This window comes from Rutidosis leptorrhynchoides, chromosome 4 (assembly GCF_046630445.1).
Source record: "Rutidosis leptorrhynchoides isolate AG116_Rl617_1_P2 chromosome 4, CSIRO_AGI_Rlap_v1, whole genome shotgun sequence".
NCBI lineage: Eukaryota > Viridiplantae > Streptophyta > Magnoliopsida > Asterales > Asteraceae > Rutidosis > Rutidosis leptorrhynchoides.
Genome location: NC_092336.1, coordinates 155,994,917 through 156,067,005, shown reverse-complemented (window position 1 = coordinate 156,067,005; position 72,089 = coordinate 155,994,917).

Here is a 72,089-nt window from a genome sequence, read left to right as displayed (position 1 = left end):
TGATGAATTACAATATGCAAGGTTGTAAGAAATCTCTGGCAAAGGTGCACTTGATGCTCAAAACTGCTGAACAGGATATTTCATATAAGGTTTCCAATCCAAGTGTCCTGATGATTAGGGATGGTAAGGTGAAAAAGAATAAGCCGAAAACTTGGGAAAAAGGAAAAGGCAAGTCAATTGCTAAGAAGAATATTCCACCACCTCCCAAGAAAGAAAACCCAGCGAAAGATGCCGAATGTTTCCACTGTGGAAAAGTTGGCCACTGGAGGGGGAACTGTCCTTCCTACCTATCTGAGTTGAGAAAAGGCAAAGCTGTCCAGACCAGCAAATCAGGTATATTTCATATACAGTTATATACTTTTTCTAGTAATTCCTGGATTTTTGATACTGGTTGTGGTACTCACATCTGTAACAATATGCAGGGAATGAGAAGAAGTAAGAGACTGAAGAAAAACACACTAGACTTAAGAGTGGGCATCGGGGCTCGAGCTGCTGCTAAAGCTATTGGCACCTATGAGCTTACTATACCTAGTGGTCTTATTGTTTTATTGGAACAATGTCATTATGCTCCAAGTATAACAAGCAATGTAATTTCAGTGTCTCTTTTGAAAAATGTTGGTTTTGAACTTAAATTTATGCACTTTGGTATTTCAATTTCTAAGAATAATGTATTTTATTTTAATGCTATTCCACGTGATGGTATTTTTGAAATTGATATGCATGGTGTGATTTCAAATAATAATTCTGTATATACCTGTACTGCCAAACGATTCAAGCAAGACTTGAACAAGACCTATCTATGGCATTGTCATCTTGGTCATATAAATAAACAACGCATTTCAAAACTCCAATCGGATGGGCTTTTGGAATCAACTGGCTCAGAGTCATTTGATTTATGCGAGTCATGTTTATGTAGAAAGATGACAAAGGCTCCTTTATCCAGTTTAGGTGAGAGAGCTGAAGATCTTTTAGGACTAATACATACTTATGTATGTGGCCCTTTTAGAACTATATCTAGAAATGGTGAATCATACTTCGTTACATTTACTGATGATTATAGTAGATATGGTTATGTTTACTTGCTGAAACATAAACATGAAGTTTTTGAAACATTCAAAATCTTCCAAAATGAAGTAGAGAATCAACTTGGAAAGACCATTAAAGCCCTTCTCTCTGATCGGGGAGGGGAATATATGAGTCAAGAGTTTTTGGATCACCTGAAGAATTGTGGAATTGTCTCACAGTTCACTCCACCTTACACACCACATCACAATGGTGTGTCGGAACGGAGGAATCGAACTTTACTTGATATGGTTCGATCTATGATGAGTCTAACTACTCTACCGATGTCTTTTTAGGGTTATGCATTAGAGTCTGCTGCACGCATACTCAATATGGTTCCACAATGGTGTGTCGGAACGGAGGAATCGAACTTTATTTGATATGGTTCGATCTATGATGAGTCTAACTACTCTACCGATGTCTTTTTGGGGTAATGCATTAGAGTCTGCTGTACGCATCCTCAATATGGTTCCAACCAAGAAGGTAGAAAAGACACCGTATGAGTTATGGCATGGAAAGAGTCCTAAGTTGTCTTATTTGAAAGTCTGGGGTTGTGAAGCATATGTGAAACATGACACATCAAACAAGTTAGAACCCAGAGGTATCAAATGTCACTTTGTGGGATACCCAAAGGAAACAATGGGTTACTACATTTACTACCAAGCTGAAAACAAAGTGTTTACTGCTCGGTTTGCTGAATTCTTTGAAAGAGATCTTCTCTTACAAGAAGTCAGTGGGAGTAAAGTAGATCTTGAGGAAATTCAAGAATCACAAAGTAACACACCTTCTGAAGGCACTATCCAACCGCACGTTAAAGTTGAACACACTGTTGGTGAGCCCAAACGTGTTACACCTATACTTCATAGATCTAATAGAACCTCTCATCAACCTGAGAGGTTAAATCTTCTGATTAATTCAGATGAACATCATCTAGGGGATTATGATGAACCCTCTAGCTACAGTGAAGCCATGTCAGATCAAGAATCTGAAAAATGGAGAGATGCTATGAAGGCAGAGATGCAATCCATGAAAGATAATCAAGTATGGGACTTGATTGATCTTCCACCCAATTGCAAAACAGTGGGGATTAAATGGGTCTTCAAGAAGAAAGCTGACATGGATGGTAATGTAGTCACTTTTAAGGCTCGGTTGGTGGCAAAAGGTTATACTCAAACTCAAGGAATTGATTATGAGGAAACTTTTTCACCAGTCGCGAGCATTAAATCAATTAGGATACTTATTGCCATAGCTACTTTTTATGATTATGAAATACGGCAAATGGATGTCAAAACTGCTTTCCTAAATGACGACCTAAGCGAGGACGTATATATGATTCAATCGGAAGGGTTTATGAATCCTAAGCATCCTACTAAAGTATGAAAGCTTCTAAAATCCATTTATAGATTAAAGTAAGCATCCAGGAGCTGGAATCTTAAGTTTGATCAGAAAATCAAAGAGTTTAGTTTTTCTCAAAACCAAGATGAGCCCCGCGTTTACATTAGAGCTAGTGAGAGCAAAGTTGTCTTCTTGATCTTGTATGTTGATGACATACTACTTATTGGAAATGACATTCCAACTTTGCAAGATGTCAAATCTTGGCTTGGAAAATGTTTTGCCATGAAAGATCTTGGAGAAGCTAAGTATATTCTAGGAATCAGGATCTATAGAAATAGATCCAAAAGGCTTATTAGTTTGAGTCAAAGTAAATACATTGACAAAATCTTGCGAAGATTTAACATGCAAAACTCCAAGCACGGAGCATTGCCCATGCAAAAGGGCATAACCTTGATCAAGTCTCAAAGTCCTATTACACCTGATGAGATAAGATGAATGAAATGTATTCTGTATGCTTCGGCTATAAGATCCATTATGTATGCCATGTTGTGTACTAGACCTGATGTCTCGTTAGCTTTGAGTTTGATGAGTCGTTATCAACAGAATCCAGGTGAAGAACATTGGATTGTTGTTAACAGCATTCTTAAATATTTACGGAGAACTAAAGATATGTTCTTGGTTTACGGTGGTTTGGAAGAAGAGTTGAGTATTAGATGTTATACAGATGCTAGTTTCCAAACTGATCGAGATGATTCTCGATCCCAGTCAAGGTATGTCTTTGTCATGAATGGCGGGGCAGTTGATTGGAGAAGCTCAAAGCAGAGCACAGTTGCACAGTCTATAACGGAAGCAGAATACATTGCAGCATCAGAAGCTGCTCAAGAAGCTGTCTGGATTAGGAAGTTTATTGCTGAACTCGGAGTAGTTCCCAGCATTGAATCCCCTATGGAAATGTACTGTGATAATTCAAGTGCTATTATACTTGCGAAAGAATCACGTGTACGTAAAGGTAGCAGACACATTCTTTGAAAGTTTGACTACATTCAAGAAGTCGTTGAGAGGAATGATATTAGTATTCTTAAGGTTCATACAGATGATAATGTGGCTGACCCCATCACGAAGCCCATGACACACAACAAGCATGATGATCATGCTAGTAGTATTGGACTTCGTTATGCTGCTGATATTTTTAATTTGTAATTTAGTATTTGGATATTTTTGGAACATTAAACAGTTTTATCATAATGAATTGATATATTGATGGTATGATCGTTTTCATATATATCACTGTGTTCTATATTAGCATGTTTAATCCATGAGTAATTATTGATTATTCAAATCTCCATAATCAATCATGTTATGGGAATAACATGAATAAGATTAATATGAAGTTTTGGTTATATTTATTGATGATAAATAGTTAAATTGTAGAGACCAAAATTCATATGTATTCATTGATGATGAATATTGGAATGACCCATCCGAGATGTCACTACATGGATCATTGTCAGTAGTGAATCTTTTAGTGATTATGTCTTTATGTCCTTAGACTTGAGATGCACGCCAGTTTTGATGTGTGGAACATTGCACTTTGATATGGTTAAATGTTGTCATGAATAAGGTTGTTATAAAGGCCATTATTGGGTATAATATAAAGCTCGTGATAGACACGTGTATGCAATATAGGATTTGTTCCTCTAAAATGTTTGGATTTAGATACTTTTTGAGCTCCTCGATGAATGAATAAGATATTTGTGTGGCCGCACTCAGATGTAATTAAGATGATACTTAATTAATTTGGTGATCTAATTCAGTTCTAAGATTGAGAAACAAAATTGTTAAAAAAATGAGAATAACCGATGATCCATATCTCAAGTTTAACTAAAGTATCTGAAACAAAAGGACGAATGACATTTAAAACTTATTATAAATAGTTTCGAGTAACTACCCTCACATGAATTTGGGGACAATGACGTGTTGCTGGACGCTTATCATTGTTTGTATAGTTACTTGGTGTTGTGCCATGCACAAGTGGGAGTCTGAAGGATTAATGTGCAAGGTACAACATATAACTATATGATCAACTTCATTTGAGCCTTTGGGGTCACACACATATATACCGAGACGTCAAATAAAATATATATATGATGTATATATTACTCAAGTAAAAAAATAGTAAATCGTAATTAATTCATTTACTATTCATATGAATAGTAAATGAAACGAAATTAATTAATTTACTATTCACATGAAAGCGACATGATAGAAATTATTAGTTATAAGTTACATAACATAACCCTAAAGTATTTGAAAAATACGACTTTTTAAAACCAAATCAAACGAAATATGATATTACAGACAAAGAAATCGAAAACAAGATATTCTTTTGATTTACTTTATACTACCAAACAAACAGGGTATATCATATATTCATATATATATATGTTCGTTGGGTTATGAGATGAGTAAGAGAGAAAGTAAGAAAAGTAATAACATTGTTTCATACGGAGTATTACTTTGGGTTCATAATATTAATCAATGGTTGATTAATTATTACTTGGGTTTGGACTAGCATCCATTGACGTTGTTTGAAGTGTAGTGTGGACTATCCAAAGAGACGATCATACTTTTGATCGTAGGTTTCATTCCGTTCATCAGTATATCGTTAACTCATCTTATGGTTTAATATTCATGACAATTATTATAGTGTAACTGGATCTTTGAGATCGTTAATCATGTGCATGTTTTATTAAATTTAAATATATTAATATTTAATTTTGTAAATGGTTTATAAAATAATAATTGATTATTAATTTTACTATCCGCTGCGTTAATCTGATTTAAAAGTACACACGGTTTTCCATCATTTACAACCTCCATCCATATTAGTTTGATAAAATGATTAATTTTTTTAATAATTAATATAATAATTAATTAGTGGTTCAGAAGTGTTCTCACCAGTATATAAAATGATGTTCGCTATTAGAATATATTAGTAGTGTATAGTTGTGGTCCAACCCAATTGTATAGACGGGTTCGGTCCATTAGATTTGTGTTAGGATTTCTAGAATATTCATGTAATCATTATATATAGTTGATCAATAATACTCAATATCTTACGGGGTTCATATCAACTACATGGTATCAGATGCTTAGGTTTCTTCTTTCATTTTTCTTGCCGCCGCCACCTGAAAACGGTCTGCCGCCGCCACCAAGAACTGGTCAGCCGCCGCTTTTCTTACTCTTTCTTTTCGCGATCCCCGTCCGCGAATCTATAATTTTTTCCTTTAATCTTCTTCAATTTCTTTTATCTATCTTCTGTGTATTTTTATAATAATAATAGTTACGAAAAAAAATTAATTCTGTTGTCGAATCCATCAAATTCTTGATCACTTCATTCTCTTTTTTTTTTCCAGTCTATTTTCCTAGGTTTTGCATTCCACGTTTTTTTTTCTTTCTCCGTTCGATTGCTACACTTTTTGATGCATGTATACATGCATGTGTTATGCTTGTTGACATCAAACCAAAGTTACATCTACGTCGAGCAATTTCCTTCTACTTTGATGTATATATCTTTCAAAACCCTTATACTCCTCTTGGTTTAATCGCCTATTTTTTTTTCTTTCTCTATCTAATTTTTCCCTCTTAGTTCGATTATTACCACATAAAAAAAAAAAATATCTTCCGTAGAACTTCTCAAATCTTCTACTTCTTTTATTTTCTTAAAAAAAAAACCTCAATATTTCTCATATTCTTCCTTTAAATAAAAAAAAAGAATTCCGTTTCTTTATGTCTAGATCTTCTCAACCTCTTCCTTTAATTCACTTTCCTAAAAACAAAAAAAAAAAAAAAAAAGTTTTAAAATCTCACAACATCTTTGAAACAAAATTTCTTTCATTCTACTTCACTTTTTTAATTTATACGTTTCCTATTTATATTATTTTTTCTGATTCTTCTTGATTTCTTTTCCAAAAATAACTCTTTGTTTTCTCTATGCTTCTTACTCTCTTATACGGAAAAAAAAAAAAAAAAAAAAGAATGAAAGAAAAACATAAAGCCAAGAATTCAAGACTACAAGCTCCAACATGAAGACTTTGTTATTTTTAGTTTTACCTGTTTATATCAATATATCATGTATTTTTGTATTTACGTTTCAGTTTGAACGTATGTATTTTACTCTGGCTCGAACTGCGGGGGAGTATTAGAATATATTAGTAGTGTATAGTTGTGGCCCAACCCAATTATATAGACGGGTTCGGTCCATTAGATTTGTGTTAGAGTTTCTAGTTGATCAATAATACTCAATATCTCACGGGGTTCATATTGTTCTATATTCCCATTTGAATGCTCATATATATATATATATATATATATATATATATATATATATATATATATATATATATATATATATATATATATATATATATATAATCAAGAGGGAACCACTTTTTTGGGGGAAGTAAATTTTTTTCTTTTTTTCGAAATTCTTTTTTCAGGCATCAAGAACACATGAAAATATGAACATTTAAAAAAGACACTTTGTGATAAATGCTATTATTTTGGCGGAAAAACGCTAATAAATGATAACATTCAGTGCACTGAATGTTTTGCTGCTGAGATTTTTTTTTAGGGTTTAAAAATTAGAGTTTAGAAATTAGGGGTTAAATATTAGGGTTTAGCTATTAGGGTTTGGAAATTAGAGTTTAGGGTTTAGAAATTAGGGTTTAGGGTTTAGAAATTAGGGTTTAGATTGAATTTAACACGAACGGTTTAAAGTTTAGGGGTTTGGGTTTAGGGCTTAGGGTTTAAGGTTTTGGGTTTAGTCCCTAAACCCTAAGCCCTAAACCCTAAACCATAAACTCTAAATCGGGATAAATCTTGAAAAAAACTTCACATATGATATAACATTCAGGAATAACATTACGCATACTGCATGTTATTAGATTTTCGCGTTTTCCCGCCAAAATAATAACATTTATCATATTTTCGTGTGCTCATAATGTTGGAATTTTTTTTTCGAAAAGAACGTAAAAAAAAATTTACTTCCTCCTTCCTCCCAAAAATATGCTTCCCTCTTGATTAAAACTATATATACATATGTATATATATACATATATACATATATATATATATATATATATATATATATATATATATATATATATATATATATATATATATATATATATATATATATATATATATATATACATATATATATATATGATTTTTTTTCGTTTTTTTGAAATTTTTTTCAAACATTAAGATCACATGAATATATGCACATTTAAAAAAGACACTTTGTGATAAATGTTATAATTTTAGTGAGAAAACGCTCAAAGAAATATATGATAACATGCGTGTATATATATATATATATATATATATATATATATATATATATATATATATATATATATATATATATATATTCATCTACAAAGGATTATAATACATTAAGGTAGGAGGTCATACTTTCTTTGACACACGTCCTTTTAATTTGCTAGAGTAGTTTTAGAATATAAGGGCACTATAGCCAATTACTAAATCATAATATTAAAGTAATTATCAAAAATAAATCAGCGTGCAAGTAGTGTCGTTTGCTTCTTGTTTATTCTCTATATCTTGTTTTCATTTTCATATCTTGTTTATTTTTTATTTTAAATGTTAATTAAAAGTAAATCGTTAAAAGAGAAAACCATTTCTGGATCGAGATTGCCGCCACAGCTATCGCCACCGATCGAGACCACAAAGTAGAAACTTACATGGTTAAACCCTAATCGCTCCTACACTGAATTCTCTTCGTAATTTAACGTCGGTGTTCCCCGCGTCAAAATCACCGCTTTTGAATCGAACTCTACTCACTTTCTTCTCCGATGAGATGTGTTATATATTGAAATTGTGTAACAAACTGTTATGTAACATTTCATTAAGTAATCGTTAAACACACTAACTCTGTTAGGTACCGTTAAGTGATCATGTGCTGATCACGTGACTCGTTCAAATCACAGGATCATGTGCAAGTCACGTGTTGTCGTCTTCATTGGAAGCTACCAAACCGTTAAGGTCATTACAAGCTCAACAGACTGTAGCCATAGAATAAATACTGCAATTCATTGTGTTAGAAGTAGTTTTCGATTGTCAATTGTAATCCGTCTCTCTGAATTTCTGTAACGAATTATCAATTTCAATAAAAGTCAAGTTCGTTGCTATTCTTCTTTACAAGCATCCAGGTTACTTTTAATTGTATAATTTCGGTTGATTTCAACTCAGATTGTACATAACACAAACATATTGTTCATCAATTGTTTATCAGATTTATCCATTAAAAATTGGATGCTTATGTACCTCTTTCTCTTGATATGTATATGAGTATGTCTGTTTTTATCCATGCATCAAAGAATGATTTTGTGCATCATGTATTACTCTGTACGTGGACCAATTAAAAGGTCATCATATCTATTGTTTTTAGATATATTTGAATAAAAAGAGTGATATTGTGCATCATGTATCTCTGTACATCATGTATCTCTGTACATCATCATGTACCTCGGTTCATCATTTTGTACTGTATCAATCTTTGAAGTTGTGTATCAATTTTTGAAGTTGTGTCAAGATTATTGATAAGCATACTCGCCAAGTCGCAATACATGAGTTTGTTCAAATGGGTGAGAGAAACACAATTTTAGTGGAAACGGTTTAAAAGAGAAGACACGTAAAGACTATAATCTTCTTATATCTATAGTAATTGAGTCCTAGAATTATAAGTATGGTGTATTAAATACGGTTAACTCAATAAAATTTACCCATGTAATTTAATTAATGGTAAAAAAGGTTAAAAATTATTATGATAAAAAGGTAAAAAAAAAAAATTAAAGACCATATTAAATAAAAACGTCACAAATAAATTTTAAGTAATTAATGATCAATAAATATATAAACTCTTCATCTTCTAAGTAACGTAAGGTATTTTTTTTAGCCTATAAATATGTTACCTCCATTTCATTTTTCCATATCAATCATACAAAAGAGCACATCATATTACTAATGCTTGTTTGTTTTTGTGGGTATCGAAGAAACACCAATTTCAAAATATTGTAAACCGCGGATAAAGCAAGAAGAAACGTGGTTGACTCTATGTTGGATCAATTTGTCCAAAAATCTCTTTTTAATGTTACTATTATGATATTATAATTATTATATTGTATATTTGTATAACTTATATAATTAATAATTAAGATTATGATTACTATTATGATTATAAATCATAATTATAATTATGAATATGATTACGATTATTATTTTTATTATTATTACATTTTAGTTATAATTCATATCACTATATGATTATTATAGGTGTTTTTTATACATGTATACATATAGATAATGTTTATTTAATTAATTTATATAAATAATTTTATACACACACACACACACACACACACACACACACACACATATATATATATATATATATATATATATATATATATATATGTATGCAATGATATTATTATGATTATAATTTATAATTATAATTATGAATATGATTACGATTATGATTAATAATAATAATAATTATTATTTTTATTATTGGTACATTTTAGTTATAATTTATATAAGTATGATTATTATAGGTGTAATATTTTCTATCAATGTAAATATATAGATCATGTTTGAAACAATTTTTATTATTTATGTCATAGCATTTTAAATTTATGACAAAATTATGAAAAGGAAAATGAAAAGATTGAAACTAATCATATAATTTATGACATATAAATTTTACTTATTATGAATGAATGTTTATAACTAAAGTTAAATTAAGGAAAATAAAAAGATAACAGTTATTGAAAAGTTTATAAGGTTTACTACTTTTGGTAGGGTTACATATCTTTATTATAATAGTTAATAAAGAATTGTTAATTTTATATCAATTCAATGTTAAGAACCTCCAATTTTATTATATTCACAAATTTTATATTGTGTGGTGTAGTAATACGTAACGGTTTATATTTAGAAGCTTTACTATGTACTCCAATTATTATGTATCTACTTATTGTCATATATAAGTCATAAAGAGACATTTAAAAATTTAATGGTAAATGGTAAACGTAATACTATATGTTTTAATAATATGAATCGTACTACTATATGTAATTTTTATAATGTATTTTGGTATCATTTGTTAACTCATTTAACCACCTTTTAAACTTTTGTTTATATATAGTTTCATGGTTAGTACATATGACCCGAATGTGCAGATTTCCATTGTTGTAAACAAAACATATGCACAAAATTCTACTTGAACACTTGCATAATGGGCCGAACATCAACTTTCACTTCAAGGTTAATATGTTTTTAACCAACTTCCGCCATGACTCTAACCATTCGAAACACGAATTTCAAAATAGTGAAATTTGAGACAAGTCGTGCAACGCACGGACATTGCCTCCTAGTATCTATAAGAATTGAGTCATAGCTCATTAAGTATGGTGTAATAAATATATATTTACCTCATAAAATAAAGTAAAATAGTAATTATGGTTGATAATGATTATTAACTTATGGTAAAAAGTAAAATGTTGTTTACTAATCCCAATTTAAGAATCATAATAAATACAGTAGTAAATTTATTTTGATAATTTTTCATTACCCATAATAATAACATCAATAATTAATAATATTAATTATGATAAAATAGTAAATTTACTAACTCTTATTTGGATATCATAAGTTAACTCATATAATAAATTAGTTTATATGTGGTGACTTCTCATTAGCCATAATACTTAATACGGAGTACGGAGTAATACAAAAGGTTATAAGAAACTAATGGTGCATTAATTTGATATTAAAATTTTATTACATTAACTAATTATATGAAGTGTTCAGTAAGTTTAATTTACCGAAACGCTTATTTCTAAAGGGAAATCATATTTCACTTAAATAAAATTTAAGTTAGAATACAAACCATCTTCAAAAACTTCAATCTTGAAGGAGCGTAGGTTATTACTTGATTCATGTATATAACTTTAGTCTCATATCTCATATTCTTAACGAAGTAGAAATAAAATGACACCCGTGAATTGGTACGTAGGAAATCAATTTGGATCTAGAGGAGCTCTACATGTTTTTGGGCGATATTTCCATTTTATTTTTAAGATAAATCTTAAGCAAACTTTAACAATAATATCTTATGAGTTTCTACTAATCTGCCATTTTTCTTATTAATGAGCGAGACGAACATAAACCAATTGTAAAAGCCATCGATTTCAACTACATCGGGAAGTTGGTGTCTTAATTAGTAAGATCGTTTAATAGGGGAAAAGGAACCTGAAAACTTATGGTGTTGTTATGTCTTATATTAGATTAGTTATCCAATTACTTTGAATTAAACAAAATAGATTAAAACGTTTGAAAGGCAAAAATTCATGAAAACATGATATGTTCTACGCATGATACGAGAAAAGATGAGGATGAGGATCTTCATGGGTTTTATAAAAGTTTACACCATCCATCCTTTCATCATCTATCCTTTCATTTTCTTGAATTCATTGAAGCCTTGAATGATTTAAAATGTTTATTCTAAGAATATCATATTAAACAATCAGACTATAAACCATAACACTTATCTAATAGAAGTTGTTTGATCCTTAACGTGTTCTAATACAATATATGTGCTCAATATGAAGTTTGAACGACATTGTGTATTATGTTTCGCAGTTTCGAGCTCTATCAGACCAATTTTATTGCTCAACGGAGCACCATCTGTTTGTGAATTGTGAGTCAATGAGTTCTAAATTAGATTACTATAGATATGTTAGTATCTATATGTTCCCATGGATTATAGTGATACTTGAAGAATATATAGACAAGTATGTTACTTTTTTTTTGCTTATTTAGTTTGTACTTTTTCATAAGTAACCATTGTATTATTTGATTAGTAATTTACAAGGATGTAAAGTACTGTAGGTGAATGGGGTGATCATGTCACATTGAGGTATATATTATATTTCTCTGTGTAAAAGCTAATATGTACTCGAATTACTTGTAGTTGAATCTCTTTACTTTGATCATTTTGATCATGTTGGTATATATTGCTTCATGTTTTTTGCAGAAATTTTCTTTAAGCTTTAGATTTTGGGTAGAGGTTCACTATAATTTAATATATTATTTGGAAGGTAGACATTTAACTTTTTAAACTTTTAATAAGAGTTCCTGCTGAATGATTATAAATAATAACATTTTCAACGATTGTATGTGAATCTTTAAACATTTGACTCTTTAAACATTTTTAATGTTGGCCACAAAGTATTCATTTTGACCATTGTTTTAGACCTTCATCTCCACCACTAAGTCATTTACGTTCCTATGACAACAATGTGTTTCGAATTAACATCATTTCTTAATAACTTATGAATTGATATTATATTTTTTATTTTGACTCACGTTAGTGATTAAGTTGTCAAAGTAAACAACATTTAGGATTTCATAATATTATTATGTCTAAGTGAAAGACGATCTTGATGAGAATTCGAGGAGTCAGTTAACTACTTTTATATTAATTTTATTTCTTTAGAATCTGCAAGATTTTGTGTTATTAATGTTTGCTAACAATTGCCTAATTGTTGATATCGTACTTACAAACTACTTATCAGTCGTGTATAGGGAAAGCATACGCATGTGGAACATTCTCGGGCTCATTAGGATCTTATTAAACCTGATTATCTAACCATTCAAGAATATCGTTGGACAAATCGTGCAACGCACGGGCTTTGCCCACTAGTGACCTTATCAGTAATTAAATAAGAAAAATAAGTTAAATTACTCTACATTCTAATTTCTTTGATCCAACGACTTATATCCTTTCTTATATATGTATATACATATATATATATATATATATATATATATATATATATATATATATATATATATATATATATATATATATATATATATATATATATATATATATATATATATATATATATATATATATATATATATATATAGTGAAGGATCCAGATAGAACTAATGGTGGTAGAGAACCAATTAAACATACATATTAAGCTCAATCTGCACATAGATTGACCTCGATCTGAACATAGATTGACCTCAATCTGCACACAGATTGAGTCAATCTGCACAAAGATTAAGCTCAATCTGTACACAGATTGAGCTTAGTCTATGAGTTCTCGGAGTTCTCTCTTACCCTTGGTTCTCTCTGGATCCTCACTATATATATATATATATATATATATATATATATAAAATCTACTGGGGTACTAATTGTAATTTATCGGGGGTATAAAAGATATCTTTAGAGATATAAAAGGTAAATTCACTATTTAATATAAATTCACCAAACAAAATCCACCAAATTTTTTTAACGCCATCACCATTCAACTCGAAATAATTTTACGAACTAAACGCAATCAATTATGTTCGACACGGAACTTCGATGCACTACCAACGGAACATTTTCTTTTAGCAATAAATATGGAAGTGATTTGAATTTACAGTTTAAGTCCTTAAAGTATTAATGAACACGCAAATATTACTATTATAATAATAATTATACATGGTGACACCCCGAGTACCATTATTTTGCTGAAATGGCTAACAACTTTCCTAAAAGTCAACTCGCGGGTTACACTTTTATTTTAAAAATAATTGTATATAATAATTCTAAAATATTGTAACTTAGACTTTACTAACTTTACATTCTATGACAAATTTTCAATGTACTCATATTTTTTCTAGTATGAAACTGATGCGCAAACAGAAACTGTACTTGAATGTTTTGCATGCTACGTGAGTTCTAGGAATCGTATGATAGAGTTCTTGGTCTTTTTAGAAAGCTTATGAAATGTATTTATGATCTGGAGCTTCTCATAATTGTTTGATGTGTCATTTGTGAACTATGCTTTTCCAATTGCATGACCGTTGTAAAAACGTACGATAGCTAAACTTGTAAATGTTAATTGGCTAAACGAATGTGTGAAACTCATGAGTTGACCTTGGTTTGATGTAACAACCCAAACCAAAATCCAAACGAGAACGCGAAAATTTTTATTTTTTATTTTTTATTACTGATGGGGTGCGCGGCGCGCAGCCCTATGAGTACGCGGCGCGCACAGGGCATTTCTACTTCTATCCGGTTTGGTCATTTTTCAAATAAAGATCTCCCACTTTCCGACGTATTTAGACGAAACGCTTTTCACAACATGTTCAAATATGTAAAACTAACACATTTCAATGATAAAACAAGTTTTACGAACCCGGGCCCACATATGGCCGAAATACGAGTTTCGTACAAAATATATAAGTTTCAACCGAATTAGTTTAAATTCCAAACGAAACTAGAGCATGATGTTTGGGGGTTAAACTACCCAACTCTCAGTCAAACTTCAAAAGCTAACACATCCAAAAGCGTCCCCTATCAAAACAAAGCGGGATCTCTAATCCAATCGAACGCCCTTACCTTTGTCAATACCCGAGCCTATAAAAAAGGTAAACAACGAGAGGGTAAGCAAAACACTTAGTGAATGCAATAATTATACATATACATATACATATATAACTTACTTACTTGCATCACTCACCTCAATTCCGCATACATACTAGCAATATAATTAGCATACCCACATAATGTATAATGCTAAATCCCCGATAACGCAAGCTAGTATAACAATAGCATATAACATACGCAATATAATATGCTACGCCATAATACACAAACATTGATGTTCACAACATCTAATAGTATTCAAATTCCAAGGCTTGCCCAACGAATGGTATCGTCAACATCGAACTTAATTCCCATTCGTCCTAATAAATGTGGTATCGTCAACATCGAACTTAAACCCACATATGAGGTATCGTCAACATCGAACTTAAATCCTCATCGAATTTCACTACAATAGCGGTATGGCTTCATCAACATCGAACTTTAAATCCATACATGAGGTATCGTCAACATCGAACTTAAACCCTCATCAAAACGAACCAACAATATACTCTATGATATGGTATCGTCAACATCGAACTTTAACCCATACCCCACAAGCAAATAAATCATATACATACATATATAATTATTCCATTTACCTTAACGATTTGGTGACGATTTTATACTTCCGAATGCTTCAAAGCCGAGTACCTAATACAATAAGTACTCAATCAACACACACACTAGTTGGAATAATCACCAACAATTTACTCATGTGCATTTAATGACTTAATGCCTTAAACCACCCATTTACTAAACATCTAAGTGTGCTAGTAATTAGCTAGCCAATTAAGGCTCATAAACACCAATTAACACTTTTAAACCCTAGGTTAGTTGCTATTGAGTCTTCATGACCCAATATTAACCAAGAACACCCAAAATCACCAAATATGGGTTCTATGTTCATCACTAACCCAAACTCTAACCCTTAGACAAATTAAAAATAGGGAAATCGAGGTTAGAACATACCATCACAACCAAGACGTAGCTAAAGTATCACGACCCTACTTTTTCCGTTATCTTTTACCATTAATTATTTAACGACCTTTAACTGTTAATTGTGCTACGTCATTTCTATGACCTATATTATTATTTTTGTAATAATATATATATTAATTATTATGTGTTATGTGAATATTTGTATTGAGTTATACGTTTCTACGTGTCGCGGATTTCTATCCGGCGAATCTTTTCGGTTTTCAAACCAACGGTCGAGTTTTTGGGATATTTAAATCCTAAATATTTTAAATATAATATTTTAAGGTCATATTATTATATGTAGTATTTATATTTATTTTTTGTCGCATATTTGTTATCGCTCCGAATTTTTAATCGCGTAAGCGTGTTTTCGCGTTTCCGGTTTCGTTCGGGCTTCTGTGCCACGAGGGATTACACATTTAGCAAGTTGGCCCACCATGGGACCCACCCCATCCCAATTTTGTCCGAATGGAGGGAGGGAGTATTACTCCCTTGATTTCTTTTTTTGTGATTATTTTGTATTTCACCAATATTTCCCTAAAACCTAACTTTTATTTTTGCTCTCCTCCTCTCTTCTTCTCCCTTTTGGCGACGGCATAACACCACCATACTTCATCATACTTCATCAATTTTATTACTTGGATCAAGGCTTAATCAACACCAACGCGTTCCTCATTCCGTTCTCTACGCGATTATACTTGTTGATTATTGATTAAGGTATAAACCCTAACCCTAGAACTTTTAATTTTCTTTATTTTTCTGTATTTTATGTCTATTTTTATAGTATGATGATTACTTGTTGTTGTAATGGTGTTTGTATGCATAGAATTACTCATAAACACATGTTTTCGGTTTGATAAAATTGGGACAGCAGCTATTTCGTGTACTTCTGATATTATGACTGATATAAAAGTTAAAATAAAGTATCTAGATGAGTTCCTCTCATCAAGACATTGATTTTAGACTCCGGATTCATGTCGTTTCGATTTCCGGAGCCCTAGATATGATCAAAATGATATTTTGTTAAGATTGAAATGTGATTTTGATATGAACTAGGTTTGGTCAGACTTTGTGACAATATTTGGTGACTTTAGGGTGTGTTAGTGTGTTAGGATTAATGGTGAGACGAACTTTCATGTTCGGGTCATCTAAATCCGAGCCACGAATCACCCGTTGCGTCTAAAACACGATTTTGATTGAATTAAAGTTTCAAGTGGTGTCATGGCTGATCACCACGACTTGTGGGATATTCTTGGTGTGTTCTTGAGTGTACCAAAGTGTCGAGTGATTTTATTAGGCGGAGATATATGTAAGGCTCGCCGAAAACTGACACCCGGGGCTCAAGATACGACCCGATGAACTTTTGATTTAAAACCTATGATTAATTATTAAACTCATGATATAAATAATGAATTTCATTATCATTTAATTACTTATGATATAAAAGGTAATTATTATAATTTAAGACTTATGATATATATTTATTATATCATTTAATTATTACTTATGATTTAATTAACATTTTAATTAAACTTATGATTAATAACACTTTTATTATTAATGGAAAATACTTATGATGAAATGTCCCGTTCTTATTGATTAAAAACGTTCCATATTAATTGATTTCGTTGCGAGGTTTTGACCTCTATATGAGACGTTTTTCAAAGACTGCATTCATTTTTAAAACAAACCATAACCTTTATTTCATAAATAAAGGTTTAAAAAGCTTTACGTAGATTATCAAATAATGATAATCTAAAATATCCTGTTTACACACGACCATTACATAATGGTTTACAATACAAATATGTTACATCGAAATCAGTTTCTTGAATGCAGTTTTTACACAATATCATACAAACATGGAATCCAAATCTTGTCCTTATTTTAGTATGCAACAGCGGAAGCTCTTAGTATTCACCTGAGAATAAACATGCTTTAAACGTCAACAAAAATGTTGGTGAGTTATAGGTTTAACCTATATATATCAAATCGTAACAATAGACCACAAGATTTCATATTTCAATACACATCCCATACATAGAGATAAAAATCATTCATATGGTGAACACCTGGTAACCGACATTAACAAGATGCATATATAAGAATATCCCCATCATTCCGGGACACCCTTCAGATATGATATAAATTTCGAAGTACTAAAGCATCCGGTTCTTTGGATGGGGTTTGTTAGGCCCAATAGATCGATCTTTAGGATTCGCGTCAATTAGGGTGTCTGTTCCCTAATTCTTAGATTACCAGACTTAATAAAAAGGGGCATATTCGATTTCGATAATTCAACCATAGAATGTAGTTTCACGTACTTGTGTCTATTTTGTAAATCATTTATAAAACCTGCATGTATTCTCATCCCAAAAATATTAGATTTTAAAAGTGGGACTATAACTCACTTTCACAGATTTTTATTTCGTCGGGAAGTAAGACTTGGCCACTGGTTGATTCACGAACCTATAACAATATATACATAAATATCAAAGTATGTTCAAAATATATGTACAACACTTTTAATATATTTTGATGTTTTAAGTTTATTAAGTCAGCTGTCCTCGTTAGTAACCTACAACTAGTTGTCCACAGTTAGATGTACAGAAATAAATCGATAAATATTATCTTGAATCAATCCACGACCCAGTGTATACGTATCTCAGTATTGATCACAACTCAAACTATATATATTTTGGAATCAACCTCAACCCTGTATAGCTAACTCCAACATTCACATATAGAGTGTCTATGGTTGTTCCGAAATATATATAGATGTGTCGACATGATAGGTCGAAACATTGTATACGTGTCTATGGTATCTCAAGATTACATAATATACAATACAAGTTGATTAAGTTATGGTTGGAATAGATTTGTTACCAATTTTCACGTAGCTAAAATGAGAAAAATTATCCAATCTTGTTTTACCCATAACTTCTTCATTTTAAATCCGTTTTGAGTGAATCAAATTGCTATGGTTTCATATTGAACTCTATTTTATGAATCTAAACAGAAAAAGTATAGGTTTATAGTCAGAAAAGTAAGTTACAAGTCATTTTTGTAAAGGTAGTCATTTCAGTCGAAAGAACGACGTCTAGATGACCATTTTAGAAAACATACTTCCACTTTGAGTTTAACCATAATTTTTGGATATAGTTTCATGTTCATAATAAAAATCATTTTCCCAGAATAACAACTTTTAAATCAGAGTTTATTATAGTTTTTAATTAACTAACCCAAAACATCCCGCGGTGTTACTACGACGGCGTAAATCCGGTTTTACGGTGTTTTTCGTGTTTCCAGGTTTTAAATCATTAAGTTAGCATATAATATAGATATAGAACATGTGTTAGTTGATTTTAAAAGTTAAGTTAGAAGGATTAACTTTTATTTACGAACAAGTTTAGAATTAACTAAACTATGTTCTAGTGATTACAAGTTTAAACCTTCGAATAAGATAGCTTTATATGTATGAATAGAATGATGTTATGAACATCATTACTACCTAAAGTTCCTTGGATAAACCTACTGAAAATGAGAAAAATAGATCTAGCTTCAAAGGATCCTTGGATGGCTTGAAAGTTCTTGAAGCAGAATCATGACACGAAAACAATTTCAAGAAAGATTTCCACTCGAAATAAGATTGTTATAGTTATAGAAATTGAATTAAAGTTTGAATATGATTATTACCTTGAATTAGAAAGATAACCTACTATAAGTAACAAAGGTTTCTTGATCTTGGATGATTACTTGGAATGGATTTAGAAAACTTGGAAGTAAACTTGCAATCTTGGAAGTATTCTTGATTTTATGAAACTAGAACTTTTGGAATTTATGAAGAACACTTAGAACTTGAAGATAGAACTTGAGAGAGATCAATTAGATGAAGAAAATTGAAGAATGAAAGTATTTGTAGGTGTTTTTGGTCGTTGGTGTATGGATTAGATATAAAGGATATGTAATTTTGTTTTCATGTAAATAAGTCATGAATGATTACTCATATTTTTGTAATTTTATGAGATATTTTATGCTAGTTGCCAAATGATGGTTCCCACATGTGTTAGGTGACTCACATGGACTGCTAAGAGCTGATCATTGGAGTGTATATATCAATAGTACATACATCTAAAATCTGTGTATTGTACGAGTACGAATACGGGTGCATACGAGTAGAATTGTTGATGAAACTGAACGAGGATGTAATTGTAAGAATTTTTGTTAAGTAGAAGTATTTTGATAAGTGTATTGAAGTCTTTCAAAAGTGTATGAATACATATTAAAATACTACATGTATATACATTTTAACTGAGTCGTTAAGTCATCGTTAGTCGTTACATGAAAATGTTGTTTTGAAACCTTTAGGTTAACGATCTTGTTGAATGTTGTTAACCCATTATTTATTATAACAAATGAGATGTTAAATTGTTATATTATCATGATATTATGATATATAATATATCTTAGTATGATATATATACAGTTAAATGTCGTTACAACGATAATCGTTACATATATGTCTCGTTTCGAAATCATTAAGTTAGTAGTCTTATTTTTACATATGTATTTCATTGTTAATACACTTAATAATATATTTACTTATCATTTAACATAATTAACCAAGTGTATCAATATCTTAATATGATTCATATGTACCTAGTAAGACGTTGTTATAACGATAATCGTTATATATATCGTTTTCGAGTTTCTTAAATTAATAGTCTCATTTTTATGTATATAACTCATTGTTAAAATACCTAATGAGATACATACTTATAATAAAATCATGTTAACTATATATATAACCATATATATGTCATCGTATAGTTTTTACAAGTTTTAACGTTCGTGAATCACCGGTCAACTTGGGTGGTCAAGTGTCTATATGAAACCTATTTCAATTAATCAAGTCTTAACAAGTTTGATTACTTAACATGTTGGAAACACTTAATCATGTAAATAACAATTTCATTTAATATATATATAAACATGGAAAAGTTCGGGTCACTACATATGATAAGTATTAAACTTATATTATAAGATTATTATTATAAGACTTATAATAAGGATTAATTTATTATTTAATTATTATAAGGCTTGGTTATTATTTAATTATAATTTAATTATTAAATACTTATGATTTAATAATTATAATTAGAAACTTATGATATGATTAATAATTCATTATTAATTAATAATACTTATGACATGATTTTAAATTTATTATTAATTAATAATACTTATATTATGACTAATAATTAATTAATTAATTAAATACTTATGTTATATTAATTATATCATTTAAACTTATATTAACTTTAATAATTCATTTTAATTTAATTAAACTTATGTTATGACATAATTTGACATATTTAGCTTTAATAAACATTATAACTTACATTATTATTACAACTTACACTTTTAAAATTAACGTTGACCATGTTTAACCAAGGTTGACTTTTGAGTTGACTTTCGGTTGACTTTGACTTTTAGTTGACTTTTATTGACTTTCTAATTAAGAAAACTTTCCTAACTTATAAACTTTCCTAAAATAGCAACTTTCTAAATTTGGAAACTTTCCAAAAATAGAAACTTTCCAAAAATGGAAACCTGCTAAAATAGAAACTTTCTAAAAATAGAAAGTGTGTGTCCGTAAGCTGTTCCGATCAAACCGATGCATATTGAGTATTGTTCTATGACTACTTGCAACATGTACAATAGCTATCATACTAAGACATGACCTAAGTTAGTTATTTATATCGACCTGTTTTATTTATAGGTCTGCGTTGTGATCATTCCTGATCACTGTACTCATTTGCTGTTCGCTTAATTGTGTTGGTCACTTCGTTACTATTACGGTGAGTTATAGTCCCGTTTTTTACATACTTTTCAAAGTATATTTTTGGGATGTGATTACATGCATTTTATTTTACGTTTAGACACAAGTGACAATTAAATTTAAATTATTCATTGTGAGTTGGACAAAAATATTCCCTAGTCTGGTAACTGTAATCATTGGTTTCTACCGGTGAACGCGAATCCTACGGATAGATCTATTGGGTTTGACAACCCCATTTTGAGATAGTCGCGCTAGCAATTTATAATCGGAATGTTTAGTACTTCGTATTTTATTGTAGATACACTGTCCAGTGTATATTATTATTGTGTTTGGCAAGGGTAAATAAAGGGTTAAGTGGTTACCAGGTGGCTCATTGATAATGGAATAATGTTTAATGTTTTCTAACATTTTTAAATCTTGTGGTCTAAAGTTTATTCAATTATTTAAACCTATAATTCACTTAACCTTTGTGTTGACAGTTTACTTGCATGTTTTCACAGGTACTTAAGTTTATGTGATGCTTCCGCTGTGTTTAGAAGAGTCTGCATGCATTTGAGCAGATTTTTATGAAACAATTATGAAACTTTGGCTTGCATTCGATTTTTGAATAATTATTACTTGAGGGTTGTTGATAATGTTTTGTGTCAACTTTGGATTATTAATATGTTGGGTTACTTTTAAACTACATATTTTGGTATGCTTTCCTTTTTGGGAAACTTTTGAAATAAAAGAATGCAATGCCGTTTGTTAAATTCATTTAAGTTCGATCAAGCTATGGGACCAAGTGACGGAGCCGTTAAGTGTTTTGACGGGGCCATCACAGTTGGTATCAAAGCTCTAGTTGTAGGGAACTAGGTGGTCTTAATGTGGTCAACTCGTGGTTCTTAGGGTGCATTAGAGTCTAGTCTACAGCCCGATCCTTTTGCTATAGCATTATTATGCATTTCATTTCGTATGAGATATATCATAAGCATTTATTCCTATTTGGTATATGGTTTGTGGTTTTACTGTTTGCAGATGTCGACTTCGAGCAACAACTCCGTTCGTGCTCCTGCTCCTTCGGCTGCTGAAAGACGCCGTGCTGGTCAACCTTTGATCGACGATCCTGTTCACCACTACTTTTCCACCCTTACTCACATAAACAGGGCTTACAATGAAGTGACGCATATCACTTAGTGATTGTATGCGTACTTTGCCACATAACGAGATGATGGACCATATTCGAGCTAGTATGGATTCGTTTGTTAGTTTCAAGAATAGTGTTGGGTTCGAGAATCATAAGCGTAACCATGAAGTTGACGCTAGGTTCGAGGCTCTCGAGAGCACAGTTCGTGGTTTGAAGGCAGAGTTGGAAGAAGTGAAAGGAAAGTTGCAAAAGTATGAGCCTCCTGCCGAGACTCATGCCGGCCCAGCTTATCACACCCGCTCTAAGCAGATGTGATATGATGATTCATGATTGATTACTTATTTCATAAGACTTAATGTCCTTTCATACATACATTTTTGGGTTATGTACGGCGTTTTGCCGAGGATTTTATTAAGGTTTTTGTTATGGGATGTTTTTCATTATGTATGGATGGTTATTTTTATGACATCTATTATCATTATCACATTTTATTTCTGATGTTGTGACTCTTGACATGTTATATTATGCGTAATGTAGATCATGTATGTTAGGTGCTATGTATGTTGTATGATGTTATCATAAAATATGTATGCATGTGGTGGTTATTTCTATAACAATCATAACTGTCATGTTATTACTCATAGTGGTTACTGACTATTATTTTAATGGTTAATCTATTTGAGTTCGATCTATTCCTTTATAACACTGGTATTATTCTTAGTACTAACGGTTATGTTATTCTGTTTTGAAGATCATGCCTCCTAGAGAGTCAACCGAAGCCCGTATGCAACGTCTTATCACCGAAGGGATAGCTGCTGCTATGGCAACGAATGCAAATGCAAATGCTAATGCGAACAACAACCAGGTGGGATGCTCCCACAAAACGTTCATGGCAAGTTGTCCACAGGAATTCAGTGGTACGGAAGGACCCATAGGACTTACCCGCTGGTTCGAGAAAATTGAGTCTATTTTCAGGGTTAGTCGAGTCCGAGAGGAGGACAAGGTTAGTTTTGCTAGCTGCACTCTTAAGGATAGTACATTGACCTGGTGGAACAACTTGGTTAATAGTTTGGGAAATGATGTGGCGTATGGTTTAACTTGAAATAATTTCAAGGAAAGAATGACCACCCGCTATCGTCCTCGGGGTGAGCTTTAGAAGTTAGAGGTTGAACTTAAGCACTTGAAGATGAAGGGCACCGAATTAGATGCCTACGAGCAAAGGTTCTTCGAGTTGACTCTGTTGTGTCCTAATGTTTATGCGGATGAGAATCTTAAGATTGAAGCTTACATCGATGGGTTATCTGAGAAAATCGAGCATGGGGTCGAGTCTAGTGAGCCCCAGACTATTGAGGCCGCGATGTCAATGGATCATAAGTTTAATGATAAGATCTTCAGAAGAAGCAAGGCTGCTGTAACCGAACCCAGTGAAGAGACTGTTAAGAAAGCTGATAATGGGAAGAGAAAGTGGGATAATAACCGCAATCAAAGCCAAGGTTAGTAGAAAAAGCAGTATACTTCTGGTTCGAATAACTGCAGTCAGCATGTGTGTCCTCGATGTTACAAAGCTCACGATGGTTACTGTACCGTTACTTGCAAGAGGTGTTCCAAATAGGGACACATTGCTATGGATTGTACGGTTCTTCTGCCGGGTTCTGCTACTCCTACTGCAGGTGGTAATAATGGTAATCATGTTGGTAATAGAGGTGGAAATGGTAATGGTAATGGTAATGGAAAGTTGAATAATGGTGGTAATCCGAGATTTTGTTACGAGTGTGGGAAGCCTGGGCATTTCCGTGATGCCTATCCCAACAAGAAGACTGCAGAGACTGTACGTGGTAGAGCATTCAAGATTAATGCCAGGGATGCTGAGGAAGATCCTAAACTTGTTACTGGTACGTTCTCAGTCAACGATTTATCAGTTTATGTACTATTTGATTCAGGGGCTGATTTGAGTTTTGTGTCGAGTAAATTAAGTCCAAAAATCAAAACACCATTAACTTCTTTAGACAATACTTATGTTGTTGAAATAGCTAATGGCAAAGTGCTTACTGCTAAGACTGTGCATCGTAAATGTAACATTAGTTTGGCTGGTAGAGATTTTGAGGTAGATTTGGTACCAATTGAACTTGGTAGTTTTGACATTGTTATTGGGATGGATTGGTTATCTACGAATAGTGCTGAGATTGTGTGTTATGATAAAGCTATTCGTATTACTAATATGGTTGGAGAGCCACCGATGGTTTTTGGAGATAAGAAATGCAGACAGTTAAATCTTATTAGCTGTTTAAAAGTTCTTAAACATCTTCGCAAGGGCTGTCATGCTATTCTAGCCCATGTTGTTGATTCCGATAAAGAAACGAAGAGCGTTGGTGATGTTCATATTGTTAGAGATTTTCCTGAGGTATTTTCGAAGATTTACCTGGCCTTCCGCTGTAACGCGCGGTAGAATTTCAAATTGATCTTGTTCCCAGTGCTGCTCCTGTAGCACGTGCTCCTTATCGTCTTGCGCCTTCCAAACTTCAAGAATTGTCAAGTCAACTCCGTGAGTTGTTGGACAAAGGTTTAATTCATCCTAGTTCGTCCCCTTGGGGAGCACCTGTTCTGTTTGTTAAGAAGAAGGATGGTTCTTTTCGTTTGTGCATTGATTATCGCGAGTTGAACAAGCTTACTATTAAAAACCGTTATCCCCTTCCGAGAATTGATGATCTGTTCGATCAGCTTCAGGGTTCATCTATTTATTCAAAAATCGATCTTCGTTCCGGCTATCATCAATTGCGTGTTAAAGAATCTGATGTTTCGAAAACTGCTTTTCGCACCCGTTACGGTCACTTTGAGTTTCTTGTTATGCCGTTCGGATTGACAAATGCACCTGCTATGTTCATGGACCTCATGAACCGTGTGTGTAGACCCTATCTGTACAAGTTAGTTATTGTGTTCATCGACGACATCCTTATTTATTCGAAGAGTGATGAAGAGCACGAGAAACATTTGAAGTTAGTGCTCGACCTGTTAAGAAAAGAAGAGTTGTACGCTAAGTTCTCTAAGTGTGCATTCTGGTTACGAGAAGTTCAATTCCTTGGACATATTGTTAGTAAACAAGGTATACAAGTTGATCCTGCTAAGATTGAGGCGATTGAAAAGTGGGAAACTCCGAAAACTCCTACTCAGATTCGTCAGTTCCTAGGATTAGCAGGTTACTATAGAAGGTTCATTCAAGATTTCTCTCGTATAGTGAAACCTCTGACTACTTTAAAGTACAAGGGGAAGAAGTATGAGTGAAAGGATGAACAAGAGGCTGCTTTTCAGATTTTAAAGAAGAAGTTGACTACCGCTCCGATATTGTCACTACCTGAGGGTAATGATGATTTTGTTGTTTATTGTGATGTTTCGCGTCAAGGCTTTGGTTGTGTTTTGATGCAACGAAAGAAAGTTATTGCGTACGCATCACGTCAATTGAAGATTCACAAATAGAACTATACAACTCATGATTTAGAGTTGGGGGCCGTTGTTTTTGCGCTTAAGATTTGGAGACATTATTTGTGTGGGGTCAAGAGTACTGTGTACACAGATCACAAAAGTCTTCAACACATCCTCGATCAGAAACAGTTGAACATGAGACAACGAAGATGGATTGAGACGTTGAATGATTACGATTGTGAACTTTTATATCATCCGGGTAAGGACAATGTTGTGGCGGATGCGTTGAGTCGTAAAGAAAGGGCTGAACTGTGACGACCCGGAAATTTCCGATCAAATTTAAACTTAATCTTAATATGATTTCGACAAGATAAACAAGGTCTGCAATGTTGAGTCTTAAAATTTTTGGAACTATGTTCACGTAATCATTTGCCCTTTGACTACTCCCGACGATTCACGAACAATTGTGTATAAATAATTATGTAAATATTTATATAAATATAAATATAAGTGTATATATAAAATTTTGAGTTAATAATGTATATTTTAATCAATTGATATCAAAAATATAAAATAACATAACTAAGTGGTAATTAAATTAAAACTATATATATATATATATATATATATATATATATATATATATATATATATATATATATATAATTTTTGTAAATAATTATTATGTATAGTGGAGTATATATAAAAGATAAATATTATATGTATATATTATCTAATTATTAAATATTACATAAATAGTAATATTTAATAATAATGTACTAAACCACAAATTAAAAAATAATTGTTATAATAAAACTATTATTTTCATTATTATTATTATAAATATCAGTTATATATATATATATATATATATATATATATATATATATATATATATATATATATATATATATATATATATATAACAGTTATATATATGTTTATATAAGTAAATGCATATACAGATAAAGATATATATATATATATATATACAGTTATACACAAATTATACACAAATAAAAACATATTCTGTTTCATATCCTTTTCAGAAGCTGTAGATGATTGATTCCTATTTCTAAATCCAGTACCAATCACGAGTTAAATCATCATAACATCCAAGAATGCAGTTGAGAGTACCTATCTGTGTTATTTTTTTATTTCATCTAATACACAGTGTTGGTACTTCATGTCTGATTTGATTACGCGACCTAATCCAGCTAATGCAAACAAATTAGGAACAATTATAATTAGTACAATCCACTAAATGACTCAGAGTAATTCATTTATCACTTCAAATTCAAAAATTAAATAGAAAAACCACACAAACTTCCAACACCCTTAAAATAATACGGCTACAATGGATTATGTATAACCACCATCAAGCTAGAGCAACCACCACCCTTCCATTATTTTTTTTATAAATGCTACACCGGTTTCTTCTTTCTGTCGAAACCCAAAACCTCAACAACCATATTCTTGTTGTGCTATTGATCGACAACACCAAAAGTTACTACATCATCCATTCCGAAGCCTTCAAACCTTGCTTGTGATGCTATGTTTATTGCTGTTGATCATGAACCATTATCATTTTTTTTCTTTTTACAAATGCTAATTATTGCTGTTGATAGCCGATAACAACCATCACCATTTTCATAAAGAAACTGGCATCTATTTCATTTTTAACCTGACACCAAACCGAACCAAGTTTGTTTATTATTTTTCCTTCGTGAACACCACCACCGAATATCTACAACTACGATATTTCTTTTCTATTTTTTGCCACCTTAAACCTCCTCATCTGCCGTGGTTGTTGCAGCCGTCATCCACCATAAAACAGTGGCCTGTGCCATTGTTTCTGTCCGCCTAAAACAACCAAACAGGCTATCTTCTTAGGCTGCTGCAGCTGCAGTCGAACGTCCAACACCACACGCATGCTGCTCGAAAAAATTGTGAATTCTTGGTGCTTGAAAAGAAGATTTAAACATGGCAGACCAACTTTAAATAACTCACTTACCATTATTATTTTTTTTGCTAGTGGATACAAAAAGACTACTAAATTAATAATAAAATAGTGCAAGTGACTAAAGCAAATATAAGGAAATCGGTTCTTGTTATCATACGCATTGATATCATGGCTAAGGGTGAAAAGGTGTCATATGCATGATACATTGATATCATACACATTATATTTTTTTATGGCATGTCTATTATGGCCAAGGGTGAAAAGACAATGATGGTTGAATATGATAATGATTGTTGTTGATAAGATAAACAAGGATAATGGGATAACGCTGAATACATCCCCACTTGTTAAATGATAGGGTAATTAGCCAATTGAATTAATAATTGTGGAAGGATAAACTTTTAGTGGGACTGAATATAAACAAATCCTAGGTTGAATACGTTGTGGTGTAAAGAGATGGAAGTTGTTACATTAATGGAACCGTAAATATTTTTTTTCTTCTGGTGGGCCGCTGGCTGAGATCCTATAAATAGCTGTGGGCCGTTTGCAAAGTGTTGTTGGGCCCAATCCCATCATGCATCCATGTTAACTAGTTATGATGATAAAGAATTACGATGTAGTATGATATTGATAATGGTGATTGATGACGAGATGATACAAAGGATAAATGGTAGATGACAATTAGGTTATGATGGTAATAAAATGGTGACGGTTAAGGTTAATAATTATGTTGATGGAATTAGTGATGGTAGGGGTACACGATAATGAAACTAAGAAACGAAAGGATAATCGATTACGGTTTAATATGGGAAGAATGATGATCCGAATGATATATTGATAAAGATGATATTAAAGATGAAGATGAAATAAAAATGGGATAAATATAAAACAGGTTATGAATATAATCAGAAGAATAGACTAGCTCAGGTGGTTTGTGGTGTTTTTGGGTTAGCGGGACGTCGCGGGTTCAAACCCGAACTTGGGCATTTGTTTAGGATTACTCCATTGAGGTAGTTATTTATTTACTTACTTATCATTATTATTCTTATTATTAAAATTAATATTTTTAGGATCATTATTATTATTATTTTATCATTATTATTATTAGTATTAACATTATTATTAATATCTTTATTATTTTTAGTATTATTACTATCATTATTATTACTTTTACCATTATTATTATTACAACTATATTATTTATTTATTTTTATTATCAATATTAAAATTAATATTTTTATTATAAAAGTTAGTTATATTTAATAAAACTACATTTTTAAAATTATTTATTTAAAGTATATAAAGTAAATATATTTAAGTTAATATTGAAACTCATGAATTACTAAAACTAGCAGTTATATTAATAATAATATATAAATTTATTCGACTTCAATTATATGTGTAAATAAATATATACATGATATATGTTCGTGAATCCGAGGCCAACCCTGCATTGTTCAATGTTGTCATATGTATTTTTACTACAAAATACAGTAGTGTGAGTTTCATTTGCTCCCTTTTTAAATGATTTTGCAATATATATTTTTGGGACTGAGAATACATGCGCTGTTTTTATAACTGTTTTACGAAATAGACACAAGTAATTGAAACTACATTATATGGTTGAATGATCGAAGCCGAATATGCCCCTTTTGCTTGGTAACCTAAGAATTAGTAAACCGATCTACTAATTGACGCGAATCCTAAAGATAGATCTATTGGGCCTAACGAACCCCATCTAAAGTACTGGATGCTTTAGCACTTCGATGTTTTTTTATCATGTCCGAAGGATTTCCCGGAATGATAGGGGATATTCTTATATGCATCTTGTTAATGTCGGTTACCAGGTGTTCACCATATGAATGATTTTTGTCTCTATGCATGGGACATATATTTATGAGAACTGAAAATGAAATCTTGTGGTCTATTAAAATTATGAAATGATTATTTATGATAAACTAATGAACTCACCAACCTTTTTGGTTGACACTTGAAAGCATGTTTATTCTCAGGTACGAAAGAAATCTTTCGCTGTGCATTTACTCATCTTAGAGATATTATTTGGAGTCATTCATGACATATTTCAAAAGACGTTGCATTCGAGTCGTCGAGTTCATCAAGATTATTATTAAGTTAATTATAGATGGATATATTATGAAAGAGTATGCATGTTGTCAACTTTCGATGTAATGAAAGTTTGTCTTTTAAAAACGAATGAAATGTTTGTAAAATTGTATCATATAGAGTTCAAGTTCCTCGCGATGTAACCAACTATTGTGAATCGTTTGTAATCGATTTGGACTTCGTCCGGATGGATTAGGACGGGTCGCTTCAGTTGGTATCAGAGCGGTGGTCTTAGCGAACCAGGTCATGCATTAGTGTGTCTAACTGATAGTTGTGTAGATGCATTAGTAAGTCTGGACTTCGATCGTGTCTGCATGTCAAAAGTTTTGTTTATCATTTCGTGTCGAAAATTATCTGCTTATCATCCTTAGGAAATTACCTGCTTATCATTCTTAGTCTAGACACATCTTACTGCAATGATTGCATGAATAGTGTATAGACAAAATTAGTATCTTAGCGTATCTGCTAATCCATATCTTAGCGTATCTCTTACTGTAGACTTTATCTGACACGTTTCCTTAATTTTCTCCGTAATCTACGGGATCTTCTGTACTATATTAGATATTCTATATAATTAGAATATTATCCGATAACCGAAAATCATTTCATATCGAAAATCCTCTAACTGATCATAAGAGATGGATCCTACACCTAGCTTGGATTCCATTAGTTCCGGAAGCAATTTCGAAATGCGTATTGAAGTATACTCCGAAGTCAATGAACCCTAAGTGTCTCCACTGTTTAGCTATTTTTCTTTCTGGAGGAGATGGGGGTGGGTCCGAGACTTACTCACTCGATGGAGAAATGAAGAAGGCGAGCCCTACTGCGAACCAAACTTACCTCCTAACATCGGAGAAAATGATGTACTCACCGGTGAACCTATGCGCAACACTGTATTCACCCTTCTTGCTAAAGTTTTCCACCTCGAAGGTTGCATTACTGCAATTTCAGAAAATATTCAACCTCTACTTCCGAATACCAATCGAAGGGGAATATTAAAAGAAGTTAGGGAACTTCGAATTGATAATCAAGATCTATCAAACCAGATGAGTGGATGGATAGAAATGATAGAGGGTTGGATAGAAACCCTGACAAGAATGGTGCGTGATTTACAAGCTATACTTACTACACCAACATCATCACCAACCTCAGCACCAACAACACTTGTAGCACCGATAGCAACAGTACCATCATCAGCAGCACCAGCAGCATAACCAGTACCAACAACAACAACAACATCATCACACGTCTCAACCTCGCAATCTATACCTCAAGCATAATCATCGTTTTACTAATTGTTTTACATAAACTATCTTCGTCCTTCATGGCGATTATGTAATCTCTAATGTTTTAGAGATTATGTACTCTAGTTCTAGCCGTAAATCTGATGAGTTTAATATCACATTGACTCATTAAATCCATGATTACGTCTGAAGAAAATATATATGTATATATGTTTTCATAAAGATTGTAATTAAAATTTTTATTGTACAAACTGTTAATGATGAAAATATTTTAACGGGTAGGTAATACCCGAGGAATATTTAGATTTCACATTAATAAGTTACACTGTACATTCTTCGAATCTGATTCAACAGTCATTTACTATCCTACTTACATCCACAGATATACGTATCCGTTCACCGCAGAATAACCATTTACATTCAATTTCATATTTGGATTTTGACCTATAAGAATCCAACAAGTGGCATAATGAAGAAAACATTAGATAAAATAAAATTTGTTAGAAACAAACAAATTAACTATGAGAAATTTTGTTAAGAATCCACGCTAACGAAATCCTAGCTAACTGTTCCTAGCTAACTGATTACATTTATGTATCGCAATTTATATTCTCGTAATTTTATTTATTGTCATTTAATTTCTATTATTTATTTTTATGCACTTTAAATATCGGGACACATATACAAGGTTTTGACATATCATGTCGACGCATCTATATATATTATTTGGAATAACCATAGACACTCTATATGCAGTAATGATCGAGTTCTCTATACAGGGTTGAGGTTGATTCTATAATAATATATATACTTTGAGTTGTGATCGAGTCTGAGACATGTACATGGGTCACGATACGTATTAATTAATTTGAATATTATATATTAAACTATATATGAATTATTGGACTGTTAACTGTTAACTGTGGACTATCGACTGTGGACTGCCAACATTGGACAATTAAAATGAATTAAAATATTGATTATAACATATGAAACTAAACAATTCTTCAAGTTTGCCACTTGATTTCATCTTAAACCTCATTTATATCTTGACGATTACAATCTGCGTTCAAACCTTTCATAATTCTTGAAAACACCTCAATCGAGAGGATGAACCAACCGCACTTCATCTACGGAAGAAAAGATTTATGCATATAGTTATGCACCTGAAAACACTCGGAACTTGAGTAAACGTTTAAACCGTATCTGTGCTAGCTTCTTTGGCATTGATATTAGCGAAAATAACATTGCAATTCTTTTTTTTCAAATTAGCCAATTTTGTCACAGCTCCAGCAAGTCAACTTCGACTTTTCGTTCAAAAAAACCTTATTAACACCTTGATATATACGTGTACTCTTTTATTGTTACCGAGAAACCTTTTATATTCCACCATATTACCAGCAGACGTACCAGCAACCTCGTTGCTTCTTGATTTAAATCTCTCTGATAAATCAATATAATTATTCATTGAAACCCTATCATATACTCATCCGCGTCTTGTAACGAGAACTGCCATACCAATTACTGGGAATCAGCAATCGGTACTTTGAAAACTCACAGCATATCTACATCAACAGTTATATGTATAACAATTATCTCTTAAGAATTATGATCTTTCATTTTGAAATTCTGAAAAGCACTCAGTCTACGAATCAATACTCTGAATTCTGAAAAAGCTGAATACAGCAGCAAAAACTGTACACGACTTTAACAGTCAAAGGTATAAAGATAAAGAAGAGTATGTGGGCAAGGCTCAAAAAAGTTGGAACTGGAAAACGGATTGAGCAAACCATGATGGAGGCTATGGACAAATCACAAATACTAAATCTGCCTTCAAAGAATCCTGATGATTCTGTTTCTGATGAAATTTTTAGCGAATACCTTGCTCCTTAATCGCTCTAAATCATCGTGAATGAATTTATTCATCACAATTTGATTCTGAAATTCTAAGACATCATCTTATCGTCCATTAATGAATATCCTCCATATTTCTGAAGATATTTTCATAACTATACTTATCTGAAATCATTAATCTCTTAGTGCTATCAGTGTTACATCATATAGAAACAGTTAGTTTCTATATTCTGTAAACTTTCAAGCTTAAATATGAATGTTATTGAAGTAATGTTGGGAACTGATGCATGAGTTAGTATAATATAATGACACTTGATCAATGTGATTATATTACAGTAGGTCATGCTGAGTTTCTAATGGAACGTGATGATTCACAGATCATAACATCAGAGAGTGCCATGTTACACGACTCTTACATTCTGTCTAATCTATAAACATATCAAGAACATATTTTCTTGATAGTCCCATCTTTTCCTTGAATTCTGGTAATTTGACAAGTCATATTGTGCTATTACCGTTTCTTTCTTAGAACATTAACAATGTTCATTCTGAAACTTATATCTGCGAATTCTGGACCATTACAAGAGATGCCCAATCGTAAGAAGAAGAAACGAAGGGACAAAGCTCCGAAATAGAAAATGGGAGTATAAATCACAGTAAATTGGAGAGAGTATTAACTGTGGATGTCAATGACTACAGACGGACAGAAGTAGAGACATCGAAATATAAGGGAAGATATAAAACCCAACAACAACTCATAAATTATAAACCAAGGATATTAATACGAATAGCAATATAAAGACACGGTAGAATTAAGAATAGTATCACCCCAAGGTAATAGTAGAAGTAAACAGATTTTTCTGGTGGAAGATTGAAAAGAAGGATGACAGAAATGATAATTAGGAAAATATCAAGGATCAGAACTGGATTGAGCATTTTCATAATCTTTTGAATTTAGGAATTGAGTATAGAAGTGGTGAAAACTAATGGAACGGAAAAGGTAAATTTATAATGGAGAAATCAGACGTAGTAATCAGGATAAATCATCGCATTTAATTAAAGAGATCCTAATATTCTTAAATCTCGAAGAATCAGATCTTATATATTTCCAAGATTTTCTTTTAAATTCCTTGAATTCCGGGATTCAAACGTGACTATTTCAAGAGTTAAGAAGAAACTTTATTTCCTCAATTCACACTTTTGTGATAGCTTCACTCGTACTCTTCGAGTAATCGAATTGTTTTATCCATATTACTCAATGATGATAAAACTCTATTTATCAACTCATAATCGTCATGAAAACATTTTTATTGTTAGCCATGAAAACCTCGATCAAATTTCGGGACGAAATTTCTTTAACGGGTAGGTACTGTGACAACCCGAAAATTTCTGATCAAATTTAAACTTAATCTTAATATGATTTCGACACGATAAACAAGGTCTGCAATGTTGAGTCTTAAAATTTTTGGAACTATGTTCACGTAATCATTTGCCATTTGACTACTCTCGACGATTCACGAACAATTGTGTATAAATAATTATGTAAATATTTATATAAATATAAATATAAGTGTATATATAAAATTTTGAGTTAATAATGTATATTTTAATCAATTGATATCAAAAATATAAAATAACATAACTAAGTGGTTATTAAATTAAAACTATATATATATATATACATATATATATATATATATAATTTTTGTAAATAATTATTATGTATAGTGGAGTATATATAAAAGATATAAATATTATATGTATATATTATCTAATTATTAAATATTACATAAATAGTAATATTTAATAATAATGTACTAAACCACAAACTAACATATAATTGTTATAATAAAACTATTATTTTCATTATTATTATTATTATTATTATTATTATTATTATTATTATTATTATAAATATCACTTATATATAAATACATACATATATATATATATATATATATATATATATATATATATATATATATATATATATATATATATATATATATATATATATATATATATATATATATATATAATAGTTATATATATGTTTATATAAGTAAATGCATATACAGATATATATATATATATATATATATATATATATATATATATATATATATATATATATACGGTTATACACAAATTATACACATATAAAAACATATTCTATTTCATATCCTTTTCAGAAGCTGTAGATGATTGATTCCTATTTCTAAATCCAGTACCAATCACGAGTTAAATCATCATAACATCCAAGAATGCAGTTGAGAGTACCTATCTGTTTTATTTTTTTTATTTCATCTAATACACAGTGTTGGTACTTCCTGTCTGATTTGATTATGCGACCTAATCCAGCTAATGCAAACAAATTAGGAACAATTATAATTAGTACAATCCACTAAATGACTCAGAGTAATTCATTTATCACTTCAAATTCAAAAATTAAATAGAAAAACCACACAAACTTCCAACACCCTTAAAATAATACGGCTACAATGGATTATGTATAACCACCATCAAGCTAGAGTGACCACCACCCTTCCATTATTATTTTTTTATAAATGCTACACCGGTTTCTTCTTTCTGTCGAAACCCAAAACCTCAACAACCATATTCTTGTTATGCTATTGATCGACAACACCAAAAGTTACTACATCATCCATACCAAAGCCTTCAAACCTTGCTTGTGATGCTATGTTTACTAACTACTACTATCCGGGCTGTATGACGCCCAAGAACCACCACCAACATATTAACATCGAACGGGTAATTCTATTTTTGATCAACCAAACATCATCACCATTCTCTTTTATGACCAATCATGAACCATTATCATTTTTTTTCTTTTTACAAATGCTAATTATTGCTGTTGATAGCCGATAACAACCATCACCATTTTCATAAAGAAACTGCGATCTATTTCATTTTTAACCTGACAGCAAACCAAACCAAGTTTATTTATTGTTTTTCCTTCGTGAACACCACCACCGAATATCTACAACTGCGATATTTCTTTTCTGCTTTCTGCCACCTTAAACCGCCTCATCTGCTGTGGTTGTTGCAGCCGTCATCCACCATAAAACAGTGGCCCGTGCCGTTGTTTCTGTCCGCCTAAAACAACCAAACAGGCTATCTTCTTGGGCTGCTGCAGCTGCAGTCGAACGTCCAACACCACACGCATGCTGCTCGAAAAGATTGTGAATTCTTGGTGCTTGAAAAGAAGATTTAAACATGGCAGACCAACTTTAAATAACTCACTTACCATTATTATTATTTTTGCTAGTGGATACAAAAAGACTACTAAATTAATAATAAAATAGTGCAAGTGACTAAAGCAAATATAAGGAAATCGGTTCTTGTTATCATACGCATTGATATCATGGCCAAGGGTGAAAAGGTGTCATACGCATGATACATTGATATCATACACATTATCTTTTTTTTATGGCATGTCTATTATGGCCAAGGGTGAAAAGACAATGATGGTTGAATATGATAATGATAGTTGTTGATAAGATAAACAAGGATAATGGTGATGACGCTGAATACATCCCCACTTGTTAAATGATAGGGTAATTAGCCAATTGAATTAATAATTGTGGAAGGATAAACTTTTAGTGGGACTGAATATAAACGAATCCTAGGTTGAATACGTCGTGGTGTAAAGAGATGGAGGTTGTTACATTAATGGAACCGTAAATATTTTTTTTCTTCTGGTGGGCCGCTGGCTGAGATCCTATAAATAGCTGTGGGCCGTTTGCAAAGTGTTGTTGGGCCCAACTCCATCATGCATCCATGTTAACTAGTTATGATGATAAAGAATTATGATGTAGTATGATATTGATAATGGTAATTGATGACGAGATGATACAAAGGATAAATGGTAGATGACGATTAGGTTATGATGGTAATAAAATGGCGACAGTTAAGGTTAATAATTATGTTGATGGAATTAGTGATGGTAGGGGTACACGATAATGAAACTAAGAAACGAAAGGATAATCGATTACAGTTTAATATGGGAAGAATGATGATCCGAATGATATATTGATAAAGATGATATTAAAGATGAAGATGAAATAAAAATGGGATAAATATAAAATGGGTTATGAATATAATCAGAAGAATAGACTAGCTCAGCTGGTTTGTGGTGTTTTTGTGTTAGTGGAACGTCGCGGGTTCAAACCCGGACTTGGGCATTTTTTTAGGATTACTCCATTGAGGTAGTTATTTATTTATTTACTTATCATTATTATTCTTATTATTAAAATTAACATTTTTAGGATCATTATTATTATTTTATCATTATTATTATTAGTATTAACATTATTATTAATATCTTTATTATTTTTAGTATTATTACTATCATTATTATTACTTTTACCATTATTATTATTACAACTATATTATTTATTTATTTATTTTTATTATCAATATTAAAATTAATATTTTTATTATAAAAGTTAGTTATATTTAATAAAACTACATTTTTAAAATTATTTATTTAAAGTATATAAAGTAAATATATTTAAGTTAATAATGAAACACATGAATTACTAAAACTAGCAGTTATATTAATAATAATATATAAATTTATTCGACTTCAATTATATGTGTTAATAAATATATACATGATATAGGTTCGTGAATCCGAGGCCAACCCTGCATTGTTCAATGTCGTCATATGTATTTTTACTACAAAATACAGTAGTGTGAGTTTCATTTGCTCCCTTTTTAAATGCTTTTGCAATATATATTTTTGGGACTGAGAATACATGCGCTGTTTTTATAACTGTTTTATGAAATAGACACAAGTAATTGAAACTACATTATATGGTTGAATGATCGAAGCCGAATATGCCCCTTTTGCTTGGTAACCTAAGAATTAGTAAACCGATCTACTAATTGACGCGAATCCTAAAGATAGATCTATTGGGCCTAACGAACCCCATCCAAAGTACCGGATGCTTTAGTACTTCGATGTTTTTTTATCATGTTCGAAGGATTTCCCGGAATGATAGGGGATATTCTTATATGCATCTTGTTAATGTCGGTTACCAGGTGTTCACCATATGAATGATTTTTGTCTCTATGCATGGGACGTATATTTATGAGAACTGAAAATGAAATCTTGTGGTCTAATAAAATTATGAAATGATTATTTATGATAAACTAATGAACTCACCAACCTTTTTGGTTGACACTTGAAAGCATGTTTATTCTCAGGTACGAAAGAAATCTTCCGCTGTGCATTTACTCATCTTAGAGATATTATTTGGAGTCATTCATGACATATTTCAAAAGACGTTGCATTCGAGTCGTCGAGTTCATCAAGATTATTATTAAGTCAATTATATATGGATATATTATGAAAGAGTATGCATGTCGTCAACTTTCGATGTAATGAAAGTTTGTCTTTTAAAAACGAATGAAATATTTGTAAAATTGTATCATATAGAGGTCAAGTACTTCGCGATGTAACCAACTATTGTGAATCGTTTGTAATCGATATGGACTTCATCCGAATGGATTAGGATAGGTCGCTTCATGAACCTCGCAGGTTTAGGGCTTTGAATATGACAATTAGAACAAACCTCGCAAGGCAGATTCTTGAGGCACAACAAGAAGCCTTAAAGGAAGAGAATTTTGTGAATGAGAACGTAAGAGGTATGGCTAAGAAGTTTGAGGTACGAGCTGATGGTACTAGATACTTCGCAGAACGTCTCTGGGTTCCGAAGTTTGGTGAACTGCGACAACTTGTTTTAGATGAGGCTCATAAGTCTAGGTACTCTATTCATCCTAGTTCAGGAAAGATGTATCATGATCTTAAGGAGCTGTATTGGTGGCCTAATTTAAAAGGTGATGTGACTACGTATGTGGCTAAGTGTTTGACCTGTGCTAAGGTTAAAGCGGAACATCAAAAACCATCTGGACTTTTGGTGCAACCTGAGATTCCCGAGTGGAAGTGGGAAGGAATTACGATGGATTTTATTACTAAGTTACCGAGAGTTGCGGGTGGCTATGATACTATTTGGGTGATTGTAGATCGACTCACTAAGTCGGCTCACTTTTTGCCGATTAGGGAAACGGATTCGATGGAGAAGCTTACGCGTTTGTACTTGAAGGAGATTGTTTCTAGGCATGGTGTTCCTGCATCCATTATTTCAGACCGAGACAGTCGATTTGTGTCGAGATTTTGGCGATCCTTACAGGAAGCCTTGGGAACTAGGTTAGATATGAGCACCGCTTATCATCCTCAAACAGATGGTCAGAGTGAAAGGACCATTCAGACGTTAGAAGATATGTTACGAGCGTGTGTTATTGATTTTGGTAATGGGTGGGATAAATATTTGCCGCTAGCTGAGTTTTCTTATAACAACAGTTATCACGCAAGTATTCAAGCCGCACCATTTGAAGCTCTGTACGGTAGGAAGTGTAAGTCTCCTGTCTGTTGGAATAAGGTTGAGGATGCTCAACTCACAGGTCCAGAAATTATTCACGAGACTACCGAGAAGATTGTACAGATTAAGGAAAGGTTGAGAACCGCCAGAAGTCGGCAAAAGAGTTATGCCGATAGGGGAAGGAAAGATGTAGAATTTCAAGTTGGTGATCATGTCATGTTAAAGGTTACACCTTGTGTGATCCGTTTTGGTAAACGGGGAAAGTTAAGTCCTCATTTTGTTGGACCGTTTGAGATTGTTGAAAGAGTTGGACCGGCGGCTTATTGGTTGAAGTTGCCACAAGAACTCAGTGCTGTTCACGATGTTTTTCATGTATCGAATTTAAAGAAGTGTTTGGCTGAGGCCGACAAAACTATTCCTTTGGAAGAACTTCATGTTGATAAGCAACTACACTTTATTGAGGAACCAATTGAAATTATGGATCGAGAAGTTAAGACTCTTAAGCAGAGCCGAATTCCTATTGTCCGGGTTAGATGGAATGCCAGACGCGGTCCCGAGTTCACTTGGGAGCGTGAAGATCAGATGAAGTAGAAGTATCCGCATTTATTCCCAGATGCTGAGTCAACCCCTGCACCTGCTTAAATTTTGGGACGAAATTTCCGTAACGGGAAGGTACTCTCACGACCCTACTTTTTCTGTTATCTTTTACCGTTAATTATTTAATGACCATTAACTGTTAATTGTGCTACGTCATTTCTATGACCTATATTATTATTTATGTAATAATATATATATTAATTATTATGTGTTATGTGAATATTTGTATTCATATTTTGAGTTATACGTTTCTATGTGTCGCGGATTTCTATCCGGCGAATCTTTTCGGTTTTCAAACCAACGGTCGAGTTTTTGGGATATTTAAATCCTAAATATTTTAAATATGATATTTTAAGGTCATATTATTATATGTAGCATTTATATTTATTTTTCGTCGCGTATTTGTTATCTCTCCGAATTTTTAATCGCGTAAGCGTGTTTTCGCGTTTCGGGTTTTGTTCGGGCTTCCGGGCCACGAGGGATTACACATTTAGCAAGTTGGCCCACCATGGGGCCCACCCCATCCCAATTTCGGCCGAATGGAGGGAGGGAGGGAGTAATCCTTGATTTCTTTTTTTGTGATTATTTTGTATTTCACCAATATTTCCCTAAAACCTAGCTTTTATTTTTTCTCTCCTCCTCTCTTCTTCTCCCTTTTGGCGACGGCATACCACCACCATACATCATCATCCTTCATCAATTTTATTACTTGGATCAAGGCTTAATCAACACCAACGCGTTACTCATTCCGTTCTCTACGCGATTATACTTGTTGATTATTGATTAGGGTATAAACCCTAACCCTAGAACTTTTAATTTTTCTTTATTTTTCTTTTAACTTTTAGTATGATGATTACTTGTTGTTGTAATGGTGTTTGTATGCATAGAATTACTCATAAACACATGTTTTCGGTTTGATAAAATTGGGACAGCAGCTATTTCGTGTACTTCTGATATTATTACTGATATAAAAGTTAAAATAAAGTAGCTAGATGAGTTCCTCTCATCAAGACATTGATTTTAGACTCCAGATTCATGTCGTTTCGATTTCCGGAGCCCTAGATATGATCAAAATGATATTTTGTTAAGATTGAAATGTGATTTTGGTATGAACCAGGTTTGGTCCGACTTTGTGACCATATTTGGTGACTTTAGGGTGTGTTAGTGTGTTAGGATTAATGTTGGGACGAACTTTCATGTTCGGGTCATCTAAATCCGAGCCACGAATCACTCGTTGCGTCTAAAACACGATTTTGATTGAATTAAAGTTTCAAGTGGTGTCATGGCTGATCACCACGACTTGTGGGCTGTTCTTGGTGTGTTATTGAGTGTACCAAAGTGTCGGGTGGTTTGATTAGGCAGAGATATATGTAAGGCTCGCCGAAAACCGACACCCGGGGCTCAAGATACGACCAGATGAACTTTTGATTTAAAACCTATGATTAATTATTAAACTCATGATATAAATAATGAATTTCATTATCATTTAATTACTTATGATATAAAAGGTAATTATTATAATTTAAGACTTATGATATATATATTTATTATATCATTTAATTATTACTTATGATTTAATTAACATTTTAATTAAACTTATGATTAATAACACTTTTATTATTAATGGAAAATACTTATGATAAGTATTAAACTTATATTATAAGATTATTATTATAAGACTTATAATAATTATTAATTTATTATTTAATTATTATAAGGCTTAGTTATTATTTAATTATAATTTAATTATTAAATACTTATGATTTAATAATTATAATTAGAAACTTATGATATGATTAATAATTCATTATTAATTAATAATACTTATGACATGATTTAAAATTTATTATTAATTAATAATACTTATATTATGACTAATATTTAATTAATTAATTAAATACTTATGTTATATTAATTATATCATTTAAACTTATATTAACTTTAGTAATTCATTTTAATTTAATTAAACTTATGTTATGACATAATTAGACATATTTAACTTTAATAAACATTATAACTTACATTATTATTACAACTTACACTTTTAAAATTAATGTTGACCATGTTTGACCAAGGTTGACTTTGAGTTGACTTTCGGTTGACTTTGACTTTCAGTTGACTTTTATTGACTTTCTAATTAAGGAAACTTCCCTAACTTATAAACTTTCCTAAAATAGCAACTTTCTAAATTTGGAAACTTTCCAAAAATAGAAACTTTCCAAATATAGAAACTTTCCAAAATTGGAAACCTGCTAAAATAGAAACTTTCTAAAAATAGAAAGTGTGTGTCCGTAAGCTGTTCCGATCAAACCGATGCATATTGAGTATTGTTCTATGACTACTTGCAACATGTACAATAGCTATCATACTAAGACTTGACCTAAGTTAGTTATTTATATCGACCTGTTTTATTTATAGGTCTGCATTGTGATCATTCCTGATCACTGTACTCATTTGCTGTTCGCTTAATTGTGTTGGTTACTTCGTTACTATTAAAGTGAGTTATAGTCCTGTTTTTTACATACTTTTCAAAGTATATTTTTGGGATGTGATTACATGCATTTTATTTTACGTTTAGACACAAGTGACAATTAAATTTAAATTATTCATTGTGAGTTGGACAAAAATATTCCCTAGTCTGGTAACTGTAATCATTGGTTTCTACCGGTGAACACGAATCCTACGGATAGATCTATCGGGTTTGACAACCCCATTTCGAGCTAGTCGCGCTAGCAATTTATAATCGGAATGTTTAGTACTTCGTATTTTATTGTAGATACACTGTCCAGTGTATATTATTATTGTGTTTGGCAAGGGTAAATAAAGGGTTAAGTGGTTACCAGGTGGCTCATTGATAATGGAATAATGTTTAATGTTTTCTAACATTTTTAAATCTTGTGGTCTAAAGTTTATTCAATTATTTAAACCTATAATTCACTCAACCTTTGTGTTGACAGTTTACTCGCATGTTTTCACAGATACTTGAGTTTATGTGATGCTTCCGCTGTGTTTAGAAGAGTCTGCATGCATTTGGGCAGATTTTTATGAAACAATTATGAAACTTTGGCTTGCATTCGGTTTTTGAATAATTATTACTTGTGGGTTGTTGATAATATTTTGTGTCAACTTTGGATTATTAATATGTTGGGTTACTTTTAAACTATATATTTTGGTATGCTTTCCTTTTTGGAAAACTTTTGAAATAAAAGAATGCAATGCCGTTTGTTAAATTCATTTAAGTTCGATCAAGCTGTGGGACCAAGTGACGGAGCCGTTAAGTGTTTTGACGGGGCCATCACATAAAGGCTAGATGAACAACTTTAATACTCGAGCTTTAACCCGGATCAAGCTTCTTCCTCCTTGATTCAAGCTTTCTCTCTCTTAAATTGTTTCTCACTCTAGAATTTGATTTGGGGTTGAAGATAAGGTTGGTGAATAAGTTAAGTGTGTTTCAACCACTCCCCAACTGGCCATCTAATGCCCTAACTCATTCTCATGTGAAAAGACCACAATGCCCCTCATTTAACCTTGAATTAAAAGCTGGAAACTGCCAACAGTAGCAGTGCGCGGCGCGCACCACTACATCTGTGCGGCGCGCACAATGGCCTGGGCAGGCCCTGACCTCTGTTTAATTACCCCTGCAGCCCACACTTTATGCACTCTATTTACAGTCTGTACAACAAATATTTGGGTGTTACAACTCTCCCCCAATTGAATCGGAGCGCGTCCTCGCGATCCAAGCTGCATGACAAGAGGGAAGATAGACCAACACAACTCTTCGGGCTCCCATGTAAACTCGGAACCTTTACTACGACGCCATTGAACTTTATAAGTTCTCACCTCTTTATTTCTCAAAATTTTCACCTTTTCATCGAGTATTGCAATCGGCTCCTCAACATACTCTACTTAGCTCGATCTCGTCTAACGGCATCCATGAAGAATCATCCGCAAGACACTTACGGAGATGGGAAGCATGAAATGTATTATGGATCCTCGCAAGTTCTTCGGGTAATTCCAAATGATACACCACTTAACCAACACGAGCTAAAATCTTGAATGGCCCAATAAATCGAGGAGCTAACTTTCCCCGTTTTCGAAACCGAATAATACCCTTCCATGGCAAAACCTTAAGCATCACCATGTCACCTTCTTGGAACTCAATCAATCACCTACGTTTGTCGGTATACGACTTTTGTCTATCTTGAGCCGCTTTCAAATGAGTCCGAATCATCTCAATCTTGCTATTCGTCTCTAAAACCAAATCGGTACTCCCGATTTCTCTTTGACCCACTTCGCCCCAACAAATCGGAGTTCGACACCTCCGCCCATAAAGCATCTCATAAGGTGGCATCCCGATACTAGTATGATAACTATTATTGTACGAGAATTCCACCAAGGGCAAATGCTCATCCCAACTACCGCCGAAATCAATAATACACGCCCGTAACATATCCTCTAATGTTTGATTCGTACGTTCGGTTTGACCGTCCGTTTGAGGATGGTACACCGTGCTCAATTTCAATTGTGTACCCATATCTTCATGAAACTTATTCCAAAACCGAGATGTGAAACGAGTATCTCGATCCGAAATAATAGATATAGGAACCCCGTGTCTCGATATCACCTCCTTGATAAATATTTTAGCCAAAGTCTCCGACGATATCGTTTCCCGAATGGGAAGAAACAAAGCACTTTTCATCAAACGATCAACTATCACCCAAATCGTATCAAATTGGGTTCTCACCATCTTTGGTAACTTTGTAATGAAATCTATGGTAATGTGCTCCCATTTCCATTTTGGAATTTCTAACGGTTGCAACTTACCATACGGCTTTTGGTGCTCGGCCTTAACTTGCAAGCATGTGACACATTGTTCAACATAGTTTACAACATCACGTTTCATGCCCGGCCACCAATACTCTTTCTTCAAATCAAGATACATTTTTGTCACGCCCGGGTGAATGGAATACTTTGACTTATGTGCTTCATCAAGTAGCACTCGTCGATGATCACCCATTTTAGGCACCCACACTCTTCCTTGAAAAGATAACAAACCATGCAGACCTAAGGTAATAAACTCCGCTTGTCGCACGATTCGTTCCTCATGCTTATTGTTAACAAAACCTTCGATTTGAGTCTCGCCAAGCTTTACAAGAAAATCATTAGTAATAATCATGCGTAACGATCCTACTCGTATCGTCGGATGTTGACTCTTTCGACTTAAAGCATCCGCGACCACATTCGCCTTACCCGTAAGATAAAGTATTTCACAATCATAGTCTTTCACCACATCCATCCATCCATCTACGTTGACGATAATTCAAATCCCGTTGATCAAAAAGATGTTTTAAGCTCTTGTGATCCGAATAAATCGTACACTTGACACCGTACAAGTAATGGCGCCAAATTTTGAACGCATGCACCACCGCCGCCAACTCAAGATCATGAGTCGGATATCTCGTTTCGTGTTCCTTTAATTATCGAGAGGCATAATCGATGACTTTACCTCTTTGCATTAGAACACACCCGAGCCCGTTTAAAGATGCATCACAATAAACCGTCATGTCTTCTACCCCTTCCGGCAACACTAACACCGGAGCTTGACATAACTTCTCTTTTAACAATTGAAAAGCAATTTCTTGTTCGTTCTCCCAATTAAATCTCGCGTTCTTTCTCGTCAATTTCATCAATGGAGAAGCGATCTTAGAAAAGTCTTGGATAAACCGATGGTAATAACCGGCCAATCCGAGAAAACTTCGGATTTCCGTAGGCGTAGTCGGTCGTCCCCAACTTTTCACCATCTCAATCTTCCCCGGATCTACTTGAATACCATCTTTGTTCACAATATGACCAAGGAATTGAACTTCCCTTAGCCAAACTTCACATTTGGAGAATTTTGCATACAACTTCTCCTTCCGCAACGTCTTCAACACACCACACAAATGATGTTCATGTTCCTTCATACTCTTCGAATAGACAAGTATGTCGTCAATGAACACAATTATCGACTTGTCCAACATAGGTTGGCACACTCGGTTCATAAGATCCATGAATGCCGCAGTTGCATTCGTAAGACCAAAAGGCATAACTACAAATTCAAAATGCCCGTAACGCGTTCGAAAAGCCGTTTTCTCAATATCTTCCTCACGGACCAGCATTTGGTGATAGCTAGACCGTAGGTCAATCTTAGAGAAATAAGTTGCACCTTGGAGTTGGTCAAACAAATCATCAATCTGAGGCAATGGATAACGATTCTTTATCATCACTTTATTCAACTCTCGATAATCGATGCACATCCGCATACTACCATCCTTCTTCTTCACGAATAAAACCGGAGAGCCCCATGGCGAAGCACTCGGTCGGATAAAACCCTTTTCAAGTAATTCTTGGGTTTGGTTTAACAACTCTTGCATTTCCGTTGGTGCTAAACGATAAGGAGTTTTAGCAATGGGAGTAGCACCCGGAACCAACTCAATGCGAAATTCAACTTGTCTTTCCGCCGGAACACCCGGTAATTCATCCGGGAAAACGTCTTCGAATTCACTAACCACCGGAATTTCACGAATGGGTGGTGGCTCTTCACGAGTATCAACTACATGATTAAGAAAAGCCATGCCACCACTAACAAGAAAACGACGTGCCCGTGCATAAGTGCATAATGGCACAAGTCTTCTCCGTCTCTCGCCATGAATAATTAACTCTCCCCCACTTTGGGTCTTCACACGAATTGATTTATCTTGGCATGCAATATCGGCTCTATAACGATCGAGCCAATCCATACCAACGACAATATCATATTCGCCCAAAGTCATCGGGATAAGATCAATTTTAAACGTTTCAGAACCAAACACAATATCACAATCATTACAAACATCAACCCCTAGCACTGTCTTACCATCCGCTATTTCAACTTCTACCGGATGACTTAACTTAGCTAGCGGTTTATCAAGCTTAGACACAAATCTTGGAGAAACAAATGATAAGTTAGCACCACTATCAAATAGGATCCGTGCCGGATTAGAGTTAACCATGAAAATACCTGAGACAACTTCATTGGATTGCTTGGCTTCGTCATTAGTCATTAAATAGTTTCCCGAGCCGTACCCGCCGCCTTCTCTAGCCCTTTGACATGATCGGTGTTCAAATCAGGACACTCCGACTTTCAGTGTCCTTCTTTATTGCAATTAAAACAAGTGAGCTTGTTTGTCGAAGGAGGCTTTGTACAATCTCGAGACAAATGACCACGTACCCCACAATTGTAGCAAGTAGGGATAAAGTTCCCGAAACCACCCTTCTTCACACTATTCACACTTTCGGAACCCTTTTTGCTTTTCTTGTTGGAAAAGTTCGAATGACTCGAACCTTCAAATTTTCTCTTAGAGAAAGAGAAATCGCTTTGCTTTGGGACTTCCGGTTCGAAGCCCCGGGCTAACTCAAACAATTCCTCAAAAGACTTAGCCATTCCCCGACTAATCTTACGCTTTAACTCATCGCTTAGTGTACGATAAAAATCTAGCATCAACTTGTGATCATTACCAACATACTCCGGACAAAAATGAGTCTTTGCCAAAAAGCTCGACTTGAGGGTAACCAAGTCCATTGAACCTTGTCGCAAATTGTGCAACTCGTCCCAGATTTTATCAAGGTCGGAAGGAGTTTGGTATTCTTTGAAAAATTCCTTTCTAAACTCTTCCCACGTCAAACTCATGCATTGCTCCTCACTATAAAACTTAATTTTATCGTCCCACCACAACTTGGCTTCTTCACGTAACATGCTAGAACCGTATCTCGTCTTTTTCTCGGGAGGACTCTCCGCGGTACGGAAATCCCCCTCTATGTCGGAGATCCAACATGTGCTTTTCAATGGATCCCTCACTCCATTAAACATAGGAGGTTGAGCATCCTTGAAATTTTTGTAATGGAAGTCTCGCCTTCCATATCCACCATTACCATCATCCCCTTAACCCCGAGGATGAATGTTTCTAGCTTATAATGCCTCTTCAATTGCGGCATTCATTCGCTCATTGATTAGCTCGGTTACTTGCCCATCCACCGATTCTTGGAAAACCTTTCGAACATCGTCAAGAAATTTCGCTCTTTGCTTTTTAATTATGGCCTCAACCTTGGCCGTAAATTCGAGGTCCTCGCTCGTACCTCCTTCATTGGTGTCGTGTCCATTTCTCATCTTCATTCTATAAAAAGGAAATAGGTTAAACGACGGACGAAAAGACATGTCACATATACATATTCACCTCACCGCCCCATCTTGCTCAACAATCGTCGTACATCGCTTGCTTGACACGATTTGAACCCGTAACAATGGTAGCTAATCATTATTACGCGAGCACGTCGCATTAACTCGCTAGTACAACGTCTATTTCGCTTGATGATTGCAAAAACGTAACACAAAACAATTAGCGCATAGTTAGTTCACCTAAACCTAGGCACTAACCAATCCCCGGTCCGACCCGTCTCCTACAAGTCCCGCATAACGCGCATACACAATAAAGTCTAAGTCTAGGTACCTATCTCAAGTCGCCTAAATCTCTTAGACCATGCTCTGATACCACTTGTAACAACCCAACCCAAAATCCAAACGAGCACACGAAATTTTTTATTTATTTTTTTATTACAGATGGGGTGCGCGGCGCGCACAGGGCATTTCAGCTTCTGTCCGGTTTGGTCATTTTTCAAATAAAGATCTCCCACTTCTCGACGTATTTAGACGAAACGCTTTTCACAACATGTTCAAATATGTAAAACTAACACATTTCAATGATAAAACAAGTTGTAGGAACCCGGGCCCACATATGGCCGTAATACGAGTTTCGTACAAAATATATAAGTTTCAACCGAATTAGTTTAAATTCCAAACGACACTAGAGCGTGATGTTTGGGGGTTAAACTACCCAACTCTCGGTCAAACTTTAAAAGCTAACACATCCAAAAGCGTCCCCTATCAAAACAAAGCGAGATCTCTAATCCAATCGAACACCCTTACCATTGTCAATGCCCGAGCCTATAAAAAAGGTAAACAACGAGAGGGTAAGAAAAACTCTTAGTGAATGAAATAATTATACATATACATATATAACTTACTTACTTGCATCACTCACCCCAATTCCGCATACATACTAGCAATATAATTAGCATACCCACATAATGTATAACGATAAATCCTCGATAACGCAAGCTAGTATAACAATAGCATATAACATAAGCAATATAATATGCTACGCCACAATACCCAAACATTGATGTTCACAACATCTAATAGTATTCAAATTCTAAGGCTATCCCAACGAATGGTATCGTCAACATCGAACTTAATTCCAATTCGTCCTAATAAATGTGGTATCGTCAACATCAAACTTAAACCCACATATGAGGTATCGTCAACATCGAACTTAAACCCTCATCGAATTTCACTACAATAGCGGTATGGCTTCATCAACATCGAACTTTAAATCCATACATGAGGTATCGTCAACATCGAACTTAAACCCTCATCAAAACGAACCAACAATATACTCTAGGATATGGTATCGTCAACATCGAACTTTAACCCATACCCCACAAGCAAATAAATCATATACATACATATATAATTATTCCACTCACCTTAACGATTTGGTGATGATTTTATACTTTCGAATGCTTCAAAGCCGAGTACATAATACAATAAGTACTCAATCAACACACACACTAGTTGGAATAATCACCAACAATTTACTCATGTGCATTTAATTACTTAATGCCTTAAACCACCCATTTACTAAACATTTAAGTGTGCTAGTAATTAGCTAGCCAATTAAGGCTCATAAACACCAATTAACACTTTGAAACCCTAGGTTAGTTGCTTTTGAGTCTTCATGACCCAATCTTACCCAAGAACACCCAAAATCACCAAATATGGGTTCTATTAAAATGTCCCGTTCATATTGATTATAAACGTTCCATATTAATTGATTTCGTTGCGAGGTTTTGACCTCTATATGAGACGTTTTTCAAAGACTGCATTCGTTTTTAAAAACAAACCATAACCTTTATTTTATCGTCAAGGTTAAAAGGACACCACCTAGATTATCAGAAATGATAATGTAAAAAATATCACACTTACACACTACTAATACATATTGGTTTACAATATCAATATGTTACAACAAAGTAAATTTCGAATGCAGTTTTAAACAATATTATACAAGCATGCTGACTCCAAATCTTGTCCATATATTAGCATGCAATAGCGGAAGCTCTTAATAATCACCTGAGAATAAACATGCTTCAAACGTCAACAAAAATGTTGGTGAGTTATAGGTTTAACCTATATATTTATCAAATCGTAATAATAGACCACAAGATTTCATATTTCAATATACATCCCATACATAGAGATAAAATCATTCATATGGTGAACACCTGGTAACCGACATTAACAAGATACATATAAGAATATCCTCATCATTCCGGGACATCCATCGGACATGATATAAAACTCGAAGTACTAAAGCATCCGGTACTTTGGATGGGGTTCGTTACGCCCAATAGATCTATCTTTAGGATTCGCATCAATTAGGCATGCACTAATTCTCAAAATTAGTGATGTTCCCTAATTCTTAGGCTACCAAGCAAAAGGGGCATATTCGGCTTCGATCATTCAACCATAGAAGGTAGTTTCATGTACTTGTGTCTATGTACATATATATTTTATTAGATTTTGTAATATTAATTATTAATATAATTCTATTAGTAATTTTAATAAGATATCTAATAATATTAGAGTAATGTTGATAATATTAATAATAATAGATAATATTGATAATACATATTCATTTGTATTAACTAAAATTTGTAATCTTTCAACTAATTACGATATTAATATTGATAATATCAATACTAATAATACTAATAATAATAGTAATGAAAGTAATAATAATATTTTATTAATTATGTAATATTTAATAATCATATAATATTTTATATAGTAACTCTTATTGATTCTTTATTATTTAATTTTTATATATATTATTATACATATACCTCATATGTCTTTATATATGGAGTCATTTTAGATTGTACTTAATTATTTTGTATCTCATTTTACATCTAAGTCCAATGTTTAAATTATAATTTATGATTTCAATTTACTACATATATTTACATTTATATATATATTTATTTAAAAACCATTGTTCGTGAATCGTCGAGAACAGTTAATGGGTAAATGAATAGTTCAAAACTTTGAGACTCAACATTACTGACTTTGCTTATCGTATCAAATTCTTTATAAGATTAAGTTTAAATTTGGTCAGAAATTTCCGGGTCGTCACAGTTGTAATTGTGGTTGTTGTACTGGTGACTCTTGTCACCGTTTTCCTCCCAATTCCTCTTGAGTTGTTTCGTGTTGGCTTCTTCGGCCTCCTGTTCTTTAATTCTTCCCTCAATCTGATTTATGAGTTTATGAGCCATTAGACTTGCCTTCTGTATAGAAGTGGGCTCGTGTGAACTCACATCTTCTTGAATCCGAACTGATAACCCTTTTACAAACGCGTCGATCTTCTCTTCTTCATCTTCGAATGCTCCCGGACACAATAGGCACAACTCTGTGAATCGTCATTCATATGTGGTAACGTCGAACCCTTGTGTTCATAACTCTCTAAGTTCTACCTTGAGTTTATTAACTTCGTTTCTAGGACGGTACTGCTCATTCATCAATTGCTTGAATGCCGACCATGGTAGTGTGTAAGCAGCATTTTGTCCTACCTGTTCAAGATAGGTGTTCCACCACGTTAACGCAATACCTGTGAAGGTATGCGTAGCGTACTTAACTTTGTACTCTTCAGTACACTTACTTATGGCAAACACCGATTCGACTTTCTCGGTCCACTGTTTCAATCCAATTGGTCCTTCGGTTCCATCAAATTCCAAAGATTTACAGGTAGTGAATTCTTTGTAGGAGCATCCTACACGATTTCTTGCACCGTTAGCTGCATTGCTAGATTCAGAGTTATTGTTGGTATGTAGCGCAGCCTGTTGATGTTATGCGAGGTGTATATGAAATAGCTTATATTTTACTAGGAAAAACTATTAAATATGATACAATTTTACACAAGATATTTATTTATTTATAGAATGGATATACCTAAACCTTGCTACAACACTTATAGGCAGTGTACCTAATCGTACAGTAGTGTAGTTTTTAGTAAGTCCGGTTCGTTCCACAGGGAAATCTTTTAAACAAAGCTTAACGCTATATTAGTTTTATCTTATAAAAATACAAATATATATAAGTAATATTATTATTATAAAAAGGGGGTTTTTTTTACCGTTTAATGACCGGTTTGTCGATTTTTAAAACGTTAGTCGCAGTTAAAACCTAATGTAAAATATTAAATAAATAAAAGACTTAATTTAAAGCGTAAAGTAAATAACGATAATGAAATTGAGATAAATAAAAGTGCGATAAAATAAAATTACGATAATTAAAGAGTAAGAAAATTAAAAGTGCAATTAAATACAATAACAATAAATAAAAGTGCAATAATTAGAAGTGCAATTAAATATGAAAATAAAGGAATTATGCTTATTTAAACTTCCGTAATCATGATGTTTGACGTGTTGATTTTAGTTTATTCCCATGGGTTAATTGTTCTTTGTCCTGGATTATTCAATATGTCCGTCTGGTTTTTGTTCATAACAGTCCATCAGTCATAAATATAAAGTGCGAGTGTCCTCGTCAAATTATCCTTATACCCGAAGTCAAATATTCCAACTAATTGGGGACTTAAACTGTAACAAGGTCTTAATACTTTGTTTAATAATTACACCAGGATATCGACTGCGTGTAATCCAAGGTTTTAATACTTTGTTAACAATTATGCCAAGTGTCCTTGTACATAATTTCACCCCTGTTTTAATAATTCTATAGACTATTAATCCATTCCCGTGTCCGGTTAAATGAACAATTATTCGTACATATAAATACCCCGCCCATCGTGTCCGATTGAGTGTATATGGTTATTTATGGGTATGTCCAATTGTAAATCTTTATATTAAAATTAACAAACTATCATTTAGTTAAACAAATATAAAGCCCATTAATAGCCCATAGTCTAATTTCCACAAGTGTCGTTCTTTTGTCCAAACCTCAATTATGGTACAAAGCCCAATTACCCAATTTTAATATTTTTAGTCAAACATCATGATTACTTCGGCATTAAATAAGCATAATAATAACTTAGCTACGAGACATTAATGAAAATATCATAAACATAACTTACAGTGGGTGTTATTAGCGTAGTGGTACACGGACAGAGTTTCGACTTACAAAACTTTAAAACATTTGACTAATCGATCCTTATTATTATCAATAACTTAAAATTAAAATTACAAATTGAGATTACGATTTGGAGTGATACTTGATACATAAAAAATGGGGAAAGAAAAATATATGTAAAATATAAAAGGTATATCAAAACCGTCGAATTGCATGGGCTTTTATAGAATTCTTTGCTCCGCGAGTGCGGTGGATTTTACTCTTCAGAGCTCCGCGAGTGCGGAGCCCACATTTTAACTCACCAAACCAGGATCCAAAGCTGCCGACGGTTTTTATTATAAATATAATATAAATATATAATTTATATAATTAATTATATATTATATTATATTTATATACATAATTAATTTATAATTTCTGATCCGTTGCGTCGTACGTTGAAAGCTGGTTCATGTCTCGGTTCCGGATTTTCGAACGTCCTTTCGTATAATTTAATATCTTGTACTTTGCGTTTTGCGTCTTGTACTCTTGTAATTTTGAGACGTTTCTCATCAATAATTTGAACCACTTTGATTGTACTTTATACTTTTGAGCTTTTTGGACGTTTGCGTCTTCAATTCGTCGAATCTGTCTTTTGTCTTCACCTTTTATTATTTAAACGAATATCACTTGTAAATAGAACAATTGCAACTAAAAGCTTGTCTTTCTTGAGGGATAATGCGATGAAATATATGTTCGTTTTTAGAATTATCACATGTACTGCGGCTATGTTTGCAGCAAGAAAGGTACGAAATTCCTCTTCGCTCATATTCATGGTTTGTCGAGTAGTCGGTGCCATTTCCTTTAAAATAGCCAACTGAATCGAGTTAATCATACAGAATATTAAGAATAGTCAATAGTATTTCGTAGCATAATATGAACTCATTTATAAAAGCTTTTTCTTCATATTAGCATTTTATAAGTTTAAATTCGGGTACTACCTACCCGTTAAGTTCATACTTAGTAGCTAATATACAATTCAACTATTATAATTCCATATGAAAAACTAATTATAATAATATATCACATACAAATATTCTTCAAACTTACAACTTCGCTATATTACATATAGCATAAAATATAGTACACTTTGATACAGGACAGTTTTGAAGATAAACCTAGTTAATACGCAAGTTGTTCAGCAAAGGAAATAAAGACACGTAATTCATAAGTCCAGAAACAAGTCATGCATTCTGGTTTTACTAAGACGACTTCCCATCCTTGGTCTTGTGGAAAATAACCGTTATGACCATTGGCTAGGCAGCATGTTGTAATGTCGTCAAAAGGACGAGGGTTTCGTAATGTCCAACAGCCCCGTAATAATCTAAAAACCTTGTTTCTCACCCCAACTACTGAATCCGTCACTTGTGGGAAGGTTTTATTTAAAAGTTGCAATCCGATGTTCTTTTTCTCATTTTGGTAAGAAGCGAACATCACTAACCCATAAGCATAACATGCTTCTTTATGTTGCATGTTAGAAGCTCTTTCTAATTCACGAAATCATATGTTGGGATATGTCGAGTCAAAATAGGTTCTTAACTCGTAGCATAAAATTGAATTTGGGTTCCCCGCATTTAATGCTTTAAAGAAAACACGGCATAACTTACGGTCTCCCCAATGTGATATACCCCACCTATCAAAGAAAAGCCTTTTATAAACTAAGGCATTTCTGGAAAGTCTTTCAAATGTTTGACAAGTTAATTTCGCCATAACTAAACGTGCTGATGAATTCTGACCGACTCTAGACAAGATTTCCTCAATCATATCCTCTGGTAGGTCTTCTAAAATATTCGGTTGTCTACCCTTAACGTCCATTTTGTTTTTATACTGTAAAATAGACAAGGATTAGATTCTTAAAAGATAATTAACAAACAATACAAGCAATTTTTACATAGAACATAAAAGTACAAGCACACTACAATACATATAATACACAACATGATTACAACCCTCTAATCTGAATCACTGGTTTCTTCTTCTTCAGACTTGGTTCGTTTTCCTAATTTTCTAGGAATAAATGGTGTTCCTCTAATACGAGCCGTCATTTTCCATAATGGTTTAGAAAAACCTGGTGGTTTAGAGGTTCCCGGGTCATTGTTACATTTTAGGAAATACAGATGTTTTCGATACATACAAAGTTCATCGGGGTTGGAATCGGGTTTCTCCATTTTTATACCTTTTCCCTTATTATTTTCTTTCGCTTTATTAAATTGGGTCGAGGTAATTTCTATAATATCATCGGAATCCTCATCGGGATCCGATTCATCAGAAAATTGGTAATCTTCCCAATATTTTGCTTCCTCGGCGGAAACACCATTGACCATTATTAACTTTGGTCCGTTGGTTGAGGATTTTCTTTTATTTAATCGAATTACTATAGGTATCAATATTTCTTCCTCTGGAACCTCTTCCTCTTCCAGTTCCTCCTCTTCCGGTTCCTCCTCTTCCGGTTCCTCTTCTTCCGGTTCTTCTTCGGGAATTTGTGAATCTTCCCAAAATATATTCGACTCTTCATTATTATTAGGTGAATCGATGGGATTTGTACTAGTGGTAGACATCTATCACACAATATCAAACACATTAAGAGGTTAATATATCACATAATATTTATATGTTAATGATATATAGTTTCCAACAAGAATGTTAAGCAATTGTTTTTAAAGAAAACACGGTCGAAGTCCAGACTTACTAATGTATCCTAACATACTCGATAAGACACACTAATGCAAATTTCTGGTTCTCTAAGACCAATGCTCGGATACGAACTGAAATGTCCCGTTCATATTGATTATAAACATTCCATATTAATTGATTTCGTTGCGAGGTTTTGACCTCTATATGAGACGTTTTTCAAAGACTGCATTCGTTTTTAAAAACAAACCATAACCTTTATTTTATTGACAAGGTTAAAAGGACACCACCTAGATTATCAGAAATGATAATCTAAAAAATATCCCACTTACACACTACCAATACATATTGGTTTACAATATTAATATGTTACAACAAAGTAAATTTCGAATGCAGTTTTAAACAATATTATACAAGCATGCTGACTCCAAATCTTGTCCATATATTAGCATACAACAGCGGAATCTCTTAATAATCACCTGAGAATAAACATGCTATAAACGTCATCAAAAATGTTGGTGAGTTATAGGTTTAACCTATATATTTATCAAATCGTAATAATAGACCACAAGATTTCATATTTCAATATACATCCCATACATAGAGATAAAAATCATTCATATGGTGAACACCTGGTAACCGACATTAACAAGATGCATATAAGAATATCCCCATCATTCCGGGACATCCATCGGACATGATATAAAACTCAAAGTACTAAAGCATCCGGTACTTTGGATGGGGTTCGTTAGGCTCAATAGATCTATCTTTAGGATTCGCGTCAATTAGGCGTGCACTAATTCTCAAAATTAGTGATGTTCCCTAATTCTTAGGCTACCAAGAAAAAGGGGCATATTCGACTTCGATCATTCAACCATAGAAGGTAGTTTCATGTACTTGTGTCTATTTTGTAAAACATATATAAAGCTGCATGTATTCTCATCCCAAAAATATTAGATTTTAAAAGTGGGACTATAACTCACTTTCACAGATTTTTACTTCGTCGGGAAGTAAGACTTGGCCACTGGTCGATTCACGAACCTATAACAAATATGTACATATATATCAAAGTATGTTTAAAATATATTTACAAAATTTTTAATACGTTTTAATGTTTTAAATATTTTCAATCAGCTGTCCTCGTTAGTAACCTACAACTTGTTGTCCACAATTAGATGTACAGAAATAAATAGATATATATTATCTTGAATCAATCCACGACCCAGTGTATACACGTCTCAGGCTAGATCACAACTCAAAGTATATATATTTTTGGAATCAACCTCAACCCTGTATAGCTAACTCCAACATTACTGCATATAGAGTGTCTATGGTTGTTTCAAATAATATATATAGATGGGTCAATATGATATGTCAAAACATTTGCATACGTGTCTATGGTATCCCAAGATTACATAATATATTAGAATACATGTATAATATAATATAAGTTAGCTAGGATATGATTTGTATAGAATTGTTACAATATTTCCCGTAGCTACAACAATCAAAAAATATCCAATCTTGTTTTACCCATAACTTCTTCGTTTTAAATCCGTTTTGAGTGAATCAAATTGCTATGGTTTCATATTAAACTCTATTTTATGAATCTAAACAGCAAAAAGTATAGGTTTATAGTCAGAAATATAAGTTAAAAGTCGATTTTGTAAGAGGTAGTCATTTCAGTTGAAAGAACGACGTCTTGATGACCATTTTGAAAAACATACTTCCACTTTGAGTTTAACCATGACTTTTGGATATAGTTTCATGTTCATAAGAAAAATCATTTTCCCAGAAAAACAACTTTTAAATCAAATATTATCATAGTTTTTAATTATCAAACCCAAAACAGCCCGCGGTGTTACTACGACGGCGTATGTCCGGTTTTACAGTGTTTTTCGTGTTTCCAGGTTTTAAATCATTAAGTTAGCATATCATATAGATATAGAACATGTTTTTAGTTGATTTTAAAAGTCAAGTTAGAAGGATTAACTTTTGTTTGCGAACAAGTTTAGAATTAACTAAACTATGTTCTAGTGATTTCAAGTTTAAACCTTCGAATAAGGTAGTTTTATATAATTGAATCGAATGATGTTATGAATATAATTACTACCTCAAGTTTTGTGGATAAACCTACTGGAAATGAGAAAAATAGATCTAGCTTCAAAGGATCCTTGGATGGCTTGAAAGTTCTTGAAGCAGAATCATGACACGAAAACAAGTTCAAGTAAGATTTCCACTCGAAATAAGATTGTTATAGTTATAGAGATTGAATCAAAGTTTGAATATGAGTATTACCTTGTATTAGAAAGATATATTACTGTAAATAAGAAAGATTTATTGAGGTTGGATGATCACTTTACAAGATTGGAAGTAAGCTAGCAAACTTGGAAGTATTCTTGATTTTATGAAACTAGAACTTATAGAATTTATGAAGAACACTTAGAACTTAAAGATAGAACTTGAGAGAGATCAATTAGATGAAGAAAATTGAAGAATGAAAGTGTTTGTAGGTGTTTTTGGTCGTTGGTATATGGATTAGATATAAAGGATGTGTAATTTTGTTTACATGTAAATAAGTCATGAATGATTACTAATATTTTTGTAATTTTATGAGATATTTCATGCTAGTTGCCAAATGATGGTTCCCACATGTGTTAGGTGACTCACATGGGCTACTAAGATCTGATCATTGGAGTGTATATACCAATAGTACATACATCTAAAAGTTGTGTATTGTACGAGTACGAATACGGGTGCATACGAGTAGAATTGTTGATGAAACTGAACGAGGATGTAACTGTAAGCATTTTTGTTAAGTAGAAGTATTTTGATAAGTGTATTGAAGTCCTTCAAAAGTGTATGAATACATATTAAAACACTACATGTATATACATTTTAACTGAGTCGTTAAGTCATCGTTAGTCATTACATGTAAATGTTGTTTTGAAACCTTTAGGTTAACGATCTTGTTAAATGTTGTTAACCCATTGTTTATTATATCTAAAGAAATGTTAAATTATTACATTATCATGATATTATGATATATTAATATATCTTAGTATGATATATTTACAGTTAAATGTTGTTACAACGATAATCGTTACATATATGTCTCGTTTCGAAATCATTAAGTTAGTAGTCTTGTTTTTACATATGTAGTTCATTGTTAATACACTTAATGACATGTTTACTTATCATTTATCATGATTAAACATAGTGTATCAATATATTAATATGATTCATATGTATTTAGTAAGACGTTGCTATAACGATAATCGTTATATATATCGTTTCGAGTTTCTTAATTCAATAAACTCAATTTTATGTATATAACACATTGTTAAAATACCTAATGAGATACTTATTTATCATAATATCATGTTAACTATATATATAATCATATATATGTCATCATATAGTTTTTACAAGTTTTAACGTTCGTGAATCACTGGTCAACTTGGGTGGTCAATTGTCTATATGAAACCTATTTAAATTAATCAAGTCTTAACAAGTTTGATTGTTTAACATGTTGGAAACACTTAATAATGTAAATAACAATTTCATTTGATATATATAAACATGGAAAAGTTCAGGTCACTATAGTACCTACCCGTTAAATAAATTTCGTCCCGGAATTTTAAGCAGTTGGAGGTGTTGTCGTATCTTCTAGAAATAAGTGCGGGTATTTCTTCTTCATCTGATCTTCTCGTTCCCAGGTGAACTCAGGTCCTCTATGAGCATTCCATCGAACCTTAACAATTGGTATTTTATTTTGCTTAAGTCTTTTAACCTCACGATCCATTATTTCGACGGGTTCTTCGATAAATTGAAGTTTTTCGTTGATTTGGATTTCGTCTAACGGAATAGTGAGATCTTCTTTAGCAAAACATTTTTTCAAATTCGAGATGTGGAAAGTGTTATGTACAGCCTCGAGTTGTTGAAGTAACTCAAGTCGTAAGCTACTGGTCCGACGCGATCAATAACCTTGAATGGTCTAATATACCTTGAGTTTAATTTCCCTCGTTTACCAAATCGAACAACGCCTTTGCAAGGTGCAACTTTAAGCATGACCATCTCTCCAATTTCAAATTCTATATCTTTTCTTTTAATGTCAGCGTAGCTCTTTTGTCGACTTTGGGCGGTTTTCAAGCGTTGTTGAATTTGGATGATCTTCTCGGTAGTTTCTTGTATTATCTCTGGACTCGTAATCTATCTATCCCCAACTTCACTCCAACAAATTGGAGACCTGCACTTTCTACCATAAAGTGCTTCAAACGGTGCCTTCTTAATGCTTGAATGGTAGCTGTTGTTGTAGAAAAATTCTGCTAACGGTAGATGTCGATCCCAACTGTTTACGAAATCAATAACACATGCTCGTAGCATGTCTTCGGGCATTTGTATTGTCCTTTCGCTCTGCCTATCAGTTTGTGGATGATAGGCAGTACTCATGTCTAGACGAGTTCCTAATTCTTGCTGTAATGTCTGCCAGAATCTTGAAATAAATCTGCCATCCCTATCAGAGATAATAGAGATTGGTATTCCATGTCTGGAGACGACCTCCTTCGAATATAATCGTGTTAACTTCTCCATCTTGTTATCTTCTCTTATTGGCAGGAAGTATGCTGATTTGGTGAGACGATCAACTATTACCCAAATAGTATCAAAACCACTTGCAGTCCTTGGAAATTTAGTGATGAAATCCATGGTAATGTTTTCCCATTTCCATTCTGGTATTTCGGGTTGTTGAAGTAGACCTGATGGTTTCTGATGCTCAGCTTTGACCTTAGAACACGTCAAATATTCTCCTACATATGTAGCAACATCGGCTTTCATACCTGGCCACCAAAAATGTTTCTTGAGATCCTTGTACATCTTCCCCGTTCCAGGATGTATTGAGTATCTGGTTTTATGAGCTTCTCTAAGTACCATTTCTCTCATATCTCCAAATTTTGGTACCCAAATTCTTTCAGCCCTATACCGGGTTCCGTCTTCCCGAATATTAAGATGCTTCTCCGATCCTTTGGGTATTTCATCCTTTAAATTTTCCTCTTTTAAAACTTCTTGTTGCGCCTCCTTTATTTGAGTTGTAAGGTTAGTGTGAATCATTATATTCATAGCTTTATTATGGTCTATAACGTGTCGGATGCAATTACTATCCTTGGTAGGAGCAATAGTAAAGCTCACCCTTATAATTTTCTGGTTTGGCACAAGGTCCTGTCTTTGACCATACTATGCAACCACCGTTCTTACGGTTGACACCCGATTTGGTTCAGGTGACCTAATGAATTCCAGGTGAATTCCTAGGATTTTACGTTCAATGGTAATGAACGCATTAAAAATAGGTTTTCAGAAAATAAATCGGTTTGTAATTTTGATCAAAATATTTTCTCGTTCAAGCTCGAGTTTAGATATCATTGAATTCCATGAGTTTGTAATTCTCAATCTTTAAGGTCAATCTCTAGGATTGAGTAATATCAGGCTTAAAAGCTGATTTTTGATCTTTAAGGAGATTATCCTTTCTGGGGATCTGATTCATTAGTCTTATCCAGCTAATTTGCACGGCGTCCTCCCCATTTTACAAGACAGATCCTCTCATGGTTAGGATAAGTCTGACCACTTGGCGACCCTGTTTTATGCCGAGGTCCGTGGATTTCCTGCTGATTTTAGTGATGATTTTTCTAGATTTTTTGTCAACCTACAGCTGGTCTGGACGACAACTTCATGACCTAAATCAAGAAGCGAGTTTCTTTTTCGGAAGACTTTACTTCCTTTTAATGATGGAATTGATTCATCGTATAGATCCATCTTTCTTTCAAATATATTACAGTAAATCAGGTAAAACTGATTAAAATCGTCCAAAACAAAAGTATCTTCAGTTATTTGTTACAGAAATATGTGACATATGTTTAAGATAACTTGGTAAATTTTCCCACACTTAGCTTTTATTTTCTGTTATTTGCCTTTTTATTGTCCTCTATTCCATTTTAAATGAATTCTAACATTTTGGTTTGTTTCTCAATTTATGTCCTTTCCGAGGTAACAATAATTTCGGTGTTAACACCTAGTTTTATCGTTCATAAATATGTATAAACATGATTTTGAGTTCATTTAATTGAAAATTTTGAAAAATTTTACTAGAATTGGGTAGTCAGTATATAAGACTAGGGCTGTTCTTTGTTATCAGAGAGCACTAGATTCTAATACAACTACTACGTTACTAGTATTTTTAATGGTAACCAAATGTTTAAGTTAAAAATTTTAAAAATCCAAAAGAATTTAACCCCTTCCCACACTTAAGATCTTGCAATGCCCTCATTTGCATAAATCAGTAACAATTTACATTATTGAGGGTGATTAGCATAGAAAAATGATTAAATTTTACCAAAGTTTCCAAACATATTGGCGTTTGTTTGCTGAATGATAAATGGTGCGCATCATTTGTTCATTCCGTCTATTGGTACATCACATTTGTTTTTCGTTTTGTCGTCAAAATTAATAGCTTTTGCTGAACTTAATGCCAGTCTTTGAAAATGCGCTGTTTTACCCTGTTTTGTACATGAGATAAACTACAAACACATATATACATATTTTTGAAGTTGGGTTTTCACACCACATTCAAAAATTATTAAAATCTAATAAAGTTAGAAAATTACTAAAGCTATTATAATAATAAAATAAGAAATAAGAAATAAGAAAATTAAGAATTAGTAACATTACAATAAAATAAACAAAAATAGAAAATTACGGATGAGGAGGATGGTTCCAGTATGGGTCCCAAGAGTATCCATAGATGTTGTAAAATGCTTGGGCCGGGTCATATGTAGGATATGGTGGTCGGCTCTCTAAAGTCCAAGGAGCAAATTCGGGCATAACGGTAGGAATGTAGTTTCTACCTACTTGTGTACAATGACTTATGATTTGGCTTTGATGATACTGCCAATCTTGAAATGCTTTTTGTCTAGCCATTTCATACTCGTGTCGAGACATAAAAATTTGCATTTTCGTCATTGGATTACCCCCTCCCGGTTGACCTTGCTGTTGATCTCTCTCAACCTGTGGATGCCTGCCATCATAACGTGCTGCCGCGTTGTTTCGTTTCTTTAAGACCTTAGCACCATGATAAACACGCAAATCTATTCTATCGCGGGGTTCTGGTTCCGCCATTAATAATCCCCCCCGACTTCTATCCACACCGAGATATTCAACAATTAAAGTAATAAATATACCACCTCCTATTATGCTACCATGCCTCATACCCCTAACCATAGTCAATAAATAATAACCCACACAAAAAGGTATGCTTACAGCGCTCTGTGGGTCTCGAATACACATGTGGTAAAACAAATCCTGTTCATTTACCTTTTCCTTATTCTTACATCGTTGTGTAATCGAATTGGCTAAAAACCTATGGATTACTCTTAATTCAGCTCTATCAATATCAAGATAAGAGTATAATCCCCCCTGGAATCGGCGATGGCTAGTCATCCTACTCCATACGTCATTCGTATCAAAATTCTCATCCACCCTCCTACCATAAACTATTAACCTCTGACAATCATAAGATGCTAGCTCCTCGGGCGTATATATACGTAAAGCCCGAGCCATATCTAGTAAAGACATATGGCGCATCTCCCCTCCTAATAAAAATCTAAGAAAACTATGATCGGTTAAAGTATCTACCCGATCATTTATTTCAATAGTACATAATAACTCTATACACCATTCTCTATACACAGGTCTACGCATGTTGAATAAACGTACCCAATCACTAAAAGTAGAATTACTATACCTTTGAGTAAGTAATTCCCTGATTGGCTCGGCCAATTCCACTACCTCTAATGGTTCCCAATCTATAACTCTGGGTACCTCAACATTATTAGACACAAGGTTGTGCAGGTTCTTTTGATATTTTGGATAGTCTATCCAATATCTATCAAATCTCAAATTCGAATGTAAATCTGCCTCATTAATGTTTGAATATGAAACAATTGGGTGAGGCATATCTTGTCGGTATTGGTTATTAATTTCCTGTTGATCTGCATCTTCTGGAGGAGCATTGCGAGCCTGGGATGAAGATTCACCCCTTTCAGTCTGCAAAATATATCAAACACAATTTTTGTGCATCCAAATATGCATTAGTTTTAGCAAAGTCATAAATCTTAAACAATTACAATGACATGTTTAATCCATATCAAACTCTATACACATTTTCAAAATATTAACAATTCTACACTTTTACAAATATACTTTTACAAAAATGTATACAAAGTTCCTTCGCATTTATCTTTTAAAACATGTCAAAAACAATCATTATAACAATTAAATAAGTTCCTCATGGCATTCATATCAATTAAATCAAGTTCATGCAATTTTGGTTCAAAAAGTCCACTTTAATCTTCATAAATCATGTTTAGGATCAAAATTTTGATCATTTAGCAACCTAAACATGTTACACTACTCAATTTAGCATAAACTAACAACAAAATTCGGCCATAACCTGTTTATATCAAAAAGCCCTAATTTTGCTCAAGAACACAAACCCTAGATTATTCAAAAATTGAAGTTCAAAGCTTCTAATCATGTTAAATAGCATCAATCTAGGTTATACAAGCATAATACACAAACAATTGAAGCATTATTACACTAGAAAGCATCAAAATCGAATTAGGTATGAAATTGTTCAAGAACACTAAAAATTCGGATTAAATGGTGTTTAGGTGTAGAAATTTACCGATTTCCTTGAGTAATTCCTTGATAATAGTCTCCTCATTGTGATTTTAGCAACAAATTTGACGATTATTGGTGAAAAATTTTGATTTTGAGAGGTTTTTGTGTGTGTTTTTCGTGGAAAATGGGTGTGGAGGTGAAGGGGACTGGTCTGTTAGACCAGATATGGTTCTGGTTTTTTTTACCTCCGCGAGTGCGGTGGTGGTTCCATTTAAACCTCCGCGAGTCGCGGTGGTTTTTTTTATATATAAAACCATATACTAATAAAACATAAATTAAATTTAAAATTTTGTTTTTCCTTTTATTTAGGATGAGGTTGTTTCGGAACGATGTCCTAGTCCGTCCCTCGACAAAATTTTAAAATTTCGTCATTTCAAAACATTGTTTTAAAAGCAAAGATTTTTGGGTTTTTTTAATATTTTTGGCATACTTTAATTCAATAAGATTAAAAATAATGATAATAAAAGTTCTCGTCCCTCCCTCGGGTAAAGCAATTTCGGTTCAACGACATAGTCTTCAACTCACGACGAATTTTAAAAATCATATTTTTAACTTAATGAAATAAAGTAAATTTTTATTTTTAAATTCACACCAAACTTAAATTTAAAATGAATAAAATTAAAAATTCATATTAAAAATTCACACCAAACTTAAATTATATTTTTGTTTTTACACATACAAACTTATATTAAAAATATTAATTTTTCAAATATTTACAATTTTAAATATATTGATTTAAAAAGTTTACAATATTATTTTAATATTAATTTTAAAAACAAAGTAAAAATAAAATTAAAAATCTTTTTGGTCTTTCATCCCACTTTAATCAATTAAATATTATCAAAAATATACTCCCCGCTTTTCGGTAAAGTAATTTCGGTTACATAACCTAGTTTAACTCATGACGAATTTTTGAAATATTTTGGGTTGACTGATTAAAGATATTTATACCTTAAGAATAAACGGTAAATTTCGCAGTGATGTAATAAATTTTTGTATGATATCAATAATTTCGGTCGCAAGATCTAATTTTATTGAATATCAATTTAATACTTTATAGCGAACAAATTAGCGTTTATTATCAAAAGGTTAAAAATAAAAATAAAAATAAAAACTGTACAAACTTACCTGTGAGATATATTCTTAGTGATATGTTCTAGCCCACTCATAAGATAGTCGGACTAATTGGTTTTCCATAGCTACATAGGTGTAACCTCGAGCATTCAACGTTTTTTCTTTTAAACATATGAACGGTCCATCTCTGCATAAAGTAACGAACTCGGTATTGGAATATGTCTGATTCGTCGAGCATTTTCCTTCGTGTGACCATTTTCCGCATTTGTGACATCTTTCAAGGTGTCGTGCTCTCCTTTTCGCTGCGGATTTTGATTTTCCTTTACCAAATTGTAACTTATTATTTTCGCATCTGGATTCTTTTCTTACTCCGTCCAATTTACTTCTGATTAATGATACTATTTCACTTGGAATGGTGTCATTATTACATTTAGTGATCAAAGCGTGTAGCATTAGACCATGGTTTAGTTCACAGGAAGTCTTCATCTCGTAAAACCTAAAAAAAATAAAAATTCAGAATGGGGGGAGAAGACTAGTTCTTTAGGGTCTGCTAGGGAAAGACCATTCGGGTTCCATTTTCGAGAACTACACGAAAACAGAAAATCTAACTCTAACAGAAATACATATTATCCTTTAAAGACTTGATTCTCCCCACAATCAGTTAGTTGTGGTGTTAAAATTGTGATTAACTTCGTTGTCAACTTCCATCGGACTATCTATGTAATGTTTAACTCTGTGACCATTAACTTTAAATTCAATCCCATTTGAATTTATCAATTCTACTGTTCCGTACGGGAAAACTCTTTTGACTATGAATGGTCCAGACTATCTTGATTTCAATTTTCCAGGAAATAGCTTGAATCGTGAATTGAAAAGAAGAACTCTGTCTCCTTCTTTAAATTCTTTTGAACTTCTGATTCTTTTATCATGCCATTTCTTCGTTCTTTCTTTATAGATTAACGAATTTTCGTATGCTGCATGTCTTAATTCTTCTAATTCGTTTAATTGACTTAACCGTAGATGTCCAGTTTCATGTAAATCAAGATTACATGTCTTCAAAGCCCAAAATGCTTTGTGTTCAATTTCTACTGGAAGATGACATGCTTTTCCGTAAACGAGTCTAAAAGGTGTTGTTCCAATTGGAGTTTTGTAGGCTGTTCTAAAAGCCCAGAGTGCATCCTACAATTTTATGGACCATTCCTTCGGATTTGATCCTACAGTTTTCTCTAGAATACGTTTTAAAGCTCGGTTGGTATTTTCAACTTGTCTACTTGTTTGTGGATGATAAGCAGTGGAGATTTTATGAGTTACTCCATATCTTTTAAGAACTTTCTCAAGTTGATTATTACAAAAATGAGTTCCCCGATCACTTATTAAAGCTTTCGGTGTTCCAAACCTTACAAAAAGACGTTTTAAAAAGTTGACTACAACTCGTGCATCGTTAGTTGGGAGAGCTTGTGCTTCCGCCCATTTAGATACATAATCAATGGCAACGAGAATGTAGAGATTATTATGACATTTTGGAAATGGACCCATAAAGTCAATACCCCAAATGTCAAATACTTCACATACTTGAATGACATTTTGTGGCATTTCATCACGTTGACTTATTTTTCCGGCCCTTTAACAAGCATCACAGGATTTGCAAAGAAGGTGTGCATCTTTGTAAATTCTAGGCCAATAGAATCCAACATTATAAACTTTTCTTGCTGTGAGCTGAGGCCCATAATGCCCTCCTGTTAGTCCTGTGTGACAATGGTTTAAGATTTGACTAGCTTCATCTCCGAATACACATCGGCGTATTATTCCATCGGGACAACTTTTAAACAAATGTGGATCTTCCCAGAAATAGTGTTTTATATCACTAAAGAATTTCTTTCGTTTTTGGTACGATAATCCTTTTTCAAGGAATCCACATACTAAGTAGTTTGCATAGTCTGCAAACCATGGAATTTCATTATAATCTATCTTCAATAGATATTCATCAGGAAAGTTGTCTTGTATGGCTGATTCATTTAGAACTTCTAATTCAGGATTTTCAAGACGAGAAAGATGATCAGCGGCGAAATTTTCTGCTCCTCTTTTATCTCAGATTTCAATATCGAACTCTTGTAAGAGTAAGATCCAACGGATTAATCTTGGTTTGACATCTTGTTTCGAAAATAGGTATCTAAGAGCAGAATGTTCAGTATAGACCACTGTTTTAGCTAGAACGAGATATGAATGAAATTTGTCAAAAGCAAAGACAATAGCAAGGAGTTCTTTTTCAGTAGTTGTGTAATTTGTTTGTGCTCCTTGTAACGTCTTACTAGCATAATATATAGGTTGAAATCGTTTTTCAATCTTTGTCTTAAAACGGCTCCCATTGGAAAATCACTTGCATCGCACATTAGTTCAAACGGTAGATTCCAATTTGGAGTTATCATGATCGGCACATTAGTGAGTTTCTCTTTAAGAATATTAAAAGATTTGATGCATTCATCTGAAAAGATGAATGGAGCATCCTTTTCTAGGAGTTTATTCATAGGAGTGACAATTTTAGAAAAATCTTTTATGAAACGTCGGTAAAAACCGGCATGCCCTAGAAAACTCCTAACTCCTCTAACATTGGTGGGATGTGGAAATTTAGCAATTACATCTACTTTAGCTCTATCCACTTCAATTCCTTCTTTTGAAATTTTATGACCAAGAACGATGCCTTCTTTAACCATGAAATGGCATTTCTCCCAATTAAGAACTAGATTTGATTGTTCACATCTAATAAGCATTCGTTCAAGATTAACTAGACATGTTTCAAAAGTATCACCGAAGACTGAAAAGTCATCCATGAAAACTTCCATGCATTCTTCTATCATGTCGTGAAAAATTGCCATCATGCACCTTTGAAAGGTTGCAGGGGCGTTGCAAAGTCCAAATGGCATGCGTTTGTAAGCAAAAGTACCATAAGGGCACGTGAATGTGGTTTTTTCTTGGTCCTCGGGTGCTATTGGAATTTGAAAATATCCGGAAAAACCATCAAGAAAACAATAGTAACTATTTCCGGCTAATCTTTCCAACATTTGATCAATAAAAGGTAAGGGAAAGTGATCTTTTCTGGTGGCGTCATTTAATTTTCTATAATCAATACAAACACGCCATCCTGTTACAGTCATAGTAGGAATAAGCTCATTTTTCTCATTTGTAATGACAGTCATGCCACCCTTTTTAGGGACGCATTGAACTGGGCTTACCCATGGACTATCAGAAATTGGATAAATTAAACCTGCATCTAGCAGTTTAATAATTTATTTCTTAACAACATCTTGCATATTAGGATTTAGTCTTCGTTGGCGTTGCACATACGTTTTATGACCTTCTTCCATAAGGATTTTATGTGTGCAATACGAAGGACTTATTCCTTTAATATCATGAATATTCCATGCAATAGCTGGTTTATGAGCTTTTAACACAGAAATGAGTTGAGATTTTTCATTTTCAGTAAGAGAAGACGATATTATTACAGGTAATTCAGATTCACCATGTAAATAAGCATATTGCAAATGGTTTGGAAGTAGCTTTAACTCTAATGTCGGAGTTTCTTCTATCGATGATTTATATTGATATCTGTCTTCTTCTTTTAGCATTTGAATTTCTTCTGTTGTTGGTTCATATCCATTAGCCATAAGTGTAGCAAACATTTCAGTTTCATCAATTGGTTCAGTATCTTCTCCTAAAGAACATTCTCCCGTTCCTTGTAATTCTAGAAATTCTTCTAACAATTCTGCATGTGAATCTATATTTTGAATATAATAGCATGTATCATCTGCTGATTGCGGTTGTTGCATTGCTCTATCAACTGAAAAGGTAACACTCTCGTCCTCTATACTTAGGGTTAGTTTCTTACCAAACACGTCTATCATTGCTTTAGCCGTGTTTAAGAATGGTCTTCCTAATATGAGAGGAACTTGAGAATCTTCTTCCATGTCCAGAACAACAAAATCTACTGGAAATACTAAAGTACCAACTTTAACTAGCATGTTCTCCATTATCCCTCTAGGATATTTTATTGATCGATCGGCTAGTTGTATGCTTATTCTTGTTGGTTTCAATTCTCCAAGGTCTAGTTTAGCATATAGTGAATACGGCATTAGATTTATACTAGCACCTAAGTCTGCCAATGCTTCTATTGAACTAAGACTACCCAGAAAACATGGAATTGTGAAACTTCCTGGATCAGATAGTTTTTCTGGTATCTTATTCAACAGCACTGCTGAACAATTAGCATTCATAGTAACAGCCGAGAGTTCTTCCATTTTCTTTCTATTTGTGATTAGATCTTTCAGAAATTTAGCATATCTAGGCATTCCTGAAATCACATCAATGAAAGGAAGATTTACATTTATCTGTTTAAACATATCCAAGAATTTGGATTGCTCGGCTTCAAGTCTCTCTTTTTTCATTTTACTTGGGGTAAGGAAGTGGTGGTTGGTATGGTTTAACATAAGGTTTAGCCTTAACTGTGTTATCTTCATTAACTTTTTTAACTATCGGTTCTTTTTCCTTATTTTGTTCAGGTTGTGGTTCTTGTGGAGTAGGAATAGCTTCATCAGAAATTACAGGTATTTCAGGTGGTTTAAGTGTCATACCACTTCTTGTGGTAATGGCTTTAGCTGTTTCATTCCGGGGGTTAGCATTTGTATCACTAGGTAGACTTCCCGGTTTTCTTTCACCTATTAACCTTGCTAGGTTGCTCACTTCTTGTTTCAAATTTTGAATAGAAGCTTGTTGATTTCTAAATGCTTGAGCATTTTGTTCATTGGTTTGTTTCTGAGATGTGAAAAACTGAGTTTGAGATTCAACTAGCTTCGTCATCATATCTTCTAAATTTGGCTTTTTATCATCGGTTTGTGGTGGTTTGTTTTGAAAATTAGGTCTTTGCTGATTGTAAGTATTGTTGGATACTTGTTGATTACTAGGACCTTGTTGGTTATTGTATGGAATATTTCGATTATAATTTTGATTTTGATTGTAAATTGGTCTTGGCGGTTGATAATTATTCTGATAATTATTTCCAGGCCTTTGGTTTATATATGAAACTCTTTATTCCATTGTTAATTCAATACTGAGACAATCTTTTGTCAAATGTGGTCCTCCATACTACTCACAACTGATTCGTATTGAGTGAATATCTTTAGTCATCTTTTTCATTCGTCTCTCGACAGCATCTATCTTTGCAGAAATGGAATCTAAGTCATGGCTAGAATCGGCTCTAGCTGCTTTAGATGATCTAACGATATCTTTTTCTTGGTGCCACTCATGTGAGTGGGAAGCAGTGTTATCAATAATTTTATAAGCATCAGTTTCTGTTTTCTTCATAATGGAACCACCAGCTGCTATGTCTATGTCTTTCCTTGTAGTGATGTCGCATCCTTGGTAGAATATTTGTACTATTTGACAGGTGTCTAAACCATGTTGCGGACATCCTCTCAATAACTTTCCAAATCTGGTCCATGCCTCATATAGAGTTTCATTTGGCTTCTGTGTGAACGTAACAATTTCTCCTTGAAGTCTTACTGCTTTAGATGCCGGAAAGAATTGTTTAAGAAATTTTTCAACTAAAACATCCTATGTATCAATCGCCCCTTCAGGTAATGATTCTAACCAATCTTTGGCTTCTCCCTTTAAAGTCCAGGGAAATAACATGAGATATATCTGTTCATCTTCAACTTCTCTTATTTTAAATAGTGTACAGATCCTATTAAAGGTACGAAGATGTTCATTTGGATCTTCCTTCGGCGCACCACTAAATTGGCATTGATTAGTCACCATATGTAGAATTTGTCATTTGATTTCATAATCTTGCGCATTAATGTCTGGTTGACTAATTGCGT